The 60,948-nt window shown below is 49.3% G+C and overlaps 4 protein-coding genes, 1 long non-coding RNA gene and 1 other non-coding gene across 16 annotated transcripts in view; 4 read left to right on the forward strand and 2 right to left on the reverse strand.

The window, feature by feature from the left end:
* srpx2 (sushi-repeat containing protein X-linked 2) overlaps window positions 1-1,967 on the reverse strand; it is a 16,172-nt gene extending 14,205 nt beyond the window's left edge. Inside the window, exons 1-2 of one of the 2 annotated variants that reach the window (XM_088597404.1) lie at window positions 914-1,967; window positions 396-476 (exon numbers count right to left, since the gene is read on the reverse strand). In XM_088597404.1, the coding sequence (XP_088453530.1) occupies window positions 396-476; window positions 914-1,010 (178 nt within the window). In that variant the 5' untranslated portion in view covers window positions 1,011-1,967. The remainder of the gene's footprint in view (window positions 1-395; window positions 477-913) is intronic. The other variant, XM_088597405.1, reaches the window with a different exon arrangement.
* Window positions 1,968-2,825: 858 nt separating this feature from the next.
* Window positions 2,826-11,209, forward strand: tspan6 (tetraspanin 6). Its single transcript, XM_088597410.1, has 8 exons — window positions 2,826-3,077; window positions 5,949-6,137; window positions 6,662-6,736; window positions 7,032-7,127; window positions 7,221-7,376; window positions 7,924-8,007; window positions 8,406-8,490; window positions 9,268-11,209. Exons 1-7 carry the CDS (start codon window positions 2,991-2,993, stop codon window positions 8,472-8,474), a joined length of 756 nt encoding a protein of 251 aa, XP_088453536.1. The 5' UTR covers window positions 2,826-2,990; the 3' UTR covers window positions 8,475-8,490; window positions 9,268-11,209.
* A 1,404-nt stretch (window positions 11,210-12,613) lies between these two features.
* Window positions 12,614-15,466, forward strand: mid1ip1l (MID1 interacting protein 1, like). Its single transcript, XM_088597411.1, has 2 exons — window positions 12,614-12,883; window positions 13,637-15,466. The coding sequence occupies exon 2, from the start codon at window positions 13,737-13,739 to the stop codon at window positions 14,253-14,255; it is 519 nt and encodes a 172-aa protein (XP_088453537.1). The 5' UTR covers window positions 12,614-12,883; window positions 13,637-13,736; the 3' UTR covers window positions 14,256-15,466.
* Window positions 15,467-31,232: 15,766 nt separating this feature from the next.
* bcorl1 (BCL6 corepressor like 1) lies at window positions 31,233-59,987 on the reverse strand. 10 transcript variants are annotated; one of them, XM_088597417.1, is made up of 14 exons: window positions 47,332-48,006; window positions 44,861-44,967; window positions 44,352-44,510; window positions 42,891-42,981; window positions 39,920-42,262; window positions 38,891-39,029; window positions 37,827-38,240; window positions 37,239-37,435; window positions 36,508-36,780; window positions 35,923-36,089; window positions 35,290-35,435; window positions 34,129-34,206; window positions 33,358-33,514; window positions 31,233-32,752 (listed from the first exon to the last, which is right to left on the reverse strand). In XM_088597417.1, exons 3-14 carry the CDS (start codon window positions 44,435-44,437, stop codon window positions 32,491-32,493), a joined length of 4,353 nt encoding a protein of 1,450 aa, XP_088453543.1. In that variant the 5' UTR covers window positions 44,438-44,510; window positions 44,861-44,967; window positions 47,332-48,006; the 3' UTR covers window positions 31,233-32,490. The 10 variants fall into 10 exon arrangements, with proteins under 10 accessions (XP_088453543.1, XP_088453539.1, XP_088453542.1 ...); XM_088597413.1 differs by lacking the exons at window positions 44,861-44,967; window positions 47,332-48,006 and adding an exon at window positions 59,891-59,987; XM_088597416.1 differs by lacking the exons at window positions 44,861-44,967; window positions 47,332-48,006 and adding an exon at window positions 54,585-55,235.
* Window positions 55,916-57,458, forward strand: LOC148654133 (uncharacterized). The gene is made up of 2 exons (XR_015924973.1): window positions 55,916-56,291; window positions 56,536-57,458. It is a non-coding gene; the product is annotated as an uncharacterized LOC148654133 (long non-coding RNA).
* A 452-nt stretch (window positions 59,988-60,439) lies between the features above and the next one.
* On the forward strand, window positions 60,440-60,512 carry trnav-uac (transfer RNA valine (anticodon UAC)). Its single transcript has one exon. It is a non-coding gene; the product is annotated as a tRNA-Val (tRNA).
* The last annotated feature ends 436 nt before the right edge of the window (window positions 60,513-60,948 follow it).

A 60,948-nucleotide genomic window follows, 5' to 3' on the forward strand; every position in this document is an offset into this window, starting at 1 on the left:
GGCGACTACGGGGGGAGACGTTGATTCAAACGTGTGAGAATCCAGCGCGCTGGATTCCGCAGCTGTGAGGAGTATTCCAAACCCACAGCACAAAGATAATGTTCCTGCGGGCTGTGACATCGACAGCACAGTTCCTGCTGTTCAGGCATGTGGAGACAGCCTGAGAGCACATGCTTGAAGCCTTGAGAGCACCGTCGTTAATATTATAAAGCTGTCATTTTGTTTTTTGGAAAAAACAAATGTCATCTCAATAGATGACTTCGTTCTACAGTGCCGTTGCCTTGAACGGTGGACTTGAGAAGTCCGTGCTTTCTCAAAGCCGGTAACGCCGTGCAAGCTCCCTTTCAGGCTGGGCATACAGTTTTCACGTTTGACAGTTCATCACAACTCCTTACCTTCGCCGGTCAATCCGAGCACCTCAGCAAGGGCACACACCTCCAGCAGCAGCAGAAAGCTCGGTTTTGACATCTCTTTGCCTTGGGGTTTCAAGGCCGCGTCAAGAATAAAAAACGACAAAAACAATAATACTTTTCAGAGGGACAAACTGATCATTTCCCCTACAACGTCAACAAAAGGTGCAGAAGGCTTGCAATGCGTGACATGAATTGGAAATCACTTATTACAAACCGGGAAACGTGGCCTCGGTGAAAACCTGTCGCGTCATAGCGCAACATAAGTGTTTTTACAAATATGTCCCCGAACAAAGAGCATTATTGAAGGTGCGCGCCACAGCACAGACGGGCGACGGATTCACTTCCAACACACGTTTCCAGAAAAAGCCAAGAGGGCTTCTGAAGTTACTCTGTCAAGAAGACAACAGCCCAGACAAAAAAAAAAATATTATCGTCGGTAAAAGACTGACTTATGATCATGACGATGTAGCGAGCAACAATAATAACGAATGATGATTTACCTCTGTCTGAAAACACGACAGGCTGACGGTCTTCCCCCCTTTCCCACTCGGTTTGGCTGAGCGCGGCGCCGCTGGAGTCGATTACTGAGTTTCGCATCTGCGCCCAGAGTTTTGGCAGAAGCCCTCGTCCCCCGCTTTTAAAGAAACAAGGGGCTCAGAGGGTGTTGCTTGACAGTAATTACAGTAAATAATTTTGTCCAGTCATGGGTACACAACATCCCAGCTCTGTGGGTTAGAAGGAGTTCTCATTTTAACTCTCGCACTGTAGGATACGCGACTAACACGTTTTACTACAGTTCTGCCATTAGAATTCCGCTTAGTTAACTTTTCAACGTTTATACCAGATAAACATGTCAATATGACCGTGACTACTTAGCGACGTTTCCTTCCTCAACGTTTTTCATCTGCGTTACCACTTTCCGGGTTTGTAGTTTTAATTCCACATTTTATTACCATTAAAGTTATCAACTTTCGCTGTTTTTACACCAAAGTGCGTATTTCTTCCACGAGTCTTGCTCGCCTTGTTTCAACACCCAGCTCCATTAAATGGTGACATGAACAGTTTTGTAGGAAGAGTGGAAACGCAACTCAATCCCATGAACGCCATTTAGTGGAAAACCAGACTCATTTGATATATCTGATGCATTTCACGTCAGACAATCCGGATTGTGAAACATTGCATTGCTTAGAAAATCTCCACTCAAGCAGAGTCATCCAAAAACACGCATTTGAGAAAATTAAACTACTGTATTAATATTCTAATTGAAAGGAGGCCAGGTGTTCATTTCCTTGAGGCCAAAAGAAACGTGTCCGAATACATTAGACGCAGTACAGTCATGTCGAATTAGGTAATATGTTCGCAATTACTTTTTTGGCTATATATACTACATATATTACTGTCAGAAATGTATATGCACATACTCTCTATACTGAGATGAAGATTAGATTACGTCCATTTTATGCAAAAATTAAAAACCCATCTCTCAATTTAATAAAACGATGATAAATACTAGCGAGTGAACCTATCAATTTAAACTATTAGTATCTTCGTTCATGACCAACCAAGTTTTTAATTTGCAGGCAGTCGAATGGCGACGCAGCTGTTGCTAACCGCATTATTTGTATCGACGCTTTACCGGCCAGTAGATGGCGCTCTGACGCCAGAAGGGGAGTTACTGCATATTCATATATAGGATATGTTGACACTGCAATTTAAAATGGCTAAAATTACATGTTCTAACAATAAATACTGAAGCTTTTTATAACATTAAAACAAGCTGAACGGGGAAATTAAATAACTTGCTATGATAATTAGCCTAGTCATGTGAGCCGGGGTTCACTGTGATACTCTTGAGATTTTTAGACGCGCTGTTGAACGGAAAAACGTTCATCTGTGAAGTTAGTTTTTCGGTGATTGGCGCCTGTGCGTAGCAAACCGGCAGGGCGCTTGAACCGATCTTACTCCGAGGGGTGAAATCTCTAAATGAGCACAAGAGCGGCTTCCAGTTTAAGGGCACCCCTGTCCAGGCGTCCCGCTCACTTAGGACGTGTCGTGTGGTGTCGCCAATCGTGCCACGTAACGTTAAACTGTCACCGAGCCCAGCTGGGCCCAACGTGGGCCAGGCTTGGCGATTACCAACGCCAACTCTAAAATACGAAGCCACTGGGCATTTGAAGAAATAAAAAAACAAAACAACAAACAAATAATAAAGAAAGAAAACGTTTAATTTGGAAACGGCTTCTCCAAGTACCGCCTCCCTGCGCGCCTTATTTGCACCTCCGTCCGCAACAGCAGCAGTGACCAGGTCCTCCTGACTGATCCCAGCAAGACCGCCCCCTGGCGCTGGGCCGGCGCCACTGCAGCGCCCCGGGGCACAGACGCGCTTCCAGTAGGAACCCCCACCCCACCGAAGAGCGGTCTGGGAAAGAGTGACGACATTTCCCTTCTGCTTGGAAGCTGCCGAGTGAAAGTTTTGCAGCCACGGGGAAAAAAAAAAAGTTTGGGACTCTTTTCCGGAGTTGCGAAATTAGAGAACTCTTGTGGGGGAAGAAAAAAAAAAAGAGAAGGGCAGGCATCATGTCTTCTCCATCCAGGCGGCTGCAGACGAAGCCTGTGATAACATGTCTGAAGACTTTCCTCATCTCCTACAGCCTCATCTTTTGGGTGAGTCGGGGTGTCCGTCCTGGGGATGCGGCAGAACAAAGGACTAGCGGGGCGAAAGCAAAACTACGGCGCAGAACAGGACGCGTAGCGTTTTCCTTAAAATAATATCCGTTTTTATTTGAATTAGGATACGTTTCCACGTTGTCCAGCCCTTCGCCTGTTGCCCAGGAAGAATGCATGCGTGGATATGCGTTACTGTTTTAACGCATTAGGGGTGCGATCAGTTTGCCTGGGTGGAAGTCTGTACTGTACTAAAAAGTCCAGTTTAGAAATTAAAAGTCCTAGCCGACGTCATCACATTCACGTGTACGGGTGTATGCTCCGCTCTCTAAATTGTTGCATTTCTGCGTGAGCCTGGAGTTATCGATGGGTTACTCCGAAGTTTCGTGCGACGTTTTCGTTCGGAGAAGGCGACTGCTCTTCGGCGTCTTTGTATTTTCTGCGTGCATAGGCTCTGCATGCCACTTCTAAAAATTAAAAACGTCTCCACCATTTAAAAATACTTTGGCCTTTAAAATAACTTACGAAAAAAATGCTTTATTTATAAAAACTTTTACTTTTTTTTACCGGACAATAATTCTGATCAACTTTTTCGCCGTTTCCATTTTTAATACGACTTTTGTACGACTGATGGTTTGATCAGACTTTCAGCTGTGGTATTGGATGTAAGCCGGGCATTGTCAGTGCCATCAAGGTTTCAACCACTGAAGGATGCCTCCGATCTGGGGAGCTGAAAACCATTAACTAAAGCATTTCCTTTATTTTAAAGCAGTTTTCCACTATATTATTTATTTGATATCGAGCCTTGTAATGAGCCTTGTTATCACCTCAAGACACTTTACAATTTAAACAGCCAAAGACAAAAACAATGGACAGTCATACATGGCTACTGAAGTAGAATGTAAAGAGGAGATCCCCTTGAGTGGATTCTGCAGTTTGTCAGGTATTAATGTCACCTCAATGGCCAGAACATCCTCTAGCTGCCTCAAGGATGCAGGCATTGATCTGTATTTCTGTAAGGGCTGAAAGAGCCAGCACTCCGGTTAGTATCTTGTCCATCTACCAAGTCAACAGACAGATTGACTGTTTGCACATTTTAGTGTAAGCTCGTGTGTCTTTTTGCTTTATATATGTACTGTGTATGTGTGCCAGGGTGTAATTACATTCCCTCAGTGTGAATCATGGGAAGCCAGCACACACTAACACATTAACACTCCACGAACATTTCTCCCACTTGCGTTTTGTTTTTCTCTATTTTGGACTAACTGCTAATTCAAGACTTGCAGTGAGCGAGAGAGACCTACAGTATTCATCTGAGAACAGGGGGGCACATCTTTCCCCCAGCGAGCTGCCAGGCCACGTTCTTGAAGCCGATTCGCTGGCTTTGTTCAAGAAGTGGTGGAAAGAGATTCTCGGATCAATCAGCAACTTGTTGATGGTATTAATTATTATTGCTTGAAGACAGCCTGGCCACCTTATGTCCGGATCTGGTTAGCGTTCAGGAGCGGAGCGAGGCTGAGCTTCTTGCTCAGAGACTTGTCTGTGCTCCAAGAGGATCTGTCCTTGAGATGAGACATGACACGGACATCCTGACTAGTCATTAAAGGTCCCAATTCACTGTAAGAGTAGGGGTGTTAACCACAGTGTCTGGGCTAAACTGTACTTTGGGTGTTTGCAGTCTGGCCTTGCAAAACACCCCCTGCGCTCTGTGAAGCAGTTTTTTACTTCTCCACTGCTGTGCCGAGGGGCTGCACCTCGGTGGGGGACAAGTGTGTTCCCTACTGTGTGTGGAGCACCTTTGGGGTTCATGGAGATGAAAACCACTGTAGGTGTGAAACTAACAATTGTATTTTAATAATGTACTGTGAACCAAAGGAGTTAGATGGACTGAATCACCTGCTTTATCGAAACCTTTCAGATCGTACAGATATCTCTGTGAACGTGGACGCCTCCCGTTCAAAGTCCAGAACAACACCTCTGGACTGGACTTATAACACCTTATCACCTGTTATTTACTGCTTTATTGAAGCAGAGATTTCTGCATCACGCAGGACAGCGTGAACGTACTGTGCACAAGGATTTTAATTTGCCCGCCAGTGAAGGACACTGGCGACACCTATGATGCTTTTTGTTTTGCCCTTGAGTTTGGCGTTTTAGGCTTGAGCGCATTAGAAATGTTGGAGAGGCATGGCAGTCCTGGTGAGGCTTTGTTAATAATAATAATAATAATAATAATAATTGCTTACACTTATATAGCGCTTTTCTGGACACTCCACTCAAAGCGCTTTACAGGTAATGGGGACTCCCCTCCACCACCACCAATGTGCAGCCCCACCTGGATGATGCGACGGCAGCCATAGTGCGCCAGAACGCTCACCACACATCAGCTATCAGTGGGGAGGAGAGCAGAGTAATGAAGCCAATTCATAGATGGGGATTATTAGGAGGCCATGATTGGTCAGGGCCAATGGGAAATTTGGCCAGGACCCCAGGGTCACACCCCTACTCTTTTTGAGAAACACCCTGGGATGTGTTGTTGGGTGGGCTGCCAGGCCAGCTGCTGAACTCGTGTGGGGTGGAGATGCATGAGAGATCTTCATGGTCAGTCCCAGTGCTAAGCTGGACGAGAGTCTTAGCGCCCACAACCACAGCAGCAGTGGGTGAACAGGAGCTGTTAACCGGCGGCTCGGTTTTGAGACACTGTTGGAAGACTTGTTGGGCTGAATAAAGGGACAGCCGGCTGAGCAGCAGTGCCCTCGTGCTCAGCTGCGGTCAGTCTCCCAGCACATCGAGCGTGTCCGAGCCCCCGCCGAGCTTGACGTAGCCCCTCTGGCCGGTGGGGGGGGCGTCCTGACCCGGCCTTGCTCTCAGCTCACAGGGGTCATCCTGCTGGCTGTGGGCGTGTGGGGGAAGGTGAGCCTGGAGGCCTACTTCTCTGTGGCCGTGGAGAAGAGCACCAACGCCCCCTACGTGCTGATCGGCACAGGCGCCATCATCGTCATCTTCGGCCTCTTCGGCTGCTTCGCCACGTGCCGGGGGAGCCCCTGGATGCTCAAGCTGGTGAGCGCGCCTCGAACCCGCGTCTCCGCCGCCCGTATCGCTGCAGGCCAGCCAGGCCCGAGGAGAGGGTCCCGTCACGACGGGCCCGTTGCAGGAATATGGCCGTGTCTTTTTTAAAAAAGTTTTCTCTCTTCTGCGTCGTTCCTTCAACAAGCGACGAGGGCAGGTTCCGAGCCGGAAACTGGTCCCTGGTCAGCCTGGCCTGTAGGGCTCCAGCTGGTAAATGACAGAGTGGCCCGTTTATTCTCACTAGTTGTTCTTTTTTCACAGCACTTTCCACACCATAGCCAAGCTCTGCAGGAGGGGCAGCCCTGTTTGACGCGTGCTGAAGTTTAGATTCTCTCAAGCGCAGTGCGCAGAGAACAAACTCTGAAAACCTGAGCTGTAGCTAATTTCACCTTTTGTGTTGATGGTATATCTGTTTTCTGAGGGCTGTTTGAGACTGCTCTCTCTAAATCCTGTGCGCGCAGGCCAGCAGGCGGTGGCTGTGTGCATCACCGCAGTGTGTTTCTCTCTTTCTACAGTATGCCATGTTCCTCACCCTGGTGTTCCTGGCTGAGCTTGTGGCTGGGATCTCCGGCTTCCTCTTCAGACATGAGGTACAGCGTTCCGCACGGAGCTTTCCTGGAGCCAGCGCCCCCCCGACACCTATCTGTTTCATTCTTTCATTGCAATAGCAAGAAGTCCTCTCTCTGAGCATTTGATCCCTCCACCATCCCCAAGGCTCGAATGTGTTTGAAATCGGATTTTCCTTTGTCTCGCCATGGGTTTGTGATACCTGGCACTTTGAACCAGACTCCGGTGGACCTCGTCCTGACTGATAAGAAATTGACTTTGCTTTCAGGATTTACACCTGAGCTGTGCTGTTAAGATAACCACGGTTTGGCCTTTCAGATAAAGGAGATACTGAAGACCACCTACGAAGACGCGGTAAACAATTACAATGGCACAAATGCTAGAAGCGGCGCCGTGGACACCATTCAGAGGAATGTAAGTGTGCAAAAGTCCTAAGCCCTGTGAATGAGTAGTATTATGTGGGCTTTCGTGGGGTGAGTGACGTCCTCTGCCCTCTCCCGTGTGTAGCTGAAGTGCTGTGGGGTGCAGAACTACACCGACTGGGGGCCCACGGAGTACTTCAAGATGAACGGGATCCCCAAGAGCTGCTGCAGGAGCCCCTCCAGCTGCACGACCGACGCCCTGAGGAACATGACCAAGGCTGCCGGCGAGGTGTACCCCACGGTGAGCCCCGCCGCTGTCCTCCAGATCGCTCCCCGGCCCGACACGGGTCATCATACAGCCGAGTGAAGACAAAGGGAAAACAGACTTCTCTTCTGGGGAAAGTAAAGCCTCAGGGTATCGCAGTGGGGCTTCGTGCTTCCAGAAAACCCCAAATGCAAAGAGGGAAGGTAGTGAGATTATGGAGGTGCTTCAGGATCGCGTCTCCTTGATGCTTTATTTTTAATTCCTCCACACGGGTCCAGGGCAGAAAGGCCCAGGCGGCTCTCCCTGCGTGTCCTGCCAGCACTGTCTGACCCCTAGAGGGGGCTGTGAGCTGGAGCTCAGTCCAGCAGGCAGGACGCCTCTCCATTACTGACGTGCCAGACTAGAACAGGCAGCATTTGAATCCAATCTTGTTTAGAAATGAACCTGCTTATCAGTGATAGATAGCGGTGCTTTCTTGTTTCGAAGCTCCAGAGCACGTATTGTTGTGTCCCGGTTGCTTGGAGGACCGGCCTGTTCTCCGTCACAGGCTGCACAGCTGGTCTCACCTCCTCCCCTCTTCTAGGGCTGCATCTCTCTGGTCACCACCGTGATGGAGTCCAACCTGGGGATCATCGCAGGGATTTCCTTTGGAATCGCTTTCTTCCAGGTGCGTCCACCCAAGCCACAGAGTTTGGTTTCTGCGGGGTGTGGGCATGCGAGGCACAGGAGCAGGCCAGTAATCCTGATAGTGTGTGACCTAGACCTGTGTGTAGGTATGATGTGAGTGAGTGGAGGCCTCAATCTGAATTTAGCAGCTTAGATTAGATGTGTGAGGAGGGAACTGGGATTGTCTTTCATCTGGGATCAAAGAGTCATTTAGAAAGAAGTGTGAAAGTGCTACACTGCATACTTCTGCAGAATGTGGAGCCGAAGACAGCTTACTGCAATTAAATAACCTTGAAAGGAATAAATGCCACATCTCCGATTCAGACGTTCACACGCGGAGTAGCGCAGCATGGAAACGCATTATTGGGGTGTAATAAAATTGCTTGATTTCCTGCACAGCTCATTGGAATCTTCTTGGCGTGCTGTCTGTCGCGGTACATCACGAACAACCAGTATGAGATGGTGTAGCAGCAGTCGCATACAGGTACGGCCCCTGGGGGATCCGGGACAATCGCTAGAAATTGTCTTTTGCTCGGTGGTAAACGTGCAGATTTTGTTGAAGGAAAATGTGATGACATCCTGAGTTCTGTGCTGCAAGATGGCGGCTTGAATCTGTGCTTTCCATATAAATATGCATTATCTGTTCTGCGCTGGCCTGCGGGAAGACAGATATTTTGAGTCTGTGCATCTGCACATCTTTAAAAATGAGGACAATACAAGCCCAAGTGCAGCAGCTGCTCCTGCCCAGTTCTCCCCAGCACATCACCTGACCACGACAGAACCACTGTACTTCCACCTCTGTCCAGATGGTGTCCGGATTTTCCCTTCCTCACCCTGTGATTTGATGGTTTCTCCTCGCTGCCTAATCGTCGGCCTGTTCCATCTGCTTTTAACTCGATTGTGGAATATTGCCTTTGTTGTAAAATAGTGTCTGGGCAGGAGTGGCCCTTACTTTAGCCAGGCCTCTGTGGCCCTGTCTCTATTGGTAGTATCAGTGTAACCTATGCCACAGAGTAAACAGGACAGCAGAGCTCCAGCAGCTAGTTTTCTGTGCGCTCTGTGTAATTCAGACTTGTTATATCTTGCTGTGCTTTCTTCTCTCCTTCACTTACTATCAGTAATTTGCTTTACCCGCTTTTTATTTAATTTTGTCTGAATTATCATTTTGTTTGTTTTTGTGGTACCTCTCCACTTAATACTTTTGAGCATTGAGCAGTTGAAGATCTTTGCATGAAAATCACCAAGGTCCTTTCTCTTTCAGGATACTGGTGTTCTGTCTGCAAGGAGCCAGCTCAAAGGGAGGCCTTATTGGCCATTTTAATTTTTGTATTGTTTTAGGGAACTTGTTCTTCACTTTAATTTTTTTAAACTTTTACTGGGTACCAGATAGAGGGAGAGGCAAAAGACAATTTACCAAACAAAAAGTGTTTTGAAAGCATCTGAAGCTATGCTATTTTTATTATCAAGGTACACCATTGCTGAAATTTGATATTTAAAGGGGACATCATTGTGCAGAACGTGCCAAACACAGCAACAACAGTTGTCTACATGAGCACCTCTGTCATAAGAGAGAATGGCTTGATTCCATTAGTCTTTCCAATAATTTTTCCATCTTTGTTAAACACCATTCCCAGCTAATCTGTTAAAACACTAACTTTGCACATCTCTCTATAAATGATGTACCGTAACAAAGCAGTGCCATTGAAGAAGCTATTAAAATGCCTGTGCATTCGCCTTCAGCATTCTTGAAACTTGGCTAAGATAAGCTGACGTGCCTGTATTTGATTTTCATCACATGCTTTAAGAGTTGACATTTCTTCTATAATTAGCGCTTTTTGTCTTTTAGAAACTTAATGAGCTGCATTGTGATAGTGATAAGCTATGAGACACAAGTCAATACTACTCTACTACATGCAATAAAGTTCTTAGTGTTGCAACATTCTCCTTCACTATCCCAGAAATATTTCTGTAGAATAGAAAATACATTTGACTTTTGTGACTCATCGTAAATGTAGGAATGCAGATTAAAAATTGCGTTGGAGATATTCTGCATTGCTATAATGTATTTTTGCTTTTTGTGACGTGATCAGTTTCTGCTACCATTTGTAGCAGTATTCCTTTTGGAAAACTAAAGGGAATTTAAGATAGTTGTTTTTCCCCACGAGGACATCAGTCCTATCTCCCCGATTACTGAAACGTTCAAGGTGTTTTAGGTTTTGACGTAGCTGTAGGAAGAAACATTTCTTCACATCTAACACTTGTCATAGTACGAACTGCATCCTTCGACGGTGGATTATTTGTTTTTAAATTCCCAGACCGTTCACATGGACTGTTTCGGACATGCCATGAGCTGGCGGAGAGCAGGGGGGCAGAGATGTGTAGGAAAAAATGGAGACCAACGAGGGGAGGCCGGTTTGGCCCCTCTGGTACTTTGTTGCTGATTGATCCCAGGGTCTGATCCTGCAGACTCATGGAGGAAGCCAGGGCATCGGCTTCTACGGCAACAGCACGCCTGGGCAACCTGTTCCACACTCCCGCCACTGTTTGTGTAAAGAGTGCCTCGTGTTCTTGGTGCTCTGTGCACTTCCACATCGTTTCCACTGGTTTGTTTCACTGCTGGTTCTGTAGAAGACTTTGCCTCAGTGCCTTTGACTTTGACACGGCGTGAATTTAGTGCAGGGGAAGAGCCGGCTGCTTTCTCTCTTATTTTCATTTGAAATGCACACAAAAACTTGACAAAATTCTCTTGAATCCAGACAAGATAGGTGGGCCGAATTGCCCCCTCTCGTTGGTAAGTGTTATGTTCTTCTGATGTAAACTAGAGGAATTCATCAGGGTAAGATCTGTAACTAGCATGCTGGAATTTGTAGTTCTTGGGTGGGGTTGTGCAGCACTAAGTTACTTCCCCCAGGGCCTGCTGTGATGAGATGCCCCTAAAACTACAACATAGCAAGATGGAAATGCAACAGGGCAATACTGTCATATAAACGAATGTGAAAAGCTACAAAGCATACAAAGCTAAAGCCTGTCCGTTGTTTCTTTTGTTTTAATTGCTGTAGTCTGAGCACAGTGCAATAGAAGTTTCATTGTAGTATTTTTCTCTTATAAACTACTTTCGGAAACGTAATCAGTGTTAAAGGTTGCCAGTAATATACGGCAGCAGCATGTAAAAAAAATGAAAAATAAAGCTAACATTTTCTTTACCGATTGCAGTTTTGTGAATTATTGTTTGCATACAGGTCATAAAGCGGACGGACACGGGTGTGTTAAACAATCACGGTTCCTTTGACAGGTCTCAAAGAGAAGAGATCAACGAGTCCAGCAGGTGGCGCCAGTGCATTGAATGCGCTTCAGTCAGTGCGCCTAGACTGGAGGCTCAGCTCCGCTCCGTTTAATAATAATTAGGCTGTGGAGCCTCCTTCGGGTGTGTCAAATATTCAAAAAATAAATATTCTACTCTTAAGTGGACTTCATCAGTTTAAAATAAAATATTTGTTTACGCTAGTCTTCCGTACTCTTTCTTTGCAATAAGATTTTTTGTCGTCTGGTAAGAATGACGACGCCGTGCACGGAGATTCGGGGCTGCTGTTCCAGCACGTGTAATGAACCTAATACTCCGAGCAGGGCCATGCCTACTGAACTTCCAGGAATAGAAAGAAAACAATCCCCGATAAAGCAATGTTTATTTACCCTGGAGCGATAAGAAGTTTGAACTGCCCTACCCCGGGGTGCTTGCTGAACTCAAACAAGCAACGCGTCTTCCTACTGTAAAATGAGACCTCCTTTCTAACACACAGCACTGCGATTCACTTTCAGCTCAATTCAAACAGCTGCCTAGGCATGACCGATGAATTTCAGTGTTGCCAAAAGCGTATACAATTAACACAACTTCTACAGACATTTACAATACAAACACAGAATATTACTGACAGACGGTAAAGGTTCACTGCTCCTCGGGCTGTGACAGGAGATCACGTTCTGGGCTGCAGCTCAATTGAGTTCCCTCCCCTCTCTCCCAGTAGGACTGGGAGCTGTTCTGATGCTGGCAGGAGTGGGAAATCTGGAATTAGGTTTGTTATGTTAGGGAAGAACGTTGGTCTAATCCCAGCGTATTTCTCACAGTGAACGTTTCTCGCCCATGAACAGGACAAGCAGACACTGCCGGGCCGGCTGCATGCTGTCTCTGAAACCGAGTGCGGTTAATCTAACTGCATCCTCTCGGGGTGGCGAGGTGACAACCCGAGCATTACAAACAGTGCTACAATTACTTCCCTTGTACGACGTGTTTGAGTTACATCGTTGCTTTGCGTGCATAGCGAGCAACTGAACCTAAGAGACAAGCGGATAAACTGTTATTATTCCTAGCTCGATACAGGACAAGAGCAGCTCTAAACAAGGCATTATATATCGAACATTTGTGTAACCGGAGTTGCGCTATATCAACCGTATGCAAGCCCGTGCATCTCACTTCAATGCCAGCATGTAGCACAGCCCTCGCCTGACGAAACCAGCACGTTTCCTTGGGTGAGAAAGGCGGGGCCTGTAAATCCGGACCCTTCATTAATTCGCATGTACTGTCCGGACGCGCACAGGCCGGGTTTTCTCATTGGCCGGCGAGCCAAGCAGTCCTGGCGAATGGCCGCGCAGAGAAAGCGGCGCCTCTGATGTAACCGCGGGGTGTTGACGGTCCAGCCTTCCAGTCTGCCGGGTCACGCCGTATAAAAAGCTGAGAACCGGCTCAGCCTGCTAATGGAAGCGCCGGTGTTGTCTTGGCAGTGTTGCTCGAGTCGTGCTGGGATTCTCGTTGTTTTTGTTAATGCTGGGGTTTTAGAACACTGACCGAGCTTACGTTTGGCTTGACTCCTCCAAGCGTTCAGGTATGTAAGCGTATTTTTTATCTTAGTTGCGGGGGCAGTTGTCAGTGAGTTTAAGCCTTCATGTTTGTTTTCGAAAATGTTTTGTATCGCATACGTTCTCCTGGCACCTGTTCGTGAGCAGTCTTAAAATATAATATGAAGGGGACACTGTCCGTTATAGTCGTGTTGTGCTGTGTTTCTCGACTTTCACTTCAAGCTCGTTCTTTATTGTATCTTGCCTTAAAACTTTGTTTTGGCCAGAAGGTGATAAGTGTGTTAAATGAACCCATTTCGTCTCTAATACCCGACTTTGACCGGTATACCGGGACTAAAGCGCAGGTTCCCCTCTGTAGGGGTGATGGAGTGAAATGCCCAGAGCCCTTGTGGTGTGTGTGTGTGTTTATATCTAACGAGCAGTACGCAGCCAGGAACGCGGTGAAGTCTTTCTGTACTTCACGCCATGTAAGGGCATGCCTCTCCTGCTCTGAGCGAGAGTTGCTGTGCTCCCTTGTTGTAGGCATAACCTCATTCATAAAGAGTCGCTTATTTCAGAGGCTGATGCAGGAGCATCAACAGTTTCTCCCCCCCCCCCCCCATGTACTTTAGTCTGTATTCAAGCCCAAGCCCTTCAGGAGACATTATCCAGCAGTGTGTTGCCTGTTAAACAAGATGCTTTTTGCTTCTGTGGGCGGGAGACCTGATGAAGCATGGGGGCATGTACCCACCTTGGATGATGGTGTCTGTGCAGCTCATTAATCCAGGTTCCTCCCCCAGGTCTCCTGCTCTGCTCACTCCTGCCTGCACCGCTCCTGAGGGCCGTCTCGTGTCTCCAGCTCCCCAGCCCCCTGCTGTGGGGACCCTCATTCCTGCCGCCATGATGATGCAGCTCTGCAGCGAGTTCTCCTCCAACGCCAGGCACTCCGTCCTCAGCGTGATGCAGCGCTTCATCGCCGCCGCCAACAACATGGACGAGACCATCCTGGTGCCCAGCCTTCTGCGGGACGTCCCCCTGGAGGACGAGGAGGGTGACCCCCAGGGCAGCAACTTCAACAACAACCACCACCACCACCACCCCCTCCTCCGGGGCTCGGAGGAGCCGGCCGGTCCCGGCAAGCAGAGGGACCTGTACGAGCACTACCTGCTGCTCAAGTCCATCCGCAACGACATCGAGTGGGGCCTCCGGCAGCGGGAGCGGGCTGGGGCCGCCGGCCTGCTGGGGGTGTCCGTGATGCAGGAGGAGGGGGAGGGGGGCGCCGGCGAGGCCGACGCCGACCTGGAGAGCCAGTTCCGCTACCACCTGCGGGGGCTGTTCGCTGTGCTGTCCAAGCTCACGGCACAGGCCGACCTCCTCACCCGCCGCTACAAGAGGGAGATCGGAGGGGGCGCTTTGTAGGACCGGCCTCTTTCCCCTCGTTAGCACAGACAGAACTTTTTTTTTTTTTGCTATTTGCACGAAGGGTGAAGTTCCTCATGCACCAAGACGTTTAATTCCCGTTTAACGTGCGGGTGGGTGGAGGGGACATGGCGTTTGACCTGAAAGACTGTGTGACTTGGCCTGCTGATCCTGTTTTTGCAGTCCCAGACCTCCTGCAGCCCTCCAATCCCCCTCCCCAAATCTGCCTCTGAACGCTGACCAGACAGTCGGCCCCTCGCAGGGCTGCGTCCCTGGCCGGGACTGCAGAGGTCAGTCCTGCAGGCTGAAGACCGCTGTCCTCCCGCAGCCGGGTCAGCCCCTTCTACCCACTGGTCACAAACTGTCAAACTGTCCCGTTCCTCCTCTCGTACCAGATGGGAGCGGGGACAGAGTTGTTGACACTACTGTTTCTTTGAGGTAACTTGTTGAAAACGCACAAGTACAAGTGTCAAGTGAGGCCTGTTCTGAGCTGGTATTTCCTTCCAAGGTCTGTCTGTCTTCTGACAGATCTGGAATAATCTCCCAGCGTCAAGGCTCATTAAGACGCTGGGTGTGTCTGTAATAAAGGGGTCGAGTTACTAGCTGGTCGAGTGCACGCTCATGTAGCGCAACGTGTTTCTGCCTGAACAATAGGGGTGTGTAGTTCTGAGGAAATGGCTTCTATAGCTTGGAGGAGGGTTTGGAGCTGCTCTTTTCTGCACCTCTTTCAGTTCCAAGTGGAATTTCTTTGATCGTGACCCCTTTGCTGTCCTGGGAGGGCCTGTTTCTGCTCTTAGCTGAATGGGGACACTATACTGTGGGTTGGGACTTGTGTAATGTGAACACTGGATTCTACGCACTTATATACCACCGCTGGACATTGAGTTTCCACGAATGATCTGGGAAGCAGCTGCTGGCATGTCCTGCAGTTTACATCCTTCTCTGTTTTCTGTAGCATGGAGTGTCTGTCCTCTCCAACCAAGAATGACTTGAACAGGGTTTTATTTTAAAATAATGGCAGCCTGTCGGCAATGGAGCCTTTGGGAACAGTATCTGTTTGGCTCCATTAGAACTTAATTTTTTTTTAACTAAAAATGTAATTTTTTTTTTTTAGAATGTATGTTGAAGGTTGAAATGCCTTGAATGTATACCCTTTTCTGAATATGAAAATGTAATTTTTATTAAAATAAATTTCATTTATGTTCATCAAATACTTTTGTTCTTGTACCATACATCTGCGAATCAACCACAGAACATCACCAAGACTTTCCCTTGAGTCTTTATTCTCTCCTGTTTTAATCTGTAATCGAGTGCAACTTGGACATCAGATTTTTTACCTTTTAAACTGGGCTAAATGTTGAGCAGGGGTGTCTTCTGTGTGGAGTGTGCTTGTAGCTGTGGGGGTTTTCTCTGGGTGCCCCAGTTTCCTTGTATCTCACAAAGTCATGTTGACTTGCTTAACATCAATAACAGGGATGGACATCTGCCAAGGTTGCAAAAGGCCAAGCTGTGCTCTGCGTTCCGACCTGCAGTATCTTCTCCACACAAACTGATACTAAAATCAGAAACTGTCACGGGCAAAGTGCCATCTTGTACTCCATTCGAGCGCTGTGCTGGCACTTCAGCCAGGGCCAAGGCAGAGTGGCCAGGGCACAGAGCACAGCCATGTGAGAAAGCAGCAGAGGTTAAACGGGCTGGAAAAATGGGTTGGCTCTGTTAGGAGTTAAATGCAGGAATTAAATGTGTTTTTAGCCTGTAAGGCATCCAAATGAAATAGGTGCTTAGTGACATGTTGCCTGCTTAGGGCTTCCCCTGCAGAGACAGAGAGGGGATAAAGGACTCATGAGCGCAGGTGTCCTGACCACATGAGAGCAAGGAGCTGAGGTGAGCTTGAAAGAACCATGTGATAGCTCTTCTGGGACAACCTGGTCTCTCTGCCTTCAGGTACTGTATGCACAGTAAAGAACAAGATCAAACCGACCTCCATGTTTCTTATCAGATCCTAACAGTAATCACACACAGTGTAGTCGGAAAGTTTACCAACAGGGCACTGGATCGGGGGCGACTACCCGGTCATCTTGTTTGTTGGTTAAGAGCCCACTGAAGCCCGGAGCAAAGTGAACACAGATGTCTCCTATCTATCCCACAAAGGATAACTTTGTGCCAGCAGCCATATCACCCTGCAACTCACAACTGGCAACCCACTGAAGCTAAGCAGGTGTGAGCCTGGTCAGTACCTGGATGGGAGACCTCCTGGGAAAAACTAAGGTTGCTGCTGGAAGAGGTGTTAGTGGGGCCAGCAGGGGGCGCTCACCCTGTGGTCCATGTGGGTCCTAATGCCCCAGTATAGTGATGGGGACACTATACTGTAAACAGGCGCCGTCCTTCGGATGAGACGTAAAACCGAGGTCCTGACTCTCTGAGAGGTCATTAAAAATCCCAGGGTGCTTCTCGAAAAGAGTAGGGGTGTAACCCCCGTGTCCTGGCCAAATTTCCAATTGGCCCTTACCAATCATGGCCTCCTAATAATCCCCTTCTATGAATTGGCTACATTACTCTGCTGTCCTCCCCACTGATAGCTGATGTGTGGTGAGCGTTCTGGCGCACTATGGCTGCCGTCGCATCATCCAGGTGGATGCTGCACATTGGTGGTGGTGGAGGGGAGTCCCCATTACCTGTAAAGCGCTTTGAGTGGAGTGTCCAGAAAAGCGCTATATAAGTGTAAGCAATTATTATTATTATTATTATTATAACTGACCTTTTCATTATAGTCTTCCCCTATCAGCAGTAAAGCCACAGTTGTAGGAAGGTTTCCATTAAGTATGCCTTCAGAAAATACAGGCAACATATACTGTAACAGCATGGTATGCACACTGATTTAACAGTCACAGCAGATTTAACACAGAGCATTAACCATCCCCACCTATCCCAATTACTAGCCCGGTATTGGATGGTTGCTTCCTGCTTGCTAAAGTCTTCTAAAGCCTTCTAAACCCTCTATGGCCAGCAGCCATACCCTGCAACTCACAACTGGCAACCCACTGAAGCCCAGCAGGTGTGAGCCTGGTCAGTACCTGGATGGGAGACCTCCTAGGAAAAACTAAGGTTGCTGCTGGAAGAGGTGTTAGTGGGGCCAGCAGGGGGCGCTCACCCTGCGGCCCATGTGAGTCCTAATGCCCCAGTGTAGTGATGGGGACACTATACTGTAAACAGGCACCGTCCTTCGGATGAGACGTAAAACCGAGGTCCTGACTCTCTGTGGTCATTAAAAGAATCCCAGGGCGTTTCTCGAAAAGAGTAGGGGTGTAACCCCCGCGTCCTGGTCAAATTTCCCATTGGCCCTTATCAATCATGGTCTCCTAATAATCCCCATCTATGAATTGGCATCATTACTCTGCTCTCCTCCCCACTGAGAGCTGGTGTGTGGGGAGCGTTCTGGCGCACTATGGCTGTTGTCACATCATCCAGGTGGGGCTGCACATTGGTGGTGGTGGAGGGGATCCCCATTACCTGTAAAGCGCTTTGAGTGGAGTGTCCAGAAAAGCGCTATATAAGTGTAAGCAATATATATAAAGTTGGATTCCTTTATCCAAAAGCAACCCAACAAGAGCCAGATTTGTCCAGCCCAGAGCATCCAGCCCAGAGTGTACCCCACCTTGTGCTCATTGCTGCACCTCTCTTCTGGATAATGCAGGTTTTATATCATATCATGGGATCTTTCACAGATATGAAATGTATTAAATGTTTACTAGTGGAATATTTGCCTAAAACACAGTGAGGGGGGTAGCCGTTGTTTGCTGAAGATATTAATTCACAGAATTCACTTTTTATGAATTCATATAATTCATTTTTTAAAACCAAGACAAAAGAAATATAGTCTTTATATTTATGATGGGCTTTATGTCGTTTGGCTACCACCTCACTGGAGGAGACATTATCTAAGAAAATATAACCATGTTGTAAATCCCTACTTAGTAATGTAGAACTGATATGCCTGGCCTTTAAATCAGATAATATTTCATGGTCAATAGGTGAATTTCAGTGGAAAATTTACATTTCCAGTATGATGAAACCATTAATTATATCCAACAGATTTACTAGTAGTACATAATATATTCAGATTACTTTTTGCTGTTGCACCAGTCAAGGTTTTTAATGACTAGCCCCTATGTTCTACCTGTTACACTGTGCCTAACTTTGAGATAGACAGGTGTAGGCATTTTAATTATTGATCAATACGAAGGAAATATGTTGTGGGACTTTAGCAAAAAAACTGAATGCTGAATGCTGAACACTCCCAAGGTTTGCTACTAGACTGCAAGAATTACTGGAAGAGCAAGAGTTCTTTCTAAACCTGCCCCTCATAAGAACACAGTGTTACTGTGAACTATCAAAAACAAGATCACCTTGCGGTTGAGAAATGCAGGAACATTAGGCCACAACAAAAACAAGCAGGTACTCCTCTGAGAGCTGTTAATTAAGGTACAGTTTGTTAATTCTGCTGCTGTCCTCCTAGAATTAAAAAAATATCTGCAGATGGCATCTCTCAAATCAAAAATAAAAACAAATCCAATCAAAGTTTATTTATCAAATGCACAACAATACAGTGTGCAGCAGTAGTTGCTGGCAATGAAATGTCTAAACAACACAACGTTTGAGGTGTGATCTCCATGAATAGCAATGATGCAAGTATTTGCCTGTTGTTGGATATAAATTCGCTATCCAGTCTTATAAAGTATAAATTGAACCAGTTGCCGTGCTGCAGGTCCAATATATTCTCAGGATATGAACACTGCTATTTAAATGAACGTACCTGTATCTAATCTCTTAAAGCATTAACAGCAGGAAAAAGACACTCCCACCATGAAGCGTGAGCGGACTATGTAAATCACCGCTGTCCTGCCCCAGAAATTGGCCAGGGAGACTGTATCTGCTGTGAGCGTCGTGCACTCTTCCCATCGACACCCTCTATCCCCTCCCCCCTTAGCAACAGCTCAGAGCAGCCGGCCAATAAGATTTCATTTTCGTTTTTCCTCCGGGGAGTGGATATTGGTGATTAAGAGGCTGGAGAACAGTGGTGCCAGTCCAGAAGTAATGAAATAGAGAGGTGGGGAGCTGCGTCAGCATGCGTAGGCTGCAAAGGAACAAGTAACAGGTTTATTCCATGCTGAAAAAAAGAAGAAAGAGAACACAACATTTCGGCCGTGGAGCCTTCTTCGGGTGACTCTCTTAAGAACTTCACACCTGAAGAAGGCTCCACGGCCGAAATGTTGTGTTCTCTTTCTTCTTTTTTTCAGCATGGAATAAACCTGTTACTTGTTTCTTTGCATGAAATAGAGAGGCCTGGCAGGGGGCAGTTGGCAGTGAGTTTGAGGAACAGTACTCTGGGATCTCGCACTGACTGCATTGCTAATGACACAGCTACACGCAGGGCGGCGAGGATGAGAGATGTCTCTGTGAGGTCATTCCCCTCCTGCCTACCTTCCACAGTTCAGTACCTGGGCCTGGCATCATCATGCTGGTCTAAAAGCCCCTCACCTGTTTCTCCACGAGGTACAGTTACCGGAGGGAAACACAGAGCTGCTGCCATAAGCGGGTCGTTTACTTCGAAAACTCCAGCGGGTAGCTGGTGCACAGCCAGGACATCACTGAGACAGAAGAGTTTCAGGGTTCAGAACTGCCTCCATCAACATACTGTCTCGCCTTAGTCTACTGGCTAGTAATCAGCACCATGTTAAATTAATACACTTTTTACATACCACAGAATATCTCAGTGCTTTAGGCTTTATTTTTTCCCATTCTGGACTTTACACAATAATTTCAAATGTTCTAATTGCAGAGCTTCTGGATGCCTAAAGTCATTTGCTGTTTCCAGAATTTAAAACAATCTTGAGGAGTTGCAGAGAGGTGATTTAGGCAGTGTCTGTACTCAAACGAACCTCTGTTTCTGTGATCTGCTACCAAAAAAAAACCCTCAGAACGAAACAGAAGATGACTTCTCTTGCGATCACACAGGTCATACACAGCAGACAAGGCATGAGTCAGGTCCAGGTCTGGTGCACGAGTGGTTCTGCCAGCAGATTTTGAGCTGGTTGCCAGCACTGGGTTGGAGACCAGATAATAAAGTTGAGAAACTTTATTATCAAGGGCCCATTTTTTACAAAAAGCCTTCTACCCTTGTTATAAAATGTGAATTGCACTCCCCACTGTGCAGTAGCTATTTAGGTCAGGTTGCAAAGTTCAGCAGATGTCTACCACCTCTCTCTACTGCATTCATTTACTTTTCGTGTCTCCTACTGACATGCAATTCTATTACTGTGCATATGTTTAATAAGCTGTAAATCACTGTGTATATCCGTGCATATTAATGTAGCTGTTAGAATTCAGAGGGAGCTGTGTATTGCAGTAGATCACTATAGCTGTCTCAATCCTCTGTATCTGTACAACTGCAGAACTGCCACACTGGCATTGACAGGCTTTCAGAGCAAAGTGTGAAGAGAGCTGGCAAAGGCTGGAAATGAATGCGCTCTTCCACTGTGCCCCCCGCTGCCAGTCCTCCCACCCCTCATCGGATCGAGAGGCAAAGTGTGATCGGAAAAAAAAGCCAGTGTGGACTACAGCAGGACTGCTTTCTGCTGGATCGGCCCTGCAGCCGCGGAGGACTGTGTCTGGGGCAGAAGCAAGCGTCCCTGATGAGAGTCCTCCCCCAGCAGCGTGCTGATTACATGGTCTACGTGACAAGACTTGGCAGAGTATCTTCCGTCTGCTCCTTTGGCAGAGCCAAATGTCCTTAAAGCACCTCCGCCTTCCTGGCATGAGCAAAAGATCATTGCTCAAGTATAGCAGCTCTGTCTGCTAACATCTGGTAGCGGCAAACGCCTGCTCAGCTATACGGTCCTAATAAAACAATCACACCCCTCTGAGTGGAGCTCTTGCATGAGCAAATAACCAGAGCAAAGAGCTGCTCAATGCTCACATCTCAGCCCCTCGATTAACTGGGTTTGTGCAAATATCTGCTGAGGAAACATCTGGCACGATGGAACAAAAAAACCAATTATCTCAACATGGCTGATTTATACATAACAGAATGCAATCTGCGCCAGTCAACAAGTCCACTGTGTGAGGTTTAGATCTTGCTGTCAGTACAGTTGGAACCTGTGTGCCACAAACACCACACCCCTGACAGTAACCTGTGCTGGACTGCAGGCTCAAAGACTTCCAGACTTCAGGACAGGAGCTGCTTAGACTCCTGCTCCTCCACGCTCCAGGGCACAGCCTGGTCAGCGGTTTTCTCCAGCCCCTGTCAGATAAACTCGGATTGGCAGGAGGACCAGGCCTGGACAAGGACAGCGTGGGAGCCTGACAGGTGCTGCTGCTGTATTTCACTCGGCTGGAGCGCGTTTTTCCACTTGTGTTTGTGCAAAGGGGATTGAATTGTTCCTGTGGGCAGCCGGGTGACTGGTACAGAGAGGTTTTTAAGGAAGTTTGAGGTGGAGGGTGTTTATTCACGTAGGAGCTCCAGCTGTAAAGATAACCAGTGTCCTTGAACCCAGAAAGTGCCCGACTGAACCATAAAGTCAAACTTCATTCGTCTCATTTCATTTTATGTTTTATTTTACATTCCCGTTTGATTTTCTACTGAGTCATCATCGCGGGGCTGCTAGCTCGTGGAGAGTTTGCCAAGTGCTTTGACTTTATGGACAAGATTTGCATTCCTCTCATTCCCACTTCTATGGTAAATTACATTTTCAGGCCTTATATCACAGATAAACACATTGTTTAGAATGAAATGAGCAGCATTTCACAGATTTTGATTTCATTTATAGTTACGAGGCGTTTCTTTCCACACCTCTCTGTATCCTCTTAGTCCAGTGCTAGGCCACAGTGAGCTGGAGACAGACCTGGCAACGGGGGATAAAACAAATTGGAGGACCTGGGCAGGACACCAGTCCACCGCAGGGCACACACACAGGCTAGAGACATCAGTGAACCCGACATTGTGTCTCTGGACTGTGGGAGGAATCCCAAGAAAATCCATGTGGCAGCAGAACATGCAGACTCCACACAGAAAGCACCCAGGCCAGAACTGAACACAGGACCCCAAACATATGTGGCCTCTACTTTTCTAGTAGATCTTAACAAATTATGGAGAAAAAAAGATGTCCCATAATGTTAATTATTTTTACAGTTGCTACAGATTTGATACACAGGATGTTTTAAGCCATTAATAACTTCCTAACAACACTGCCTCATTGCACTCACAACACGTGAAAACCAGACCTCCTCTTCATTAGTGACTGCAGGGCACTGAGCCGTTCAGCACCAAAGACAACCTCATGTCCTGTTGTATACTACTGGGCCTGTCCTTTCTTGTGGTTTTAGAGTATGTAGTCTGAAATTAAGGCTTCCTTTAGAACATTGTGTGTATACAATCAGCATAAACAAAATGTTCTTGACATGGAACATCTATAGCACAGGCGTTCAATACGGGAGACGAGAACAGCTTGTCTCTCACTCCCATAAGTCCATGATGATCATTGGCCACAGCCCTGTTCGAGAGACTGTCTGAAACATGACTCCCACTGTTTAAATGCACAGCACAGCAGTCAGAGCTTGCTGAGCTCCGCCACGACCACGCCCGTCCTTTCAAAGCCCAGAACATCGAGTGCAACATGTTTTTGTATCACTCCATCTCCACAGCAGGTGCAGCGTTTCAGTTCCCACAGAAGCCAGGGGAAGTACCGCTGAACACAGACGTAAGCAGCATCCGCTACAGCTCAGCCTCGTCCAGCGCAAAGTGTTGCAGCAGCTCCCCTCATTTCACCATGTGTGTACTGATCCGCACAGCCAGTCTGGGGCTGGTCACGACACCAGCGGCCGGGAGGGAGGGTCCAGGCACCACACTGGCCCCCCTGAGGCTGACACTGGGCACGACAAGTGCGAGCAGGTACTGCACTCCACCCACGGAGCTTCATCAGCAATGCGCGGCGCACATGCTAAAGAGAAAGGGCTCATGAGACATTGTGGAGTAGGATGTGCACAAGCATTGCCTTTTGGTTTGGCCTCTGCCTCAGCCAGAGCGCCGTGGACATGCACAGCGAGTGTCGGCACGGGTTTCCTAAACCGCCCAGTGGGGGGGGTTGGGGGCTGAAGAGACTGGTCCCAGTGCACCCGCGGGCCTGACAGCATTCCTGACCGCAGCCTTTCACCTAAATCCAGTGCCATGCCCTACACAGGTCAGGACTGAAACCTTGCAAAATGAATTGACCAAGTCATCCCGTTTAACCCATATACTTTTGTAATGCGTCTGCATTTATGCTTTCTTAACACTGTTTCATGATTCAGCTGGACGGCGGACAGTAAGTCTTTAGGCCTTACAAAGTTTGTCTGTGCAAGAAGCTATTTGATCACAAATCTCATCTTTAACGTAGAGCCTGATGCACCCTTTGTTGGCCTTGCCTGAAGGTTTAAAAGCGTATACTGGTATGGTTTTGCATTTTTAAATTTAGCATAAAAAATGACAAAGGAGAGGAGGCCATTTGGCACATCCTAACTTTCGTAGCTGGTAATAGCTCATCTTGTCCAGACGTTTTTTGAAAGAAGCCAAGGAATTACTTTCAGCAACACAGCTGGGTAGTTTGCTCCAGACTCCCACAAACCTCTCTGTCAGGAAATGCACCTTATTCTCAGTCAGAAGCACTGTTACGGAATATTAATGAGGACCCTGTGCAGAAAAATCAGGACGAGCCGTGAGGAAGCCGAGACTCTAAGCCAGAACGGTAACCAAAGTACCAAAACAAAACCAGGAGACGTAGTCGGAGAACAAACCAGGGTCAGGAAGCCAAAAAAACATGACGTAACTAGTCGCAGGAAGACGAGGTAGCTCTAACCAGGAAGAACCCTGATACTGAGTCCAGGGGAGAGTTGGAGGGCTAACTGGGAACCGTGCTGGAATGCGAGGTGGAACGACAGGTCCTCCGGGGGAGTGGTGTAACACGTACTCTTAGTCTCCACTTGTCTGCTCCCATTTTATATTTCACTGCTGATCCTTTCGGTTTGACTTTGTCAAGGTCTTTCATGATTTGGGATGCTTAAATCAAGATGGATAAATACATAAACCATGAACTTATTCCAGTCTTTCCAAGGGTTCTTTTGTGCTATAAGGCCCAGAATACAGTACAAGTCACTTCTCCAGCCACTTACTACACGTTACAAGCCAACGCTTCAGGGAGGTCTTCTGGACCAAGAAACAAGAAGCGCCTGGGATTGGAAAACCAGCCTCAAACAACACTTCATGAATTCGCAGTAACAGCTGCATCCCGGTCAGGTGCAGGTGGATTAAAGAGGTCTTCGGTCTTCCTCTGCTGGTTCTAGAGAGGAAGGGCTTTGGCCATTCGCTGAAGGAGGAGAAACTTTAACTGATTGCTTTCAGACCAATGGGGAGATCGATCGATTGCTTGTGGGAAATCCCCCAAAAAAGTACAAGGTTGATTTGTGGAAGTGTACTAAAACGAAGAAAGGTTTGATAGAGTCACTCAGCTCTAAATCGGTGTCGGGTATTGTCTTAAAGTTAGCCACACCCGCTGCCGAAAACAGTATTCACGTTTAGTAAACCAACCTCTCCCATTCAGGAATCAGTTTACAGCCATCATTACAGGCCAGGGATAAAACACACCACTTTTTAAAAGAGTCCATGGATCCATTGTATCCCAGTGACATCGCCCCCGAGCAGCTTGAAATGAAAGCTTGGCTTTGCACAGACCAGGGCTTGTGTTCAGCGATTGCTGCTAAAATTAATTTAACCTCTGCAAACAGCACCCGCATGTTAAGGACAAGGCCTCCACAGCAAGGCTCTCTGAGACCCTGGTTGCTATGATACGATCAAACACTGCGCTGAGGATTACGGCTCAGCCTGCTGCTCAGACAGACAGAGCAAAGCTAGGAGAGGCAGCCTGGGTCTGGATCAGCTTTGCACAGAAGAGCAGCAGAATGCAAACGTAGGGGAACTAGGGCTACATGCTGTGAAACTGGCCGGCTCTCTCAGGTGAGTCAGTCTTACAGATGGAGTCACCTGGACAAGGAAACTAAAGTCCCTGTGCAGAACTATAAGTAATTCAACTTTAACTCATATAACTATTCTATAGAAGCAGTTAGGCAATAACACATTACAAAATAAATTAAAAAAGGGAACTGTATATGAAATCTTTCTTTAATATAAATACTTGTATCTGACAGCATTTTAAATGACTCAGTAGCATCATTGGTCCAAAGTCACATTTTTGTCTAACACACACTAAAATGTTTAAAAATAGGCTCCCCTTGGCTCTGGGATTCCTGCCAAGAGATTCACTGACTGCATTGCGACCTGACCAAGGCCAGCCACCAGAGCCGCGCAAGGTCCTTCTCCTGCTGTCACCAGCACTAAACTGCTCTCCCACAATTCACAGCAAGAGCAAAGCAGTTCCTGTGTCATTTTAAACACTTCAGTGCTTCCAGAATCCTCTGCAGCATCGCCTTTGAAAACACAACCCTGGTCGAGGACAGCCGTCTTTGAAAAAGTTGGTTTGGTTAGGCACCAAGATATTCAAATGTTCGCTTTCAGACACTTTCCCTTGAAATATCGCATTTTGTGACCAAAGCATTCCAGTATTTTTAAACATCCCAAAGTCAGGAACAAATTTCAAAATGTTACCTCCAGAAAAATAAACTTTGCCACTCACTTAACCAAACTAGAACTGCCTGCATCAGAATTTGCAAACGCTGTTCAAATTGATCAAGCTTTACTTATGCTCTAAATGATTTTAGATTTCTATATAGCCCCATATTCCATATTAAACTCAAGCCCCATATTCCCAGAAGCCTGAAGACCTGCTGGCATGTTCTTGGACTGTGGGAGGAATCCCACACGAACACGGGGAGAGCAGACAAATCTTAAATCCAATCTAAAAGATTACAGAAGACTGTGCAGCTGTAGACCTCAGCAGAACCATCACTTCTTTGCAGGTGGTGTAAGCTCAGTGTGATTTAATTTCTTCACTCCCCCGTGTTAGAAAATTAGAGCAGAGAAATGAGAGTAGAGAACACAAGTTGCCCAGTTCGTAACGCGCCAGGCTTGATCGGGTCTTTAACTCCCCACTGCTTCTGCCGCTCCTGGGCAAGTGGGTGAAACCGCACCCTGACGAGCTGCAGAGGGGATGAAAGGCGAGTCTGTGTGCTGAATGGGACAGTGCCACCAGAAACCGTGGGCAGCCCTTCGCCATGCATGTGAAATGAGGCTGTTACATAACTGTGGCTTCAACAATAGCCTGCCATGGACCAGTCAGTGTGCTCAAGACGCAGGAAAGAAAAGGTGCTGGGCACAAGCCAGAGTCTGGATAAAGAGCCCTTTGGAAAATCATCACCCCCCTCACTTACTCTTGTTTTGCTTGGTCAGTGAAATATTAATCCCAGACTGTGCAGATCAAGACCTCAATGGACTCGTGCCAACATTATGCCAGAGGTTTCTAATTGGGCAACAGGGGTTACTAAATGGTACCAAGAGTTCGGCTGCTCCCTCAGGGGGGTTTCGGGGCGCGGGGGCTGGGATGATCGGGATGATGAGGGAGCCAGTGTCGGGTGTGAAAAGGCCAGGTCTGCCGAGCGAGGGAGGGAACGCCAGGGAGGTCTGCGATTTGCCTCGCGGAGAGCTTCTGAGACCACAGAGTCTAAAAACCTTAACTACAAGGAGGTCGTGCCTGCATCACCATGTGTCTTGAGATTTATGCAGCAAAAACGATTTTTTTTTAAACGACTCTGTCAGTGTCCAGAGGAGGCCATTCTGCCCAACCTAGTTTGTTTGGAAGTAAGTGACTCAGTGAGTTGATGCTCTCAACAGCAGCTGTTTTGTGCAAGAAACTAGGGTACTGGTTCCAACCACATTGCTAGGCAGCTTGTTCCACACTCCCACAACCCTTTGGCTGATGAAGTGCCTCTTGATCATAATATAACATCCCAATGGTGAAATGTGAGACATATGTTGCCAGAAATGATAATAATAACAATAATAATAATAATAATAATAATAATAATAATAATAATAATAGTAATAATAATAACAATTATAATTATTATTATTATTATTATTATTATTATTATTATTACTTACACTTATATAGTGCTTTTCTGGACACTCCACTCAAAGCGCTTTACAGGTAATGGGGATCCCCTCCACCACCACCAGTGTGCAGCATCCACCTGGATGATGTGACGACAGCCATAGTGCGCCAGAACGCTCACCACACATCAGCTATCAGTGGGGAGGAGAGCAGAGTGATGGAGCCAATTCATAGATAGCAAAGCTTTGTCCTAAAGTCTTTCAGACACAAAATAAAAGTAGGTACATTCGATGTAACTTGGATTCAAATTAGAGCAGCATTAAATAGAACAAATAATAAAAACAGATTTCTTATCAAAAACACAACCTTGGAACTCAAGTGTAAGTCTCCCTGTAGGGGCAGGAGTTAGCTGGCAGGGAGACGGGTCTCCTTCAGCTTGGTCTCCTCAACACTGCGGCCTCTCTTTCCTTGGGCTTCTGCAAGCTTTGCAAAGTTGAGCCTTTATTAAAAATAAACTATTCTTCCCTCATCGTAAAAAGCATGTGACAAACTAGTAGAGGCTTGTCCTCATTCTGAGCCAATCCAAAGTGACTGGTCGGGATGTGTCAGCCAACCAGAAATCAAGAATTGGGGGGGCTTGGTACTGGGGGGTCCTTCTGAAATTGGAAGCCTCAGATGATGTCACTGGACTGAGGCGGCAATAAGAAGAAAACAATCTTGCTCACGTACCATGGAACTGTCGAGAGACAGGATCTGCAGGCTGCCGGGATGACATATGATACCCAAGCTGTATTTCATGTTCCCCGGATGCATTTATTTATCTCCTTATTCTTAGAAGAGCACTCCCAATAAAACTATTAAGGAGGTGCTCGCTATAAACAAAGGTGCTGAAAGAGGTTTCCAGCGCAGGCCTGGAAGACCTGTGTGTCTGGGAGCAGCCGACTGCTGTCCGATTGATCCCTGCCTCTGGGACGGTACTAATAACAGCTGCTGTACTGCAGTTGTCGGGACAGGAGAAACCCCCTGCGATCTCCCCCCGCCACGCAGGTCAGGGAGTGCAGCCACGCCGCTGTTCCACGGGGTCTTCACGCCTGATCCCTCCTCCTCCGGGAAGAGCAGTAAGCGATCTGACAGGGTCAGATTTCCTCACCACATCCAGTACACAAACACAAGCGGACACTAGCTGCCTGGTAACCAGTTCACTAGTCTGGGCCAGATCAATCCGGACTGTTCAGCAAAAGCAAACTGTCACACGATTGCATTCATCGGTCAATAACAAATACACCATGGCATGCCTTGCTCCTTTCGTGTAGTTTGAGGCCCTTCACGTGCACAGCTACGGATGGGTATTTATACTATTAATTATTCCTGAACAAGGACACATCAGGAGAACGTGTGCTTCCAGTCACTAACCTGCAGAATCAAGCTGAATACGGGGACAGTGGTTCCCAGCCCTGGTCCTGGAGGAACGTCTGGTTTTTGCCCCATCTGTGTTTTAATCCCAGGCTCACTGATTTCAGGTTTCAATCTGGGGCTCATTTGTAAATTTTGCTTTTCAGCTCATTAAAGATCAAACAGAATTTGTACTGTACTCGGTACCAATTTCTGGGTTTCAGAACCACCCCCAGTCAGGTGTACTGCTTGAAATGTAACCAGTTGGACTCCTGCAGAAGGAAAAAATGCCCACTGTCTGATTCAGCATCTCCCACTTGTGTCTGACCATCAGCATCTAATTAACTAAGAGCTGTTTAGTCAGAAATAACAGCTAGCAAGTGAAGGAGAATAGTGCCCAGTTCTGTACACTGAAGTAGGAAACTGTACTTTCCACTTCAAGTCAAATATTTGTGACACCCAGGGCTGACTGAAAAAAAAAGTTGAATAAAAGTCTAAACAAGCAATTGGATGAATTAAGTCATTAATTAGCACTGGAGAGGCAGAGCTCAGGTACAATGAAAGACAGCTACAGTGCCTCTCCCTGTTCACAGCCTCCGACTATAAAGATCTTGTTGCTGTTCCTTCAAAGAGCTAAAAAGCAACATGTTTAATGATTAAATAAATTTTTCTAGATATAAATCTTTCCTCTTTTGTTACAAACCCTTTAAACCTACACATCAAGCAAATATTTGAAATGTGTAGGTACTTAGTACAAATCACTAATGCTAGTACTAATTTGTTTTGCAACAAATACAGTGTAGCTTCCTCAGGCTGCACACTGAAGAGTACACATTCATAACTTGAGCTGCAAAAAAATAAAATCAATATTAACTACATGGTTTTGCCATGACGTGATTATCATGAAGGATCTCCACTTTCAACAACCCCCAACACAGCATCTGACAAAGGCCTTAATTCACCCAGCCAGGTCTCAAAGATAGTGGGCACTGCGGAAAGGCCCTGAGCAGGATAACAGTTTTTAAAAAAGATTATTTGAAAAATAAAAGTTTTAAATTAAAAAGATATGTTTGTTTGTTGTGGCGCAAGGGTGGTAACATTCTCCTGCTCAGGAGAATTCTCACCTTAACAGGTGAGATTAACTAGTGCCACAGAGTGTGATGGACACTCCAGTCCCCACCTAGTCCAGCACTATGGACAGTCCTGTGTAACTCACTGCCCCCTCATTTCCGGAGGCAAGCCCAGTCTACTGCGAGCTCATTACAAATGACAGAGGTCTATAAGACCTGCTACGGTAGTGTAAGAAAATATTGTTTGGGTAAAAAACAACTTCTGAAAAATTACACCTCCATTTCTCTGAAGCCAGGTCCTGTGCCTCTTCCTAAAAGAAATATTTTGACATAAAGGGGATCAGGAATTTTTCGGGGGGGTATGTTAAACATACAATTTGTGATCTACAGTATTTTGCACACTCTAATGCTCTCTAATGCATTTCAGTAGTGTTCGAATAGCACAGGGATTCGCACCCTCTGTTATTATTAGTTTTTTTTAACTGCGATAGAATTTGTTACTCCCACTATTAAAACAGCCCCTCCAAACTCACAGCTGCCTCAGGAAAATTGGGTTTAGCTACATTCCAATCCTCAGATAATTGAGTCAATTAATGCGCTCATGTGGTCGAAGTGGCTGTTGGTTTAGAAACAACTGTAAAACCTGTGAGACTGAACTCAAAAGGCGCTTTCTCTGAAAGGAGAACCTTTCCTCCCACAGTCCGAAGACATGCTGGTAGGTTACTTCTGGGAAAAACCGGCCCTGGTTGGAATGTGTGTGCACCCTGCCTTGAGCCCATTGCCTGACAGGCTCCTGCCACTTGGCTAAAGCAGGGGACTCGGTTAGCATGGCGCAGTTCTCCTTTTGCTGTCTTTTAGCAAGCAAACAAAAGGTTGGTTTTTGTCCTGCTATGCCTCAATGTAAATTACGGGAACTTAAAGGTTAGCAATATTAAAATGGTCACTGTCAGATCCATTTCTTCTGGTATTCTAAGGTTTTCATGAAGCGCCAATTTCGTAAATGTGAATGCCTGGCGCCCCCTTGTGGCCACGATTAAGACGCTGCCTTGTTACAGTGGCGGTGCATTTTGGGTCAGATCGCAATAGTGTAAGCGGAGCCGTACTGGCTGCACCGCAAATAGAGAATTAGTTTTCAAAAATCACTAACCTCACCTAACAAGCTAATACGAAAAGACACTACTGCATGTATATATAGCTATCGTCTGATATAAAGAACACCACAAGCAAGACTTAACAACCATGCTTTATTCTGTATGTTGTTCCTTTTTTAAAAAAAATGCTTAATTTGCCTGTCCTCCTTCGATTCCTAACCAGCGCATAAGCAGCACGCCCACGAGGCGTGACGTCATCGCGGCCAGCCCGCACAGTGACGAGAGACACTGCGCAGGAAAACGCACGTCCTTGTGTTGTTTCTATATTCATTTTCTTTTAAATATCATTTATTGTTTTAAACTTCAGAAAGGAAATCCATTGATTGTCAAACACAAAATCTAGTTTAGCACCAGTACAATAAAACTGTACTTTTGCTTGTTAAAATATGCATGGAGAAACACAAAAAAATGAGAAAAAAAAACAAAAACCTTTGAACCAAGGAAAAATTATATATATATAATGTTTCATTTTTACAGCACCAACCATACAAACCAATCTTATTAAATCATATTACACACACAGAAAAAAGGAAAATATATTAATCATAACAAAGTCTATTAAATTAAGCCAAGGAAACAAACCAAACACTGTAAGTAAATAAAAGTTTCCACCAGACATGGAAGAAGCAATATCATTAGAACAGGAAAAGGATGGGAAGGTCAGAGGTCACCTATCCTTCCCATGATCCTCCAGATTCAGTACGCAGCTCAGAGTTTTGGGCATCTGCAGGAGAACCAACATGTCCTACCGTCCTGCAACGTCTGTCTCCGAAAAGCTCCAAGTCCACCCGTTCATAGACACAGATGCTCTCTTGTTCTGGACTCGCAGGACAGTCACAGCGGCTGAGGGCAGTAAGGAGGGGTGGCCGGAAGAGCCACGCCGGAGGTGCTGCAGGCACAGAGAACCAGCCCAGAGCCACCTGGTCAGCTGTGCAGCTCCGCCAGGCCACTCCCAGGAATCTGGAACCTTTGCAAGTCAGTTCACTTCAAAGAAAGCGTGTGGCCAGGGGTAAGGTGTGGGCATATCTGTGGTTCACCAAAATACTAAATTATTGAAAACGCAGGAGAAACCAGAGCCGACCGCAAAGCCTGACTTGAAGATCTCCGAGGTCAAGTTCTTCAGATACAATCGGTTTAGCGGTGGCCAGCAGGTGCCCTGTACTTCAGAAGAACCCGTCCACGCAGTCCAGGCCTCTGATCGTGGGGACAGGTCAGTCTGCGGCCTGCCCAGGCCCATCTGACCGGGCTGGACCCCCGCTTCTTCGCTAACCACTCAGGGCTGCGGGGGACCGAGGACAATCCCCGTCCGAGAACATTCAGTTGAATTCGGAAAAACAAAAATGTAACGTTCACTGGGCTCATATAAAAATTCCACCTGGAGCCCTGAGGTGAAACTAAAAAAAAAAAACAGTTTTAAAATGTGGTTTTGCGCCTTTGTCTTAAAAGCTCAACCTGAAGAGCTGCAGAGCGATGTTTCTGTCCAGCTGGCCTGTGGCTGCCCCCCTGTCCTGAGCAGGTCAGTCCTGCGCTACAGCTCGGCCGGCTCGTCCTTCAGCACCTGGACGGAGGAGCCCAGGAGCTCCTGCAGCTCCGGGACACAGCGCACCAGCTCCAGGCTGCTGTCCCTCAGCTCCTGGGGCGCAGACATGAGCTGGCTGACCGACACCTGGCTGACGAACTCCGCCTGCGGGAGGCTGGCAACCTCCAGGTGAGGGTATCGCGCTCGGAATATCCGCGCGGACATTTTGAGACGCTTCAGGACGTCGGAGAGGAGAAGCCAATTGCAGAAGCTGTAGCAGACACACAGAGAGAAGCAAGACAGATGTGAATGGAAGCAAAACTCAGTCTGAAACAATCTTCCAGCTCTAAGGTTGCTGGTTCGTGTCCCACAGACGGCAGAGGAATCCTACTCTGCTGGGCCCCTGAGCAAGACCCTAAACCCCAGCTGCTCCAGTGCCGTATAAATGGCTGACCCTGCGCTCTGACCCAAAGCTTCTCTCCCTGTCTGTGTGTCTCATGGAGAGCAGGCTGGGGTTTGCTCAAAGACAAATTCCTAATACGAGAAATTGTATCTGGCCAATAAAGAGAGCCTATCTTGTCTCCTTTCTTTCGCCCAGCTCCTCACGTCTCTTAGTTCAATGCAGGAAATAATCTCCTAGTTCGGCTCAGTACAGCTCCTTCTGCTTGCTGTAATGTGCTTGAAGGCATGACACCGTAACCATTCATTCGGGCTTTACATTATTTTGCACTGTTCACTGCAGGTAAGCTATTGGACAACAGTGTATCTTGATTTGAAAAAAAAAGATAAAAGCATGAACTTGGGAGTAAAACACACTGTAACAGTTTGTCACACACTGGTCAGGACACACAGCTGGACCAGCACACAGCCACTCACCCCTGGGACAGGGTCACTTGGACATGATAGCAGGGCAGAAGTGGCTCTGTGGAAAACTCAAACAGGAAGCAGTCTTCCTTCTCCTCCGCATCCCTGTCTTCCTCCTCCTCCTCAGGGGGGGAGAGCAGGAAGTCCCAGTTCACCTCCTGGTTGGTCTCTGGAGCACACAGACAGACAGATGGCATCTCACAGCCCATCCCAGACTCCTCCTCAGCTACTGCTCCAGGAGGTGAGAGTTTTACTTCTGCTCTACAGGGGCAGCAATAACGGTCGTTCAGACCACGGCTGGTGTGAATCCAAACTCTTCCTCTAGTAGTACTGTGTTCACACAGCAGGTTCACATTAGGATGGACTTAATAAAACAATCAAATATTAAATAATAAAGATAACTTTAATAAAGAACAGAATCTTACTTAACTGGATAATCAAACATAGATAATAAACAAGCAGGTGCTTTTGACTTTTACATGATACTAATCACAATAAGATTCCATGCCAATGAATCGGAAACACCATATAGCACCAGGCCAGACTTGAGCACCAGCGTCATCTTCTGCAGTTCCACTAGGGTGGGGCAGGGAGGGACACTCAAGCAGTATCAGCAGGGCAGCAGCCTGCATGGGAAGATATTCTTCCTAATTCCACCGGCACTTTTATCCAAATCAGCCTCATTTGCACCCATTCACACAGCTGGTTCAACCCTCACCCCTGCTCCACACTGCTGCCTATAACCTCACTTGGCACAAAAAACAGAAGACAGTCATGTCTTACCGAACATAGAGCTGCTGTACAAATCCCAGCAAAGCTTGGCATCGTCCTCGCTGTGACCCTCGAGATCAGCAAAGTACTCTGCGAGAGAGAGGAAGCGATCAGAAAGAGTTCCTGCAGTCATCTGTCTGCTCTGCACTCAACTCGCTGACCTTAGCAAGGCCCCTCACAGCAATGAAAGCAGTTACCATCTGTGGCCAGTTTAACAAATAATTTTTTTCCCCCAATTAATAGTTTCAGAATAAATAACAGTGTCGACGGTGGGGCTCTCCAGCATAGGCCTGTGCTCAGAGTGTGGGCAGAACTCTACAGTCCAAACAACACCGTTCTGAGTCTTTGACCTTCGCAGTGTGGTTTGAGCACCCCTGGGCTCAGGTGGGCTCGGGTCAGACTGATCACCGTGGCTTTACTGGATACCAGTGCACCTACAGACCTGCAGATGAGAGCTGCATCACCCCTCCAGGGTATGTGAACGCTGCTGTGGAAAGTGTGCATTTTGCAGAGGAACTTGCTCTAGTACAGTGACAACAGCAGCGAGTCGAAGCCCAAAGGCACTGCCCCAGCCCAGTCTGAAAGGCAGAGAGGCAGAAGATCCCCACAGTGGTGGCCAAGCCTGGTCCCCAGAGCCACGTGGACATACAGGAGATGGCCTTGTGCTGAAGCAGTCCAGCGTCTGGGAGTGAGCACAGCGCACATTACACAGATGGGGGAGGCACGGACAGGTATCTGCTGGTGTCCATTGGAAAAAATGGTCTGTGGAACACAAGGAACTCCCCCACTTTCGACAGCAGGGAGTTGGAGGGGAAAATCCTCGCTGGTCGAAGGGAAAGAATTCAGAGGAGAGTTGCCAGAGGGCATTTTCCAATGCTAAAGAAAGAGGCAGAGGACTGGGGTTCTTGCACAAGAGCTGAGGGCAAACAACAATTAGCTAAACGGCTCCTGTGGACGATCATTCAAGTTTACGAGCAGAACGGGATGAAACCATGAAGACACAGACACAAACTCAGCTGGAGGCCTCCCAGGGTGCCGGGGGGCTGTCCTTCACTCCTGCAGAGGCCTGAGCCCACTCTTGTCATGTAAATCGCGGACGGTGCACAGAACGATACTCCGTGTAACAAAGGACGTGACGCACCAGAGCCTTAACAACACCGCAAGGGCGCCTACCTGTGAGGAAAGCCTTCATGGTGGGGCTGGAGGCCAGCTTGAGCGCGGTCTGGCCGGAGTACGTCGCGAGCGTGGGGTCCGCGCTGTGACCCAGCAGGATTCGCACCACGTTCAGGTGGTCGTTGGCCACCGCGTCATGAATCGGGCTGCGAAAACAGTCGTAATCACCAACACGCACACCTGGGACAGGCACCACACCCTCGCTGTACCGATCTGTGAAACTCAAGAGGGCCTTTCAACGAGCACTCCAGTTCTCCTGTCGCACAGTGGCAAACTGTGTTATTCTGGGTTCTGCTCCTGACTGGGCAGTGGGTCTGCATGGTCACCCAGATTCCTGTCCTGTGCTCTGGGCCCCTTGTTACTGTGACTCTTACCAGGAACAAGCAGCTCTCTGTTTTGTTTTGCATTTACTTTGTGGGTTATAAAAAAGGTTTATTCCCTGCTGGAAAGAGAAAGAAGGAAACACAATGGTTCGGCTGTGGAGCCTTCTTCAGGTGCTTTTTAGTTTTGTTACGACTAACAACCGCAGCGCTGTCCTGAATCTTTGCCACAGATCTACAGTGCTGTGGGCGGTGCGGCCCGACCCAGCAGACACACGCGACTGGCGCGGCGCGGTGCCCCTCTGGTGCCTACCGCGTGCCGTCCTGCGCGCTGCAGTTCACGTCCGCCCCGTGCTCCAGCAGCAGCGCGACGATGGCGCCCCAGCCCCGGGCACAGGCCTCGTGCAGCGCCGTGTAGCCCGCGTTGTCACGGTGATTGACCTCGCACACCTCCTTCTCCAGGCAGTACAGCACCACCTCCTGCAGGACGGGAGAGGGGGAGGAATAGAGGGAGGGAGAGGGAGAGAAAGAGGGGTCACAAAAGAAGCAGGAGTGGGACTGGCTCTTGACCACAGCTAAAAACAACGCAACCCCTCTCTCGCTTGCACGAGATGAAAATAACTCCCTCAAAGAAAGAAGCTGCGCAGGCATGGAGCTGACCGGCGCTGGACTGTGGATGATAATGCTCATGAAAGACCAGTCCAGTGCAGCCAGTGTAGCCAGTGCAGCCAGTTCTTTCGCTGCTCAGCCAACCCCTTCGTTTCAGGCCGCAGCGCAGTGGCAGCCTCTGCATTCAGGTGCTTCTCGTAGTTTCCTGTCAGACTCGTCGGGTCTTAATATCTCCCAACACTGAGAACTCCAGCAGCCCCGGCCCGCCCCCCTCCTCCAGGAGCACTACCTGGTAGCCCAGGCGCGCCGCCCTCTGCAGCAGAGTCTCCCCGGCGTTCTTGTTGACGATCAGCCTGCGCACCTCGGGGGGGGCGGGTCGGCCGGGGGGGGGCGTCGACTCCGGGCCCCCCCTCCTCCCGGAGCTCCCTCTCCTGCCCGGGGAGGGGGAGGACGCCCCCTTCAGGGTGCAGCCCGTTCCTACCGGCCTCTTCGCGGGGGGACTCTCCGCTGCGGCCAGCAGAGAGGCTGAGCACTTGCCTAAGCTGCCTCGTCTCGTCTTGACCTGTAATGTAAAAACACGGCGTAAGGAACGAGGAAGAGAAACCCGGGGCAACACTAGCGCCGATTTCACCGCTTGCGGAAACAAAGACCAGTCCGCATCCTTCTTACAGCCTGTAGTTACTGTTCTCGCCAGAAGAGGGCGATGTAGCTCTACTCTAGTGCAAAGTTTAAAAAAGTCCACCTTTTGGCTGCACAAGAATTCAAGCAGAAAACGCACTATGCGTTACTACAGATTGTCTTGAAAGTAAACTAAAATTAAGTCCACAGGTCCGCATTAAGAATCAACATGCCAATTGATTTGCCACTGCTTACTGTAAAGGATCACTCAAGTTTGGAACAAACGGCAAATGATTGGGGAAAAAAAACATCTATTTTGTATTTTTAACGCCAAGCAGCATTTTTTCCTCCCACGCATCTGTGCTTTGTTGCTTCCCTGCGAGAGCTCTCCGGACAGCGTACCTTCCTCTCCTCCTCCGCCTCCACCAGGTGCTTGCTCTTGAACTTGCGCTTCCCCGAGGGCTTGTCGCACGGCTCCGGCTCGCCGGCGGGCTCCGAGCGCCGCAGGGCCCCCGAGCGCGTCAGCAGTGCCCTCCGGAGCGCGGGGTCCGGGCTGGGGCCCCGGCACGGCGGGGGGGCGCAGCGCCGGGGGAGGGAATCTGCAGGGAGACGAGCGCGTTACAGCCCGCACGCTACCCGGGGGGGGGGGGAAACACCACGCAACTACAGCCACCCGGGAAGAGGAGGAAATATAACGCGAGCAAAAACGCAGAAATATCAAGTCATCCCTCTTCACCAGCAAGGGCTGCCCCTGAGCCACTGAAAGCCGGGTTACTGGCATTTTAAGAAATGCTAATGAACTCGAACGTGATGAATGACGCGCCTGTAACTCGGTGGAGATACTCAGCCCCTCTGACGTTAAAAGGCATCTCTGTAAACCAGGTCTCAACACAGCTTTTACACTCCAGGCTGCCTGAATGTTTCCCACCCCGCCTGCAGCCGCTGCGCTGGCAGAGGAGCGGCGCGGCGCTAGGGGGCGCTGTGCCGTACCTGCCCCGGCGCGGGCGGCCTGCCGTGTGGTGACGCAGCTCTCCTCGGCCTCCTCCTCCTCGGCCCGGTCCCGCTCCGTGATGTACTCCCCGTTCTGGTACTTCCGGTTGCGGCGCCTCCTGCGCGTCCTCCGGGCGGGGGCCTCCGGCTCGCCGGGCGGCGCCGCGCCCCACCCGCCGGGCTCCGGCTGCGGGCGGGAGCGCGAGCGCGGGCGGCCCCTGGGCCGGCGGAGGGGCGGGGGCGGGGAGCAGCTCCAGTCGTCCCGGGGAGCCCCCCCTACTCGCCGCCGCCCCCGTCTCAGTTTGGGGGTGCTCTCTGCGGGGCCCCCCTCCCTACTCATCCAGGCGGGGCTCCTCGGCAGGGAGACGGGCACCTCGCTGCTCCTGGGGCACGGGAACGAGCTGCCCAGGCCATCTGTGTGACACAGGAGTGTCAGTTTCCACACTGCGCTCACACTCAGGACAGGTACGGCCACCTTCCACCGGGGAGATGAGCTGCGAGCAGATATATGACCCTCCTGGCAGAACAGCCTCTTGTAGGCAGCAGCGCTACCTGAATGGCTTAAGCCAGGTCCCCTCGGGGCTGGCTCTTCACCGCCTCCTGGGTCACCCGGTCAGGAGTGACTCCCTGGGCGCCCCCCTGAGCCTGTGCCCCCAGTCAGGCAGCCGTGAGCTACACCACCGTCAGTGAGAGCACCAGCCAAGAGCTCAGCCACCTCCGCTGGCACAGGGGCCGGCCGAGCGGCTAGACCACCCGAGAATCCAAATCGACGGGTGTCAAACAGAACTCGTAATAAAACAATCTACAAGTCCCTTCCCACAGCCTGTAAATGATAAATCTCTTGCAGTAAATGACACACTTGCCCACATCTACTTAAAACATCGGGATTTTCCAGCAGACAGAGGTGACCCAGGTGGCTTAGCGTGAACCAGCACTGGGCATACAGCAGTCACCTGCGCCAGTCCTCACAGGCTCCCTGGCTCTCCTTAAAGAGCAGCCAGAACAGAAACAGACGTCAGCACAGAGCCCGTGGTGCACCCAGACGCTGGCCCTGCCATGCTCACCTGCTGCACCGGGAGCAGGCACGCTCCTGTGTGCCAGACTCCCTCTCCTCCTGCGCTTCCTGCCCAGCCCCTCGCTCTGTGGGCACGAGGGCACCTCAGGCGGGCTCTCCTGGGGCACAGCTGCCCACCGCTTCCTCTTCTGCAACACAAAAACTCCTCCGTCAGCCCCCGACACCTGGGACACCTGCCCCCCCACTTCCCCACTGGAGAGCTCGCCTGGTATGTGTGATGGGAGCGCACTCTCTACGCAGCTGGGCCAACCCGTCCCCCTGTCTCTAACCACTGATCCAGTTCAGGGGCGCGGGGGAGCCCGGGCCTATCCAGGCAAGCAACAGGCGCAAGGCAGGCTACACCCTGGGCAGAACGCCAGGCCACCACAGGGCAAACACAGGCACAGACGATGCCAGGTCACCTGAGCACCCAGAGGAAGCCCAGGGAGAACGTGCAAACTCCACACAGTTGGCACCCCAGGCATTGAGCCCGGGGTCCCAATGCCGTTGGGGAGCAGTGCTAACCACAGTGCTACCGTGTCACCCTTAGGTGGCAATATATATCTTAATATGAAAATAGCCCTTTATTTTCTTTTAAGATCTAAAAATAAATACAATAAATAAAAATGTTGTTTGTTGCATTTCAAAGTTGTACTTTTTTTCAAAATCCTTTTCTAATCCCCAAAGTGTTACATAAAAATGAGGAATTAAATACTTGATGAGTATTTGCCTCCATATCAACATGATCACTATTAGGGTATCACGATTTTACAGAACTCTCCTCATTTTAATTGATACGGTAATTGCTTTTTAATTACCTCAAAAGATCATTATGTGCCACACTCGTAATGTGAAGCACTATGCTATGAATACAGAGGAAAAGCCGGACAAACTCTAAGATGCCAACGCTGTCTTTCAGGCAATGGTTACTATTCCAGTTTGGTTCTGCCTTCCTCCAAGAAGGCAAGAAAATGGAGCTCTGGAAAACTACCGCACGGAGGGGACAATAAAACACAAATCGGCTCGAGAGCCGCAATACCTTCTTCGGCCGATGGTCCTCATCTGCCACTGCGCTGTCCGTCTCCTGCTTCTTGGCAGACTTCTCCGTCCTTCTCCCGGGACCTGGGGACGGCAGCTCCTGGGTCCTCCTGGACTGGCCGCCCCGGTCCTTGCCTCCGGAGGGAGCCTGCCGTGCCTCCGGGGCGCCGTTCCGTTTCCTCTCCCGGCCGGCCCCGGCGGCGCGCTGGCCCTTGAGCATGGACAGGGTGATGCCCTCCAGCTTCACGCAGGGCGAGAGGTGCTCCACCTTCCTCTCCTCCTGCGCTCCCGCAGTCTCCCCTGGGCCCCGGTGTCTCGGGGCGGGGCTCTCGCCATCGCACTGCGCTTCCTCGGGGGCCTTGCTCGCCACCTCCAGGTCAGCAGCTTGTTTCCCGTCTTGCTGGCAGGCAGGCCTGTCCGGGCTGGCGTTCTCCAGCTTCTTTGGTGTTTTGGAGGGGGGGCTCTCCGCCACGCTTGGCTCTTTAGAGGCAGCTTCCTGGCCCCCAGCCTGCAAAGGGACTGCTTCCGTTTCCCTGGTGTCAGCAGTGGCCAGATCACAGGCGGCTTCACAGGCCCGCGAGGACGTCTCCAGAGCTGTGTGCTTCACTATGTACTCCAGGTTGGACAACGGCGATTTGGCTTTGTCCCACTTCTCCTCTTCTCCCTTGGGTGGGCTCTGGTGAAGGAGACCGCCCTCGCTGACCCCCCCGGCCCTCACATGGGGGCTCTCCTGCATGGATTTCTCCGGCACGGATCCACCAGAGCAGGGAAGTAAGCTCGGCAGGTGCAGCAGAGGTGTGTCGGCTGGCCGAGAGATGGTGTTTCCACCGTTTATCTGGCAGGGAGCCAGGAGATTAGCAGAAACAGACAGAGTTATGGGTAACATGTTGGTCTTGAGTGGCAGGCACTGTTGCCTGACTCCCGGGAGGCTACTGTTAGGGTGCTTGTTCGTCTGGGCTTGGTGGATGTCTTTCGTCTTGGGTGTTGCCTTCTTTCCCTTAGAAAGCAGCTGATCGCCTTGGTCAATGATGGAGATGGTTTCCTGCTTGGCGATGTTCTGAGGGTCGTCCACAAAAGCTGCGTCTTTGCTGCGCAAGGTGGCCGCCAGGACTGGACTGGCCACGCCCACGTACGTCCCGGGCAGGCTGCTGAGGGAGCCCTGCGCGGAGCTCTTAGCCCACGGCGCAGAGGCTTCTGGGACCTGGGAGTTCAAAAGCCCAACGGGCTTCTTTGCAAGAGCGGCACCGTTTCTCAGGACGTCTGGGAAGATGGGGTAAGGAGAAGCAGGCCCGAAGCTCACGGCCTGGGCTGGCGGTGGACACTTCAGCGACGCCAGCTCATTCTGCCCCGATTCCACTAGGGGGAGCTCCCTCATCGGCGAGCTTCTGCTTAGATCCATTGTGGTTTTCTGACGCTTGGACTTCGTGGACAAATCCAGGGGCACGTCTCTGTCTTCGGGAGAGGGGGCCAGAGACAGCTCTTCCAGGGCCATCGGGGGGGACTTTAAGCGAGCGTACGCCAAGGGGGGCTTGTCGGCGTAGGGGTGGGGGGTGCTGCTCTCCAAGCGGCCCAGCAGCCTGCTGTGTGCGGCCGTGTGGCTCAGAGGCAGGGAGCCGGTGGGGCTGTAGCAGACGGGAGGGTGAGGAGAGAGTGACAGAGCCGGCTGCTTCAGCGGGAGAGCGAGCGGGGCCGAAGACGCCAAGTCCGGGCCGGAACACAGCTCCGGTCCCGCCGTGGAAAGCTTGGTGCTCGACTTCTGCGCGGCGGAAGGGGATCTGGGCTCGGGCGTAAGGGTCCTGCCCAGGGGGAAATGGTAAGGGAGGGCCCGCAGGGGGGGGGTCAGGCCGGAACCTGAGCTCTGCAGCTGACATTCCGGTGCGAACTGGGCGACGAGGGGGTCTCTCAAAGCCGCCAGGGGGGCCGTGCTTGTGGGCAGAGTTATCTTGCACACGGGCGTGGGGGGCACGAAGGCCACGGTGTGCGGGGGACTGAAGAGAGGGGCGCCCTGGAAGCCCAGGGGCAGCGTGACCAGCGGCGGGGCCGCTCGGCCAGCGCCGGAGCCCAGACACACGTCCGCGCTCTCCATCTTTCTCACAGGCCACAGCTGCGCAGGAGAGACGGGGCCCCCGGCGCCGCTGCCCGGGGGGGGCTGTGTCTGCGGGGTTGCTCTCGAGGAGACGTCTGCGCCCCTGGGCTCGGCAGCCGGGCCCGGCTGTGACTGCTGGCCGAGGGGAACATCGGCTTGGAGCTCGGGGGGCAGCGCTGGCGGCGGGGGCTGCCCGACCATCCTCTCCGGAGACCTGCTCGAAGCGCTGACCTCTGCGTTCATCTGGGTGGCATCCACCTGGACAACAGAAACCAGCACATGGAAAACTTCGGCCTGGAGCTCTTTCACCAGGGACTGCTTCAGCGCAAGCCCTGCTGTGTGACTGAGAACTCTCCAGGTCATCACTGCCAGCAAGACTTCGTTCTCTATAGACTTACCTGGGTACAAAATGTAGGGCGCAAAATCCAAACATCTGGCTGTTTGTGACCATGAATACCTGCTTCACGTCACTCTTCACTCGCACAACTCCATCTCATATCACTGAACCTTACGCACTCACCAAGGTCTTTTTGACCCTTGCAGTATACGGTGAATATGCTTTTGTTATAACCAACTGAGACTGATGCAGTCAGCTAACAATGCAGAATAAGAATACAGAGGCATTTTTAAAGGAATCCTTGGATGCTTCCCTTTAAATAGGGGGAATTTGTCTGTCTTTGCCTTGACAAATGTAACATTTTGGGATTATAAATGTGGGCCCAAAAGCTGTTTCTGTTCAGGATGCAGGTTCGAACTTTCAGTGTAATGCAAGTAGCGTGCAATAACAAAGCATATTAAGAACTCGAATTTCGTCTCACACACGGACATTTCGACCATCTGACTGAAACCCCCCTCAGCTGTTCCCCCAGCGGAAGGCTGGTGTTACCTGCACGACGCTGCTGCTAGTGCAGCATTCCTTCGGCGCCGCAGGCTGTGTGCCGGCCCGGGCTGGCTCCTCTTCGGGGTACGGCGCTCTCCTGGCAAACACAGGGGACACACTGAGGCTGCTGACGAGCGCACAGCTGGGGACCCCGCACTGTGGACCTCCCGCGTGACCCCGAAACCACAGCTATTCACACCTGAGTGGTTTTAACCACTAGGTCTCCTGGCAGCCATTGTCAGGCTATTCATGAATCGGCCCCCGCAGGGGCGTGCCCACCGGCGATACTGTGAGCTGCTTCCGTTTCAAAAGGCCAAAACAAAGATTCCAGGGGGCTTGAAACAAAACAAAAGAACCACAGATCACAGTGAAACTCTTATTCCTCTTGAAACTTTCACTACCGGCAATCCTAAATTCTCCGCAAGCCGGCACTGATGAGCCTGATGCAGGACCCTGAGGCCGTATCCAGGCTTGGGCTCAGCTGCACTAATTGAGACACTTTCGCCATTAAAAAAACTTTAGGAAATACTCAGCCTCTGAGTATAGATTTTTTACAGGAAATAATTGGAGAAGGACCTGCACCAGGATCGTTACATGAGGTAACATTTCTGCATCACACTATAAATGACAAATTTCAGCACATATCCATCTGTATATATAAATACATGTCCTCCCCCAACAGGCAGAAATTGATGAAGGGCCATTTCTCACTCTGCGCCCTCAGGCCCCTGTAACGCGTTGTGGCTAAAAATGATTCCAAGCCTAACCTAATCATTCACAGTTGTGATCAAGTTATGCTGCTCGGATCATGCTGGGCTTTCTTTTCCCCCCTTTTTTTATCAATTAGCAGCCATTCACACTGTTGTTGTAAGGTGAGGGGGCCTCATTTTTCAGTCAACGACCTCCAGAGAAACAGAATATGCGCAAGACGGCTCCAACAGGAGGGGTGACAAAACACACAACTGTGGCAGCTACAGTTGTGGGACTAAATGCCCAGCAACCCATTAGGCAGGAGGGTCCTGCAACAGCATGCATTTAAAAGCCTCAGGGAACCCTGCCCTGCTCTGCGCTGAGACAACAATCTGGTAAATACCATCACAGCGCTAATCCAATAGAGCAACAAAGCTGCAACATCACAATGCTCTTGTGGAATCTTGCAATAAACTTCCTATTGATTCCTTATGCTGTAAAACAACGAGGGCCTTTTCCCTCAAGAGCTTAACCTCGTGAGCTGCCTACCAGGGATGTCCTGTCTCCTGTCGCGGACAGCACTCAAATCGAAGATTCCTACAACAGACGCAGTCTTTCCCTGCTCCAGCTCTCAGCTCGCAACAGGAGAAGCGATGGACGGGCCTTCAGAGACACCGCTGTGCTGTGCATGCAAGAGGCCGCCCTGAATGTCCTCCTGCTGAAAAAGCAGCGCGGGGGGGCAGACGGACAGGCCTCGCGGGTGAAGGCGGCGCTCACCGGTCCTCGTTGATACCGCACATGCGGATCCGGTCGGCGCTGACCCAGCCGTGCACGCTGCTGCAGAGCGGAGGGGCCGACACCATCGCAGGCGGGACGGGCTCGCTCCAGGCTTCGGCGCCGCGCACTCCGACGGGCCCCAGGCTGCACCAGCACCTCCTGCGCAGGAAGGACACGAGTGAGCGTCTCCGGACCAGTGACACAGCTTCTCACCGCTGTCCACAGACACACTGGACACACTGACAGGCCTGGACACGCTGGACAGGCTGAACACATTGACAGGCCTGGACACGCTGACAGGCCTGGACACACTGAACACGCTGACAGGCCCGGACACGCTGGACAGGCTGAACACACTGACAGGCCTGGACACACTGAACAAACTGACAGGCCCGGACACAATGACAGGCCTGGACACACTGAACACACTGACAGGCCCGGACACACTGAACACACTGACAGGCCTCAACACACTGACAGGCCCGAACACACTGAACACATTGACCGACCTTGGCCACCAACAATCCCACAAAACCACAGGCTTATCTGTGGGGCTTCCACAGTTCGCCGGCCCACCACTGACACTGGAGTAAACAGCCAGAGTTTGTTTTTTTTTCTGAAAAAGGTAGAAAGATGCGTTCTGAAAAAGTTTCAAAGCCATGTTCAGAGAGGTGGAATTTTAAATAACACACTCCGCTGACTGACACTGCTGTTGTTTAGAGAATTTCATCTGGGAAAAAAAAGAGGCCATTGTTTTTCAGTTCAGTGCAAACCCTTAAATCACGCTTAGTTATACACTCAACTTCCTAATCCCAAATCCCCTCTCCGCACACAGAAAACATCTCTCCTGAATTTCCTCTCCCCCCTACCGACATGGCCAACATCCTTGTAGTTCTGGGCCTCGTGTGAAGGTGGCTGAACCCCGAAACAGACCGGTTCGCTCACACCACACCAACAGTCCAGTCTTGCAGGTTGAAAACAGCTTCCAGGGTATTGCAGTGGGGGGACAGCCTCACTGATGTCAGGCTTGTAAGGCACAAGACCCCCGGCACACGACCACCACAAACAGGCTGCTTATCTGCTGAAACAGATCCAGCAAACCTTTGACTTCCAAAGCTACCCCCCCCCAGACTGAAAGGTTTTTTTGACTAGCTCTGTTTAAAAATAGCAGGCCTGCTGATCGGCACCGCATCCCGTGCACTCACGTGAACGGAGATGACAATACCGCGGCGCACCTCGGCTCCCGCACACGGGAGCCTCTCCGGCAGCGGGCGCCGTTATCCCTGGGGCCAGCACTCCGCGGGGCCGACTACTGCCCCAGGGCGGGGGTGGGGATGTCTTTTTTTTTTTACCAATAGATCCGCAAAAAGCAGCCATTTCATTGGTGCTCGCTCCGCGGAGCCACCGATATCGGGGGATAGGGCGAAAGTCTGTATTTATTTAAGCACTAATCCACAATCACAGCTTTTTGGGAAAAACAATGAAATAAAAATAAGACTGTCCTGTAGCCCACAGTCCTGTCCGGACTTCACAGAACGACAGTTGAACACAATTAAGCCATATGATTTAAACAACTTCCCGAATGAGTTGTAAACAGACGAATGTCACCTCTCATTCGGGCTGTGCCTGAGCCGAGCACCTCCTCCGTCCCGAGACACTTCGCTGCCTTTCCAGATGCAGTTCCACAGCCACGCGCGGCCGGGAGCAGGGATTATGCTCGGCGCTTAAAGTCCCTGACCACCGTGTACGTCAGTTTTAAACCCCCTCGACAAGGCTGCACATCATGAAGCAAGAGCACAAAAATAAAATCTTCTTACTCACCCGACTTGCAGAGCAGTCCGCCTTCGCTCTCGGCTCTGCTCTTACAACCGGCTGCCCGTGTAGAAGAAGCGTACCTTTTCAGCACGCTATAAATATTTCATAAAATGGGCTGTGCAGTAACGCACGACTGTTTTCACGACATATAAGTGCAACAGAAGCTAGTTCTGCCTGCGTCTAGCAACCTATAGGACGTGTAAGCTGTATACCTGCGCAGGTTTATCACAACATAAGAAGAGCACGCTTCGTTTCTCAGGTGGTCCGAAATGTTGGGACTAAAGAGAAACGCGAGGGAACGCGGTTGTTTTGTTCAAAACACATCCTGTTTTCCCTGAAGAGGAGAGTCTCGGAACGACGCCGTTTTAAAAAGAGAGTGGAGATCCCGAACCTTTTGAACTCGGTTGTCAGAAAGTGTCCTTCTTAAACCCACACGGGCAAAGCCGAGCTGCAACACACACACAAGCCACCGAGCCCAGCGGGTTCCCGGCCAAGCCGCTCTCCCCGCTAAGGTAACATCACATCGGCGGCGGACAGCAAACAAACCAGCCCTCCGCAAACTCGGGCAAAATACCCTGCGCGTATTGGGTCGCCTTCGGGATGGTATTTTTCTGTCCTCGTGGGGGGAAAAAAAAAAACCTTTGCATTGCTCGATCTTCAGGAACAGGATCGCAGAGAGGAGCCACGCACCGGCAGCACAAGACAGTAGGCACTTTCCCCCTGCGTCTGAAATTCGGTCACATTAAGAGTTCCGATACGGGGCGAGATCCCAGCCAGCAATAAGAGCAACTTATCTCACTGTACCTGTGCGGGGACCTTGTTTAGTAACGTTACTCTCACGAATGCATCGCAGATAACATGCGATTTAAGATCCCTGCGTAGCAAAGTCGACCTTAGCTACTAATATCACACTGCGTTCGCTGGCTACAAATTGCTTCCCAGTGTTAAAATATCTGAATCCGACCGTATAGGCACGAAACGCGCAACGGACAGTCCCGCCTCAGCCCCTACGGAAACCGTTTCTGGGTTTGGAAATAAGATCAGACCGAACCGATTCCTGTTGACTACAGCCGCTGAATAAATTCGTCAAATTTTAGCCACCTCTATCAAATTATATAAACAACCATCTTTCCGTTTTCTTCGTATTATTTGGAGAAACAAATACCTCAAATTAAAGAGTCAGTTGCGTTTCTTTCGTTCTGGTCCGTGGCAGTTCACTAATCTCGCCCGTTTTCGGTTCCGAAAGTCCGACCGGGGGGGGTGGGGGGGGTCGTCAAGACAGTCCGTACGGTATCTCAGTCTCCGATGGGAGAGAGGGGCAGATGGAGAGGTGCCAGTATGGGACTTGTAGTGTTTCGCTACCCACGCCCTGTCGGTGACAGCTCGTACAAGGGAGGAGTTGGGACTACAGCGCCCGGCATGCAACGCAGGCCCCAGCCGCTCAAGGGGAAAGGGGATCGCAACGGTGCGCTAAACTGGAAAAGCTCAAGTGCCTGGGAGAGGAGCGAGACTGGGTCCATAAAGACAACGCGCCCGGTTCCGTGCGGACGGCAAACCGGGGCAGCCGGCTCCGCGAAAAAAGGGTTTTCGCGGGCGGCTGTGACAAGCCCACGAAAGTGTGTTCGAAGTGCCTGCAAAGGTAGCATTGCTCGCTGCGGAATTAACACGAGGGGCCGGAGCAGGCGCCTGTGTGTAGGATTAATACCTAACTACTGTAAATTATTCCGAGTCCTCGGCGCTCCAGTCATGGACATTTAAGGCACGCAAACTGTATCTTCAAACGTCAGGCAAAGAGCACAGTATTTCACTCTCATTAAAAAGGCGGCGAGCCGATGGAAGGAGACAGACTTACACACTTCAAGCCCATTTTAGACACGTTGACTGACCTTAAAATGCCAAAACATTACGCTGTAATGCACAACCAAAGGTGAATCGGGCAGCAGTAACTGCACATCTGGCGGATGCGAGAATGCCTTTCTTATAAACTCCGTCTTCTGGCGAAGAATTTTTCAGATCCTTCTTAACATAATTTAAACACGATACCGTGGTAAGAGAACAATTACCACCGCGATAGAAAACCCAATTAAAAAAAATGTTCAGCTAAGAAAAGCGTGGGACTCCTCACAGACATCAAACCTGCAGGCCAGCTGGCGTTCGCGCCGCGATATTTTCACCTGTATCATCCTGCATTGCCCGATTACTTTCTGAGCCCAAACAGTAGCTTTTAGTCGGCAAACGTCTCATCATTGTGATGTTTCTTTTGACACGTATAACAGCGCCTGAACCGAGAAACTAACCAGTATTGCGACACAGATAACAGAGGGGTCACGACATAACCACGATGATCTATCACGCACAATCTATGAAGTGGCGATCTTCAGTGTAAGCCCTGGTTTACAAATACGTGCATTACGAAATGCTGGGGTAAAGAACTATTGTTTAGTCTCACGCCAAGACCAGACTGAAATCGCCGACCTCAGGCGGAGGGAGGAAAGCAACAGTCTCGCGGCGGCCGAAGGGAGTTCAGCCCCGGGCTCGCGCACAGCGCAGTCAAGTAGCACAAGGTTTTGAGAAAGACGGCCATGTGTTCCCTTTGGTCACAGACCCCGCATATTCCCCCAAGAAAGCACTGCAGCCAAGGAAGAGCGAAACTGGTGCGCATCGTCAACGTCTCACCCCCGCGAGCTCATGCATTCTACACCCCCACAGATTGCGAGTTTTTACGTGTTAGGCCATAAGACACGCACACACCACAGACAAACACGCGGCACGAAATGTGGACAAGTGCAGGACGTAGGGGGAAGTCGGACAATGGCGTGCCATTTTATTTCATTAATATCGAAGAGAGCTGTACCGACCTGCTATGTACGCCTGCTACTAAGACGAATATTACACAGAGTCGGCTCTGGTTATCGCTGTTCCTGGCAAGACAGTCCTGACACACAGAACCAGCGCGACCGGAAAAGAGCGATGTGAGCTGGTGTCGGGGCCACAGGGCGCGAACCGAGAGGCAGAGGCGCCTAAAGCACCCCTTTGGTTCACACGTTTGCGAAAGATGAACGGGAAAAGGTTAAAAAAAAACAGGGAAGGCGGAGAAGATAGTCTGCGCTGAAAACTTAAAAAATAAACCCGCCCCGGCCCGGTCTTTCCTGCCCTTACCTCTACATTCAGAACGTGCGGTTGGAAACGAACAATAACGCGTTTGCTTACTAGACTTTCTCCCCGCTGCTAACAGAAGGTCTTTAAATTTCTAGGGGGCTTTGCCAATGAACCCCACCACCTGCGCCCCAGCCCAGCTGCACAGCAGATCAAGGGGGAGTAAGAACCTGCTCTGACAGCTGGATTAAGAAGAAAACGTAGGAAGGCCAGACTGGGCAGAAGCAGACTGGATTGAGCTACTTTTTATTTTTAAAAGCATACTTGAGATCTTTAATGACCGAGCAATCAGGACCCCGGTTTTAATGTCTCACCCATAGCTTGGCTCTACCTACACTACAGATTCTCCTTCCAGGGAGACACGGGGGTCATGGGTTTGCAAATTGGGATCCAGAGCAAGTAGCCCCACCTACTGGTCCACCAACACCTCCTGCAGCATCGAGATGGCTGTCCTCAGGGATCCCCCCCTGTGCTGACCAGGCCCGGCCCTGCTGAGCTTGGGATCGGACAGGATCAGGTTGCTAAGGGGTAGCACTGCCTAACACTTGGGACCCTGCCTGAGGATCCCCTACCTGTGTGCTTACTAACGCTGGGGAGTAAAACAAACAACACACTGAGTTTGAATAAGGAATATCAAGGAAACGGTCACATCAGCACCGAGAAGGGAAGATCAACAGTGTGCCAACGGGTCAGTGTCGCCTGTTTGTGCTCCAGCGACAACAAGACAAAGCACCCGGGGCTTTGAGCAGGAAGCGCCAAGCTGCAGCGTTCAAAGAAAGTTAACAACCAATAACAAAAGAACAAACAAACAAAATACCTGGATCAGACTTCCTGTGCCTGCAATCAAACTGTTCCAATAACGTAACAGCTTTGGGAAACATTGCATAAACCCTGTACAAGCCATTCATTCATTGTCTGCCAATTTGTGTGGTTACTTGTAAGATGTAGAATTTGCAACCACTCCCAGTCTATCCCCCTCGGAGAGTGCGCCCCCACAGTTTGCACCCCACTGTTGTGGGGGTATTTTGTGCCACTGGCAGTTTCGTGCACAGGGCAGACGTCATGCAGTCGCTGTTATTTTGCTGCTCAGGGTGCACTATAGAGAAATAGGTGTCGAACAATTTCCTATCACTTGATGATGATGATGGTATTTATTTTTCTTTCCTCACACTGTGGTGGAGGGGATGCTGGTGTGAATGGAAGTGTTTGGTTCTTTGCTCACTTAAAGATCAAGCATTTCTGAGAGGGCTTAGTTCTTGTGTTTGTCAGAATAATGGCATGGGTCTGGACATTGACCCCCCAGAACCCTAGCAGCATTCCTTCACACCAACAGCTCAGCTGCGTTACAGAAATACTTTATATATGTGGAGCACCGAAAACAAGATCACGTGAATTCATGTACTGTAGATATTGTTGGATGCACACCTAGTACATTGTCCTGCTCTAATCCGGCATTTTCGGATAACATCTACGCACATCGAGGACTTGAAGTAGACACCCCACGGCACTGCTCTCCAGATCAGGAAGTTACTGTGAATTTGTAGGTAGTGCCAAAGCACTCACATTTTAAAAGTTTGCTGAACTCTTTCTAGGAAAGCTGTCTGTAGTTCTCCCAATACCAACCACACAAAAAAAAAATTCAAATAACAAAGCTAACAACTATCGTTAATTTGTACATGCAAATCAGTGTCTTTTTTCCTGTTTCTATGTTAAACATGCTACTCATTGATCATTAGACATCAGCAGAGTGTTTGGGAACTGGTGAAGAACATACAACTTGGGATAGTGATTTCTCTGTAATATACAGAAACATGTTTGTAGATATATGTGGTGAGGCACTGTTGAAGAGGACACCAAGCACTGTTGTTGCAATGCCCACTTTGCAATGAAGGTCCTCGACAAACTTGTGTTTTACCATCCTGTAATATTTCATGAATGCAACATTCCATTGTTGTCTTGGAAAGCAGAGAGCTCGTTGCTTTGCAGAATACAAGTAATTAGTACAAAATCAAAACATCTCACACAAGGAGGATTCTACAGCTGACTATATGAGGTGTGGTTCACAGGCCAGATGATGATGAAAGACTTGTGCAACAACTTATTATTTGTGATTTCACTACTTCACAACAATATATAACTGTCCCATAGCTTGATTAATAATGCTCCAGTGGCTGTCTGACAGCAGTGTGGAGTATCGCGTGCTGTGGATTTGTAATGGGAAGAGTGTGGGCCCAGATTCTGGGTGAGATGGACAGGGCAGTGCCCAACCCTTCTGCAACTTACTCCACTAGGGCTGCTTCAGTTAAATGGGTATAAATGTAAGTTACCTTAAAATTTGCAGCAAAAAAATGTCTTATTCAAACCATCCCTGCTTGCTGTTCATTAGTTTCAAGTACACAGGGACTATTCACGCTTTTAAGAGGCCCGGCAATGGAGAGCTTCACTCTAGTCAGCGAACACTGTTAAGCAGCTGGATCTTGGGCAGGTTTTGTAGAACAAAACATTTCAACGTCATCTTTATAAGGGACAGATATTATCATTGTTCTTGTTTTTGGTGTTATAATTCGTCTTCTTTACCCAATATACTGTATATATATGTCCCAGTCATTTTTCAATCTCAAGTTTATGCTAAACTCCTTTTCTCAAAGAAGCACACAAAATAGCCATATACCGGGTCAGGACAATGAAGACAACATGCTATATTTATTTTTTTAAAATTCAGTAATCATTACGATATATATCGCTTTTCGTGCAAACATCACGCGATTCATCGATACAACTGTTCTTCTTTAACAGCACAGCTCATTGAAGGATTGCCAGACCAGAATTTAAAAGCTTTAATATAACATAGCCGGTTCGTCCTGCTCGAACATATACACCTGGCGCTTTTGAGTCGGAGGTTCTGCACGGCGCATAATCTGCAACACCGAGATTCCATCCTACCTGCAGTTGCATTAATTAAAATCCCTCATTAAAACAGACACCGCTCTGCGATCTCTTTACTGTCACAAGGCACACGACACGTAGCAGGCGCGCACGAGCCTTGCTTGTGGAATTAAGCTCGGGCAGGGCAGATCAGAGCAAAGTCGAGGTGCCGAGACCCCCGCTTCCGCACAGCAAGGTCACTCCAGGTAAAAACACCACCCTTGCCGATGCGTCGTTTGGAAGGCCATGCTAAGCCTGTTCCGTCTGAAACGCTAACGCTACCTTCGACTGCAGCCATTAGCGACGAGAATGTCTCACACCTAAAGGTCCATAGACGCACAGAAGCAGCACAGAAATACCACCATTATTTAATGATGAGAGAAAACAGGAGTTTTTTTTTAATCTTACGTTGCTTTCCCGAGGATTTCAACCAAACGAAATTAAAATAATGAAATGTGTCTTGAAAATGAAAGCAAGTTCACAGCGAGTCCAGTCGTGTTATCTCGCAATGTGAAACGACCGTGTTATTTTCTCTGACTTCAAATAGTGCCTACTTTGTCTCGACAGCATTCTACAGTCACTGGCAGCACGGCCAGGTCCTTCATCTGACCACCTTTAGAAGGAAACACGACTATGAAAATAAACAGAAACTATCAAAGGATGACCTATTTCTGCATTAGGCTCTCTGCAGCACTATAACGGTGACGCGAAAAGCAGCCCGTGGATACAGCTTTCGCACTAAAACCCCTTCATATGCATATTGTAAATATAGTGTGCTGGGAAAAAAATGTGAATTTGGTTGGTCGACTGGATTCCGCTGTGCTAATACCGAATGCACAAATACACAACTGCGTCTACATTTGTATGATTATCAGCGATCAAAAAGTGAATTGCATTTGAAAAAAGAAATAAATTAAGCACTAAATACGCTCGGAATTTAACAAGAACCCAAGGGTACCCGTTTAAGATCGCGCAGAAATTCGCTCAAACTAGAAAACGGCGTTGTGTCTGAGCACGGCCGGCCGCGATCTCCTCCACATTGCAGTTTCCCTGCTGTGGCTGTGCACTCTGAATGAAGAACGCAAGGCACCGGGTTATCCACGAGATCGCTGGGCGACAGACAGCGCTCGGAACACGGCTAGCGATTCCGGTAGTATCCGGCCGATCGGAGCTCAAGAATCGCCGAAAATGTGGCACCCACATGTACTAACGCGGGTAGTGTGGGAATCTCAAGTCTGCGGCGTCTTTCGACGAATCTAAAAGTCTCGTTTGGAGACTTGTGTGTGTGTTTCAGGGCGTGCTGAGCGCAGATCTACCCCGAACAGTTAAGTCACACGGCAGTAAACAGTGTATGTTTAGCGACCACATTCCGGAAAACGTCCAGTTGTGTGTTGTAAAACAAACACGCACGAAAATGAATCCGTGAGTTAACAGATTTAGTCCTGTCTTATCACAGAGCCATGTATTTAAGAGCTAAATCCTTCTGTTGCTGTAGCCCAATTGTCATTAAACCGGCTCAGTTGTTCGGCGTCTGTCCTGTCAGATACACTGGGTCAGTGGGCTATTCGCGGCGGAATGTCCCGATCTCTCTGCCATTTTAACACACCGCGGTGGCAAACATCTCCATCGAGTTACGTTACTAGTCAATAAGAGGAAAAGTAAGTTCTGCAAACACCTGATTCGCTTTTCACCAGGTGAAATGAACGCTGTCGTGGTCCAGTTGACGTGCACATGAAAATGAATGACATAGAACAATTATAGCCTGTTCAAAAGGCGGTGTTCTTGCGGGCTTGTAACCTTCTTAATCACTTAAAGAAATTAAACTGCCTGTGAAATTGAAGACAACTTGACAGGATACCCGCCAGAGCGGGATATATTCCTGACTACGGAGCTACAGGGTGCTACAGAAGCCGGAGAGAAAAATAAAAAAAAGATGCAACACAGCTTTGACCCGCAAAACTTTAAAAGGGTTTCACAGTGCACATCACTTCAGTGGATTGTACTGGAACAATAGTAGGCTGGTATCAGCCATGTATGCTGCCTTTAATAAACAACTGAATAGGAACTACTGTTACTACAACTAGGATACTGGTAGTAGTCTAGTAGTATAGTGTTGGTAGAAGCAACCGTATTCTTACTAATAAGCATTTTCTTTCGCGTTTTACCCTCACGCACACACCTGTTTGTCCCCATGAAGTTGAGCACAAATGAATAAAGGATAAGAAGAAAAAGTTTAAACGGTGCAACTGTCGCCCCCACGACTGCCTGCGATGCCCCTTTAATGCCCCTCGCAGCGCCTTTGTTATTAGCAATGGCAACCGACTCGCGCCGCCTTACCTTCAGCGCGGGGCTGCTCTCGAGCGGGTCCGGGCTCGTGGCTTTCACGGGCACGCGGGGAGGGGTCTGCAGGCGCCGCCGACTTCCGTCTCGGGGCTCCGAGGTGATTTTAAAGAGGAATAAATCCGGGGCGAAATTTAGGTTTCTCTCCGCGATCTTCCCTCATCGCCAGTTTCACACTGCAGCAGCTGGAGAGAAATATCGCGCACCCTGGGTCCTAGAGCCGGTAAGTTCTTGCTTTACAGGTGAATGCAATACAGGTTGTTAGTCGGACGTTTGCGGGCTAAGACCGCCTCACACACGACACAAAGGGCACAGGGGGTTAACTCTCCGTGGGCGTGTGATCGGATTAAACTTGCCAGTGCTTAATAAATTAATAAAACTCATTTAAATATCTGGGTACAAGCATAATAACTCCACGTGATTGAGCTATCCGCCGCTCTGGAATCTGTCGAGTTGGGCCAGCGTTTCGACCACGGCCTGATTTAAACGCATATTCTTATCCTTACAATCACGGTGAAGGAACTCGAACGTGAACAGTCGCAATATTGGTACCGACGAGTACTGTGTGAAGTCGAATTTTACATCTGGAAGGATGAAAATGGAAGGAGCGGGCGGCTCCAGCGCACAGACTCCAGAAATAGATGCATCTGGGGAGGTGAGAGAGTTCAACACGAACAAGCTCTGTTACTCCCTTCCACAAATAATGAGCAAAATGATAGAAAGCCGTAGCTATTGTAGGCTTTCACACAGCTGGTCGATGACACCTCTCCTTTCCTACAGCACCGTTTTCTGAAAACATTTGTTTGTCATTTGATGCAAGAAAAGGTGCTGTGGAGCTGGGCTGCACACGTGTGTAAGTGTGTAGCTCTTCACGGCTGCCACTGCCGCTCACTGAGGGGCAGAAGGGCTGCAAGCGAGGGGAGGCCGTCCAGCACACACAGCCGGCTCGGTTGCGAGCTGGTAGCTGTTTGACCCGAAGATCCAGCCCTTCCCTGAAGCCAGCCGGTGGGTCACCTTGTGCAGCCTGTCTGGTTCCTTATCCCAGACTCCCAGCAGCCCTTGTGTCAGAAGTGCCTCCCGCTCTCACGCTTAAAGGCACTTCCCCGTGGTCTTCCACTCGTGTCCCCCGACTCGTGTTTCACTGTTTCACATTTCATCGTACAAACATATATTGTGATTAAGAATGCCTACCCAGGGTGTTTTTTTTTTTGTAGCCTATATTTTATTTTTTTGCACGTGTTTTTAGTGTTTAAAAGTATGTTGTGCGTCCCAAGTATGTTCATCATCCATGCGGTCGCTGTGTCCGGGGTATGTATTCACGACGTGTCCATGTTTCTGGTAAGGCCGTCTCGGTTGGGAAGAATCGTGATTCACAACAGGACAGCGCGCGATTTCCACAGCCTCGGAGCGCGTAAGCAGCCGGCTAGTCTCATGAGCGTCACTGTCGATGGTCTTCCCCGATCACAGGCGCCTCTGCAGCTCAGCCTGACCTCTGCCCCGAGTGCCTAAAACCCATTCGCGCCGCCATGTGCTTGCACTCATCCGACAGACAGCACGGACAGACGTCAGGCGGTCGGCCCCGCGCTGCTCAGAGCTGCCCAGCTCCGGGTCCGAGGTTCGGCAAGCAAATAGGTGTGCGAGTTCGGAAACAGCAAGACCACGCAGAAGCGTGACCTAAAGTGTGACGCTATGTTTTAAAAAAATGTAAGTCAAAGCTTCACTATCGCTCTTGTCGAGTGTAAATCGACGGGATAAAATAAATTTCTTCTTCAGTCGTATTTATGCAGGGCTGCAAGACACGAGCTATCTAATGGTATTGTTAAGTTCTGTGTTGGTGGTATCTTCTGTGCTTTGGGGGTGTAAAGAAAGCAGGCCGCGTTCACACACACACACCCCCCCCCCTCTGGTCGCTTTGTACCAGCGCTGACACTCGTTTCTTTCTCCGCAGAAACCCCGTGTACTGGGCGCTCTGCGATTCCAGAGGCCAACGTGTTCACACATCTGCTTCTCCCGCCGCTGAATGAAGCACCTTCTGGAATCCGCATTACTGAGCCGAGATACGTGCGAAGAGGGCATCTCCCCACAACAGGGCTCTGTTTGGAGGAGTAACATTGTGCACATGTGTCGTTCTCTCCACTGCCTCACACACGCGGGTCGTGCCGTGTACCCTGTAACTCTCAGCTGCCTGCACGTACGGGACGCCGATGGCCGCCGGCTCAAAGCTGGCGGAGCCCCGAACATCCTGACTTGCTCCAGACCCACAGGGCCACCGGACCACAACCCGGACACGATTTCGTCCGGGAGCGACTCTTCCCGAGCCCGGGATTTTTGCATTCTTCGGCTGTTCGAGAATCACGTCCGAGCAAGTTGAGGGGCGACGCAGACAACAGTGCATTATGTCAGGGCTGAGCTCTGCTCGGACAATCGCAATCGCAGTCTTGCGAAGCGAAAGGGTCACGCGTGTCAAAGAGCACTCGCTCTCTGTTTTTAGGGGAGGGAGAGAGGAAGAACGTTAGACTGCACATTGTGTAAAAGCGGCAGCTGTAATTATTGCTAAACACGGCAGGTAAAAATCGCATCATCCACACGCACAGGAACCACGTTTCTGAAAAAAAGTAGGACAGACGCATCTGCAGCACCCTGAGTGTCAGATCCAGGCGCATTTTCAGCTGTTGTTTTACCGCGTTTCAGCCCAATAGTCTGTAGCCAAGCAGAGACGGAGCTGACGGAAAGACCACAGAGCCGTGGGTTGTATACTACATAATAATTCTCATATCCGTATCAGCGGCGATGTGGATCAAAACGTTTCGAAAAGTGGAGAATTGTTTTTAAAACACTGAGAAGAGAATAAATACTGCAGTTCTGTCTCCAGTTTATTCTACTGACCTTCATAAACTCCCTATCGAAACGTGCGTGTTAAACAAGAAATTCGCTCAGAGCCGCTCACTACGAACTGAGCAGAGCCCCGCGCAGGCTGTCCCGAGCCGTGCGGTGCCGCTCAGGCTGGCGGCGGGGGGGGCGAGGGGGCTGTGACCGGGGTGGCCGGCGAGCACAGCGGCGTCCCTGTCTGAGGCCTAACTCCAGCTGCAGGAGTCTCCTGCGCGCTCGCGTGTCGGGTCCCTCCGTCTGGAAGGAGGATGTGGGTCTCTCCGGCTCCGCGGTGACATCGGCCAGTCACGTGCACCGCTCGCACGCCCCCCCCCCACGCCACACGGACCGCTCCGCGGGCTGAGCCCGGCCAGAGCACCGTCCTGCCCCGTGTCATTCCTCCGGCGACACGCTCATCTCCACGGCCGAGGATCGAGGCCGACGAGGTGGACGAGTTCACGTCGCCAAAATAATGTTTGCACGGAGGCAGCGCTCTGTGCCGGCAGCGCCAGCAGACCATAGGGCGCAGTGATATGCCCAACATACATCATCCGTAGCCGAACACAGACATCAAAATTTGGGGCATCGGCACTTTGAGCCAGAAGTACTGTTCCTCCTCCTAAAGACTAAAATCAGACCGGTGAGATTCCAAATTCTAAAATACAAAATAAGGTCTAGAGGCTCTTGAATAGCAAGGTGATTTCTTTTTCTTCTCCTAATACTATTACTACTAATAATAATAGTAAAACTACTACTAATATCTAACTATACAGTGTATTATTATTATTATTATTATTATTATTATTATTATTATTATTAGACCCTATATTACACGGGTTTTATGCGTCTCACCCGAAGAAGGCTCCACATCCGAAACGTTGTTTTCTTTCTTCTCTTTTCATGGAATAAACCTCTACTTGTTCCTTTGCAGCTATGCATGCTGACGCAGCTCCCTACTTGAATTTATTATAATATAACTTGAAGTAATGCATACTTTCGTGAGCTGTATTAGCCTTAAAAAGTCATTACCTTTAACAAAATTAAGGTTTCTTTTTTTTGCACATTTTCACCGTTTGCTTACTGCCAGAAACACAAAATATGAAAATTCATCAAGGGTATCGGTCGGCGTCTAGTCCAATTAACCAGCTGCCGCTTCATGGTTTCGTTAGACACTAGCACCGACCCGAACTGCGAACGATACTCTTTTGTCTTATAAAAAAAAAACACCAGTCGAGATTTTCCCTGAATTGAAACTGAACAGGGAGGAGGAACATTTGAAACGGAGACAGGAGGGACTCCCTTACACAAAGGGTGGTGGGAGTGGGGAACAAGCAGCCCGGTCATGCGTAATAAGGTCTGGGACACGTACTATAACCCCACGAGCTACCTGCGTCGAATGGCCTCCCCGTGTATGACACACAAGTGCCACTGTGACCAGGTTCGGGTAATTATCTGAAGGCTCTCCATCATCACCACGACAAGGAGACGTCTGTATGAAAATAATATTAATAAGCACAACACAGCGTAGCTCCGTCCCAGCACCAGCTTTGCCGTCTTGCAGAACAGATTTCTTCTGGACAGACGCCCCACGCGTGGCCTGCGGGCGTGACGGCACTTTGTCCCGGGAGAGAGGATCAATGCCGGGGCTGTTAATTAATCCGAAGGCAGACCCTGACTCGGTTTATGCATTTTTTGATGGCACCGAGTTTCTCATTGCACGGTTCCCCGATTCCACAGTTTCTAAAGTAGCAAATCTCGTACCGAGGTTTTGCTCTCTCGTCCAGCTGATAGCTGGTAGCTCGTTTTTAGATCATGTTCTCGTACTTAATCTCGTTGAAATGATTTAGACGCGGCGCTACACGGTGTTAGACCTTTATCCAGGCTGTAGGGATGATTTACGCCGGGGGTGAAAGGACAGAGCGGCGATAGGGGTGGGGGCTGGCTGCTTTCTGCCCTTTTCCCAACTACCTCAGCGATAAATGAGCCGGCGCACAGCGCCTGCGATCGGCTGTTCCATCAGCAGGAGTTAACTCCTATTTACAGTCACGTCAGACCGCATTCCGTGAGAGAAGTGGGCGTCCGAGGGCCGTGATGTATCAGAAAATAGGCTAGCCTCGACCATTTTCTCTCAAAGTCGGAAACACTCCGCAGAAGCGCTGTGCCAGGCTGGTGTTTCTCCTTCGGTCTGAACTGTTGCTTTTTTGATATTCCCAAGATAACGGAGGCGAGCAGGAAGGGTCCGGGCACGGAGTGTTTTGAGCAGGGTATGCTCAGGTAGTTTTCGTTCGTGTTAAAACCCAACCCCCCCACCCCGCCTGTGAATAGGATCTGTAATTTTCAGTAGCAGGCCTTCAGCTATGTGCGATATTTAAAATGATGAAAATTCACCTATTAGAGAGTTTACACCTAGGAGGGGCTAACAGCCCACAACTTACCCCGAGACACAGCAGGAGTCTTTGTTCATTGCGTGAATAAATGCCTTTGACAATGCCTACGGTGAGGAAGAAAAACGCCGGGGTAAAACAAAAAAAAAATATATATTTTTTTTTTAAAAAGGGGGGGGAGACGCACGCGATCACGCGGCACGAGTGGCTTCGAATCAGTGTGTTGTTGTTTTTTTTTAAAAGAAACAACGACCTCGTGATGGATCTGAGCCCCAAAACACCCGCAAATAAACGCGACCGTGGGTTTAACAGGAAACTAACTCCGAGCCCGCTGCGATTATGAGCAGTGTCACTCGCTGGTGGGATCTCCCGGGACACGGCGTGCGGAGTGTGCCGGTTTGAGCCGACTTCCTGACAGGAGCGGTCGCGCACAGCTAGAGCCGCGCCAGTGAACAGATTCGATGCTTTCAGATCGAAACTGTTTCTAATATGCGTGTAAATATAGGTGCAAGTAACAAAAATGCCTCATCAATAAATCATACGTCATAAGCAGTGCCTGCTGGTATAAGAGCGCCATTTCAGAGCCTCTTGTCGGCGGCCGGTTCCATAGTGTAGTGGTTATCACGTCTGCTTTACACGCAGAAGGTCCTGGGTTCGAGCCCCAGTGGAACCACGCACGTTTTGTCCTTTTTTATTTTTTCCCCCCCTAAAATCAACCTTGCCGATTTAATGTTTAAAACTAAATAAGGTTAAAAAAAAAAAAGACTCAACTTCAAGTAGAACAGTACGTAGCACAGAACAGCTAAGGACTGTCCTGCACGGGTAGCACTGCGAGTGTTTTCGAGTTCAGCATTTCCTTCGTAAATAAGGGAAACGCGGGTGCCGGCGTAACCGCTTGCGCTTTCCGGAATTACAGTAAATGCGAAAGAATAAAGATTAAAAATACAAATAATATCCTTGCGCCCCCCAGCGGTAATTATATCTTGCAGTTCGGCAAAAAGTTTGGAATCGTCGACTAGTTGTATTTTCTAAATAATGACATCGAAAAACTATTACTTTAGAAAAAAAAAACCCCACTAAATATAGTCCTTAAAACACTTTCTTGATAA

This window comes from Lepisosteus platostomus, chromosome 10 (assembly GCF_059453375.1).
Source record: "Lepisosteus platostomus isolate fLepPlt1 chromosome 10, fLepPlt1.hap1, whole genome shotgun sequence".
Classification (NCBI taxonomy): domain Eukaryota; kingdom Metazoa; phylum Chordata; class Actinopteri; order Semionotiformes; family Lepisosteidae; genus Lepisosteus; species Lepisosteus platostomus.

What these genes read in the sequence shown, in the direction of transcription:
- bcorl1 (XM_088597412.1), bottom strand. Translation starts at nt 45,012, where the DNA reads ATGGCTTTGAAACTTTTTCAGAACGCATCTTTCTACCTTTTTCAGAAA. An exon ending in GGCCGCCCGCGCCGGGGCAG is followed by an intron (nt 37,436 to 37,826) that starts GTACGGCACAGC and finishes GTCTCCCTGCAG; the next exon opens with ATTCCCTCCCCCGGCGCTGC. An exon ending in CGGCGCGCCTGGGCTACCAG is followed by an intron (nt 36,090 to 36,507) that starts GTAGTGCTCCTG and finishes CCCGTCCTGCAG; the next exon opens with GAGGTGGTGCTGTACTGCCT.
- mid1ip1l (XM_088597411.1), top strand. Translation starts at nt 13,737, where the DNA reads ATGATGATGCAGCTCTGCAGCGAGTTCTCCTCCAACGCCAGGCACTCC.
- tspan6 (XM_088597410.1), top strand. Translation starts at nt 2,991, where the DNA reads ATGTCTTCTCCATCCAGGCGGCTGCAGACGAAGCCTGTGATAACATGT. An exon ending in CCTACAGCCTCATCTTTTGG is followed by an intron (nt 3,078 to 5,948) that starts GTGAGTCGGGGT and finishes CCTTGCTCTCAG; the next exon opens with CTCACAGGGGTCATCCTGCT. An exon ending in GCCCCTGGATGCTCAAGCTG is followed by an intron (nt 6,138 to 6,661) that starts GTGAGCGCGCCT and finishes CTCTTTCTACAG; the next exon opens with TATGCCATGTTCCTCACCCT.